This window comes from Stigmatopora nigra, chromosome 20 (assembly GCF_051989575.1).
Source record: "Stigmatopora nigra isolate UIUO_SnigA chromosome 20, RoL_Snig_1.1, whole genome shotgun sequence".
NCBI classification, from domain to species: Eukaryota; Metazoa; Chordata; class Actinopteri; order Syngnathiformes; family Syngnathidae; genus Stigmatopora; species Stigmatopora nigra.
In genome coordinates, this window is record NC_135527.1 from 1,924,941 (window position 1) to 1,987,440 (window position 62,500).

Genomic DNA, 62,500 nt, shown 5'->3' on the forward strand with positions numbered 1-62,500 from the left:
TGAAACTATTTATTTTTCCATCCAGAATTTCCCCTTGTTTTTACGCAATTTTGGAATGTTTTCAACAATCTCATGAAAAAAATGAAAAAAAAAAACAAAATACAGGATGTCCTTAAATGAGGTTAAAATTGTTAAACAATACGGGGTTTCCTTGCAAACCATTTTGATGAAATATTGTCAAAATGTAAGATTGTTTTTGAACATCAAATATTTATAGATGTCCTATACACACCACAAACACACACAAACACAGACACTAATATACGGAGAAGAAGAGGAATCAAATGAAGTGGAGCAGATAAAGCTCTCCACACACCGTGATGGATTCCAGTTATTAGCCAATCAAAAAGATGGATGGTGCGGCCGAATGGCAAATCAGCATCAAAATCTAGATCCAGTTAGCAGATAGCACCCGGCCCGCTAATACACTTATTAAAGACGCCGAGGGTCCCGGGCGGCGAAAGAGAGCTGGGAAACATGCTAATATGCTAGCTTATCATAGAGTAGCATAAAGGATAGTAATTATTAAGGCTGTTTAAAAAAATCAAGAAAGATAGACTTTTTTTTTTAAATTGAATAATTTGATATTCTGCATTTACAAAGACAGGCATGTTAACTTTATTATGATATTGACCCTAAATAATGTGCTTTGGATTAATAAAGTATCTCAGAAATACCACCTGCGATTATTTTCCTTATGATTTTCCCTTGAAAGTAACATTTTTACTTCCTTTTAATACCTACCATGAATAAGGAGGTGAAAATTGGGAATCAGGGGGCAGCTTATACAAGAGAAATTGTAAAATTCAACAAGGCAGTTTAATAACTTCATAAAGTGATTCTCATCAAATAGGAATCATTGAAACAAACAAAAGATATCTACAGTTGTACCTCTACTTATGGAATGAATTGATTCCAAGACTTTTGACGTAACTTGAAATTTTGCGTAATTGTGTTACTCCGTGTGTGTGTGTGTGTATGTGTTAGTGTGCGTGCGCGCATGTGTGCATGTGTGTAAATATGTGCCAGATTGCATTTGTAGTTTTCACGTAGTTATGGAATTCAAAATAAATTAATTGCTAAGGAAATGCATTTACTTTTTGGGGGATATTGTAACTAGGATCGTTTTCGGATCTCGGGTAACTCATTTGCATATAAAAATTTTCGTAACCTGAAACGTTCTTACCTGAAGGCATTCGTAAGTAGAGGTATGACTGTATATCTCATTTTTTTACACCGAGCTTAAATCGCCAAAAACTGAACCCCAACAACTTCCGAAAAAAATTAAATGATAGTTTCATAATTTCACATTTGTCCCTGCGTAATGTCTATCTCATGCTATTATTGCACCCAAGGATTTGGGGAACACTATAACACTAGGGACACACCTCCTGGTTGTGCTTACGTTACAATACACAGTGAAATCAAGTCGGTACGTACTCTATATCTTACGACCTACGAAAAACTACAGTGTGAATGGTTCCAGCTGTGTCTCGTCTTGATGATGTCACATGGCAGGAAGTGTGGCGAATGTCCGGAGCTTTGATGCAGGTGACAAGCAGCCTCGGTGGGAAAATAGCTGTCACTTCACACCATGTGTGTTGGGGGGTCGTGACCCCTGGGCTGTGATCAATAATAAAAGTGACAGATGGAAAAGCTTGAGAAGGAATTTCTACCACTTCCTGACTTTGATTGACAGCCCAGAAAAAAGGAGAACATACACAATAATTGACAACGTTTATTTTCTTGTGACTATATTATCGTTGCAGCAAGATTGAAAGAATGAAGTTATTTCTATTTAAATTACAAAAACTTTGTTAAAAAAAGACTAACAATGCACTAAATTCAATGAAAATGTGATTTTTTAAAATTGTCCTTTTTTTCTTAAAACTATTGTAAACAGCACACAATTTTACTTACAATCTTTCTTGAAATCAATTAATTCTACAAAAAATATTCTTTATTCTTGAAAAATCTTTATTTCTTTTTTTTTCAATTTCAATTAAATATAAAATGTACAATGGCGGCACGGTGCTCGATTGATTGAGGTGATGGATTCAATTCCAGGCTACTTTTCATTCAACATTTAGTGTGGAATTAACATTTTTACTTTTACGAGACTATTAAAAATAAAAAGCTAACAATAATAGTTTGTAATTTTTGTAACTTAAATACCGAAACAGCATTTTTGCTGCATGCAAAATAAATCCTATAGTGTTATCAATACATAATTTAGAGCAGAAATTAACTTTTTTTCCTTTTTAAAGTTTGGAAGTTTGTAAAACATTAAATATAAATTTATTAAATTTGTAATAATTAGTTTTTCACATTAAAAAGGAGAGTAAATATATTTTAAGATATTGATATATATTATACTTTAAAAAAACTTAAAACAGGAAATGCTCCATTTAATTCATTTTTTACTATTGACGATTTGATAAATGCTCTTTTTAATTTAAAAATAAACTCGAAAAAATTATTGGATTGAAAAATATTTGGATTTTTTAAATGTGAAAATGTTTATTTGAACTTTAGCATGACACAGTTGACAGGAGTTACATGGGTGGGCCGCACAAGGCCATGTGGGAAACCAGATTTGCCCCCCGCCCCGGGGTTTCTGCTCCCAAAGCTCCCCCGGAAAAAGCTAATGAAAACCCTCATTACACAGAGCTAACGCTTCAAAGGTGAAAGGTCAACATAGCTGACAGAGATGAACGCTAGCTAATCACCCACACAAGCACGACAACAGCCATTATGTTAACATGCTATCAGTTAACATTATTATTTTCATGTCTTCCATCTTTCAATTCTAAAAATAGTTATGCCCGCCCCCTTGACATATCCCCCCCATCTGAACCCTGATTCTAACCCAGCATGCATCATTGTCACAAAAAATGTGGAATCATCCATTCCAGACAAAAGGGTTAGCTGTGAAGCTAAATGTTCACATGGCAAGAAAACTGGCGGAAGACGACGACGTAAACCTCTGGCATCATGGCAGAACTTTTTGGGGCGGCGACAAGCTAGGCGCTAAAGGTCGCGTGTCGACACGTTGTTTCTAGCATTTCTTTTCCGTTGCTTCGCCAGGACCCCCCCCCCCCCCCCCCCCCATTTTCATTTAGCTGCAACTTTAAAGTCATTAGCGTGGTTAGCGCGACAGGTGAACTCTGGGTAGTTCCCGTCAGCGGCGGCAGCGATCGATGCAGCCGGACGCATTTACATTTTGATTCAAGTCATCAAGAGAAAAGGTTAGGCGGCGCCTCTTCCTGTGGCGATGTCACCAAACATCAGGCGCACTTTGCGCCGGACGCCACGCTGCCGCGAGGTTGACGCGCCTCTAGTTGACGGCTCGTCAATAAATGGAACGGTGCCAGTGCCTCCTCGCTACGCGCAAAAAAATGTACTTTTGCATCTGCCCCGTCGTGTGGCGTAAATATGGGTGGCAGATTTCCACTAGGAGAGCTCGCGACGGCCTAAGAGGAAACTCGCGGAAATATCCTAGCTTGGAAAACATATCTAAACATTTGGTCATCCATAATTAGCTGATAACATGATTAGCCCTGTCAGGAAAAGTGTTTACTCCAGAGGGTCAAAAAGTCGGATTTAAGAGTGCATAGTGGAAAATGAAAGTCAACGTTAGCACGAAAATGCTAACTGTGTTTCTATTCTAAATGTCAATTCAGCAAAGAAGAAAATTCAAAAGTACATCCCCTATGGAGAAGAAGTCATGCAATTTTGTCTTTTCCGTGGGGTCTCAATTTTGTTTCGAAACTTGATTCGGTTTTCATTCAGTTTTTGGTTTGTCTTAAGTTTCAGCAAACTTGTCGTTCTCGTTGCCTACAAAAGAAAGAACCAATCTGATGTAAACACAAAATCAAAACTACCATATCCATCTGCATATAAGCCGGCCGCACGTATAAACCGCCCCATTAAAATTGCCTTGAAAATTGTTGAATTTTACAATTTCTCGTGCATAAGCCGCTCCCTGATTCCCAATCCCCTGCCCCATATTCATGGTTTTAATCGGAACAACAAATGTGTTACTGTGAAGGGAAAACCTTAAGAAAAATCATCGCAGGCGGTATTTTTGAGATACTGTATGAATCAAAGGCACATTATTCGGGTTAATATTATGAGACATTAATTCATCAAATAATGGTTGTTTTTTTACTGCAAACCAAAAAATAACCAACACAGTAAATGTTACTTTGCCAACATCAACTGGTAAAAAAAGAGTATCAAGTCTTGTGAGCATATAAGTTGTACCCTTGATTCTGTCATTTTTTTAGTAACGAATACGGCTTACATGCGAGAAAATACAGAAACTCTAACAGGCTGAATATCGACTTTTCACATGTGCCACAAGAATTTCCAAAAATATTTTTGATCAATTCCTATTAAATTATGACGGTGGTGAGTGGTTAGCATATCTGGCACTCAGTTCTGAGATCGTGGTTCAATCCCGGTGGGTTCTGACGTCCCTGATTGGAGAGTGCATTTTCTGCTTTCCCTAAGCCTGCCCCAAGTTGGTTAGAATTGTCTACGGCATGCCGATGATCCTTGTGGGGATAAGCGTATACGGAAAATGAATGAAAATCGATTATTTAAAAAGTCACTATTTTGGTACCAATGACGGCGCGAGACTGCCACGACATTGGGCCATCGTTCACAATTTGCTGTTGGCGCAAGGTCGAGGGGGCTCGACCAGCAAGAGGCCGCCATCGTGCTGGTGACTTCATTACTTGGTGACACAACACGTTTGCATCAGCGGGGTCACCGGGATAGGGGAACGGGTTAGGGGGGGTTTCTCCCATCAAGGGGGAATTTTATTGGTGGGGTGCAGGTGGGATGGATTACTTATCCGGAATTCAAAAACAAAACACGCGCACAAACAGAAAGCGACTAAAACAGGGGTGGCCAACCAGTCAGAGACCAAGAGCCACATTTTTTACCGTGTTACCGCAAAGAGCCACATCACACAGATTTATTGTAAATGTCACACACCAGAATAGTAATGACATAAATTGACTCCTACAGTACTAACAGCACAGGCCAGTCATTATCAACAATGAACATTGTGTGCACTGTCTCACACAGACAAACTCTCAGTTCAACCAAGTCCACAAACAAAAATATAATAATTTACAATAGCGTTTTTCTTTTACTATGCATGTTACTTAGTGGGACTTCTGTCATAAAATCAGAGCCTATTTTTGCGCAACATTCGCTCCTTGTGAGCTGTCATTTATTATGAATGGCTTTTAACTAGCGCGCCCACCACGTGGGTGTACACCTCGCTCTCCTATTGGCTGCTCCCGGCTGAGCACTCTCGCCTTGGTCTGCCTCGCAGGGGGTGTGGCTTTTTCAGCCGACGCTCGATCTTTGGGATACTTTTTGTGTGCGCGACGCCGTTCATTGTCGCTTCTGGTTCACGGGAGCTCTCCCACTCTGTTAAAAACGTTTACTCAAATGACCTTGCTCCTACTGGGAAACTTTGAGGTGTTTTCATCCCAAGCACATGCGCATTTGACGAAAATACCGTATTGAACTCAAGCGAAGCGCACACGCAAATAAAACACAAATACAAACTTTGATATGGACGTAAGAGCCGCATGAAACCGGGCAAAGAGCCGCATGCGGCTCGCGAGCCGCGGGTTGGCCACCCCTGGACTAAAACGTGACGTTGGCCCTGAAAATTACTGAAAATTATGTCTTTGGTGGATCTGATTAACATGACATTTTGGCCAATTTTAAAGGGTTTAGTTGGTAGTCGTGTGAAGACCGTGGATCAAAATTGAGAATTTACATATAAAAAAAACACTTTTACTTACGAAATTTTCAAGTTCCCAAAAAAACTTCTGGAACCTTTTGCAAGTGGAGGTACGACTATATACTATTAATATAACCCCCGAAAATATAAATTTTAATTGATAGTTCAAAACATATTGATTCAGGTTCAACCTCAAGGGTCGCAGGGGGTGCTGGAGCCTATCCCAGATAATTACGGGCACCAGGTGAGTGACACCAGGGATCAATTGTAGATTTCTAGTCTCAAAAATATGTTAAATGATACACTAACCAACCAAAGTAATACTTAAACAAAACTACGAATGAACTAATACAGGGGTGAAGAGTAAGTCATCTGTTGCCGTATTAGCCTGAATAAGATTTTTTTTGCATTGAAATAAGACTGAAATAGTTTTGGTCTAAAATTTGGGGTCTGGACATTATTCCCGAATGCTGAACTGATGTTTAATGCGGCTTTTGGAATTTTGTTGTTTTATCATAGTGGATTGGTAACATTTTAAATAACCAGAGGCCATTCATTCACAAACGTGATTGCACTTTAGTTGACAATTTTTGCATGATTTGAATGAGGCAAAAAAACATGCTTGTTCTCTCCAATATACAGTGGCACCTCGACATACGAGCAGCCCGACATATGAGCAATTAATTATCTTGAGATACGAAGAAAAAAATCGAGATACCAGAAAGCCATGCGGCCAAGACATGAGAGGCTGTTTATGATTTTTGTCAGGAGTGGTTGGATTGCCTTTCCTGGCATGACGTCACGATAACTATCAGCTGTCACTAATAACGTGATTAGATTTTTGGTATTTAAGCATTATGATTTTCTGTGGACGCTGTCAGATCGTCTGGGTTAGTTCTGGTTTCGTTTCCTGTTAATCCTCGTAGTAATTGCTGTTTCCATTTGACGCCACGCCGCATGTTCTTTTCGTTTGTAATGAGTGGTCAAGCCAAGTTGTTTAAGTTATGTTACCCCGTTTATTAAATCAACCTACAAGAGCTACAGATCTGCCTCACCTTTCCATTTACTTCGGCGACTCTGCATCTGGGTTCAACTTACCCTACGATCGCGTCGCACTACGCGGCGAGATCGTAACAATTTTAGCGCACTGTCTCTTTCGTGTATAACAGATATCCAAGAGCACTGGGTGGAGCGTTGCATTTTTCAATGTTTTTTTTCTGTCACTCAGTGCGAATGGCGGAGCGATCGGTAATATGAGTAGTATATATTGCTTCTCGTTGGCAAGTGGTTGTGCGTAATCCTATTGTGAGGACATTCGTTTGGGGAATATTTTGAAGGGAATATAAAAGCAAACAGCCCATCAATAGTGAAAGTCAGGGTGGAGGCGGGGCAAACAATCAACCCGGCCGGGAGCAGAAAGGTATAAAAATGTAAAATAAAATTAGAATTAAGTTTAGTGTAAGGTTAGATTACATTTATTTTTGAGTGTGCCTGCATCGTAATCCAAGTTCATTTAAATTTATTTATCTTATGTTACGAGCGGGCTGCCGTGCAAAGAGCCCCCCTCCATCTCTGTCCTTCTCCCTCATCCCTCCGTGAAATCCATCAAATTTTAGTTCTATTAAACAAATTCTTGTAATATTAACCCACTAGTTATGTGTCACTTTGATGGCAAATTAGAAGAAATAAAACAATTTTTCCAATCCAATATCCTGTTTTTGGTGTTTTTTCAGAGGGTTGGAAAAAAAAATGTTTTTAGTTCATTTCAATGGAAACGTTCGTTCGAGTTACGAGAAAATCGAAATAGTCCAGGAATGAATTAAACTCATATCTTGAGGTACCACAGTATTTTCTGTATAAAAATTGAATTTGTCGCTCTTTTTTCAAATTTGACTCTTGAAAAAGACAAGGTCGTCTTATAATCAGGATCGTCCCATCTTCGGGTCAATACGTTAATTAAACAAAGCTATCGTTTAAGATTGTCAGTATTGAAATAATCCAAAAAGTGAAGTCAAGGGCGATCAGGGGTTTTGTTGCTGCAGGCGTAACACGGCGCAGCAGGTGGGGAATTTTTTTTTCCCCCAACCTGCTGTCAGACTTCATGAAAGCTCCATCAGGCGCGACGCCTACCGACCGCCCGACTCAGCAGCGCCGCCCTCACTATTGGCACGTGTCAGCGCGGCGCCATGGATTTATGTATGCAAATGCACACGCTCGATGCCATCTGACAACGCCGCAGATCTATGAGCGCCGCCAAGGCCAACGAGACGAAGAAAACCAAGACGTCGGAAGCGGTAGAGAGGACCGAGATCGAGCCCGAAAGACTTCCCGTCCGGGCAGAAAAAAGTGGGTATGAGGGAAAAAATGAGGAGGAGAAAACCGAAAAGAGCACCTGTCAAGGGGCCAGCCAATCAGCACGGAGGAGAAGGCAACACCGATAGCAGGGCCAGCCAGCCTGACTCTTAATTGACTCAAAATGGAATTATTTAAGTGACAATTGGAGCAAAATTAAAACAATTTGATATATTGGTTGCTATAATTCTTCTCAGCACGTCTTCTATATTAAATTTTGTTTATATCGAGTTTTTTCCCTAGAATTAAAAAAAAATACTATATTCATATTGTTCAAATTTTAGCACAAAACAAAGTTGTCACAGAATATCAAGTCCCAAATTTCTCCGCATGATTTTCCCAGCAAAGTAACGCATTTGTATTCCCTATTAAAACCATGAATATGGAGGTGAAAATTGTGAATCAGGAGTGGCTTATATGCGAGTAAATACGGTGTATATAAGATCTATCTATTATGTTGGCCAATTTATTAGTCATTTACTGATTAATCATTTAATGATTACTTACTTCCCTACTTATGTCGTTTACTAATTTTTTATTACTTATTTATGGATTGTTTGTTTATTCATTATTTTTATTTAAGTATTTGTTTGTTGTTATTTGTGTTCTTAGTGGTGATGCTTTAAATCTTATTATACTTATATTATGACAAAAAAGCAATTCAATTAAATTCAATAATTTAAAATTGAATTTAGTATTCAGAAAGTATATTTTTTAAAAGAGGGGGTCGTCCTATAATCAGGTTCATCTTATGTTCGGGCCAATACAGTATATATTTGAAAATGACAAAAGGAATATGCTAATTTAAGTTATTACATTTTCCCCCTAACTTAGCACTTGACCACACATGTTGCCAAAATGATGAAAACGACAACGGGGTGATTGGGAGGCGTGTCCAGGCTCGTCATGGAGTGGAGGCCCGTCGCTATGTCACCACTCGGCGCCCCCTGGGGAGGGAGCCGCCCATCAAACATAAAGGTTGCGGCTACTTTGCATAATCGTTAGCGCCACGACAGGAATTCGTTGCAGGGACGATCAATGTTGTTTTAAGAGACACCTCCTTCCCCTCCCTCCAAAATAAAGGTGCAACAACAACGGCGACAATGACGACGGCTTTTAGCGGAATCAGCGTTAATTCATTTTAACGACTTATTTGGAGCCCATCGATTCGCTTCACCGCGTTAGCTAGCATGTAGTTCGTAGTTATAGTAAGTAAAATGACTCAAAACATGAATTTACTCTGGTTACACCCAAAGTATTTTTTATGAGCTAGTATTTATCTGTGTTACATCTTTTTAATTGTGCTGCAGAGCCCAGGTATGGGTATGGGCGGAGTCTACTGGATGGCACCTGTGTCCCATCTGATCGACGTACGTCTTGCTAATTTGTAATCGACTCTCCTCATTAATATTAATCGCCATTTATTGTGATTTCTTGTTTTGATAGTCTGTCAGTTCCTATAAACCAGAGGTGTTAAAAAAAATGGCCCATGGGTCAAAAGTGGCCCGCGATAGGGTCAGATCCAGCCGATGGGGTTCTCTCTGATGGACATTGGGTAGCTTATTCATACTGTACGTATATCATATAACACTTCTAGTTTTTTTCAACAAGGGTGCCGCAAAAACTATTAATTGGTTCCAAGACTTTTTTCGTAACTTGAAAATTTTGTAAATAGGTGTACTTTATATGTAAATTCTCTCATTCATTTCGCGGTCCTGACAATTACCAACTAAAACCTTTAAAATTGGTCAGTGCCCCAATTTTGGATGAAAAATGTGAGGAAAAACACAAAATGAGAATTTATTAATGTCTTAAAAAAAATAAAGCATAAGCAAGGTGCCCTGCGCTGCTGAAACATCTTCCTCTACGGCCGTTATAGATGTAATACCCCTATTTGTCTGCCAGATGCAGCAAAAGCACATTCTATCAGGGCCAAAAGCCGTCCACTTTGTAGTATATTTTAGACTTGTGCCAAGTTGCATTTGTAGTTTTGACTTAATAAGGGGAATTCAAAATGAACTAATGGCTAATGCATTTATTTTTGGGGGGACTTTGTAAATTGGATCGTTTTCGTTTCTCGAGTCACTCAATTGCATATTACAAAATTCGTAACCAGAAAACTTTCGTACCTAGAGGCATTCGTAAGTAGAGGTATGACTGTACCTTGAGATATGAGCTCGTATCTCAAATCATGTGTGTCACATAAAGTATAAATCAATCCATCCCTATCCTCTGAAAAAAAAACACCTAAAATAGGATGTAAAATAAAAGTGTCCAAATTTACTACCTATGCTCATAACGTACATAACAACGCTCATAACAAATACATAGTGGTTATGATCTTCAATACTAAAATGTGACAGTGTTCAGTACTGCATGAAGTTCTTGGCTTCAAAAAAATGGTATTGGCTAACCACTGTGCATACCCATGCACTTAAACATAACATAATCTTATGTTTTCACTTAATTTGGCACTGTTTAACATAATAAAACACGTAAAAAATGCAAACTGTACTCCACCTCACTCCACTATCAATTACATCCGCTATCAAAACAGCACTTTGAATTAAGTCATTAAGTTGCCATATTTACTCGCGTATACGCCGCACGCTTAAAATGGCAGAATTTTAAAAATTACTCGTGTATAAGCCGCTCCCTGATTCCCAAATTTCACCTCCATATTCATGGTTCAATAGGGACGACAAATATGTTATTTTGAAGGAAAAATCTTTTAAAAAATCATCGCATGTGGTATTCCTGAGACACTGTATGAATCAAAAGCACATTAGGGTCAACATAATAAGGAGGTTAATATGCCTGTCTTTGTAAATGCAAAATATCAAATTACTCAATTTGAAAAGAAAAAAAAAGTATCTTGATGAGAACCTGATGCTTTCTAATGACAGAAATGACAATTTTCTTACCAGAAGTTTAAGATGTTGTGGCAGCCATATTGCTTGTAATCTCAAAATATATCAGTCCTTTCAATGGTTCATACTACTGCAAAAAAAACGAAAAAAAATCAAATTGGAAATTTGTTTTATTTCAAAATCTAAGCAACTCACATCTGGCCAGTCAGAGCACGTTTAACAAGCTAAGATGGCGGCACCCTAGGTAAGATGGCGACGCCCTGAGCCAGCAGTGACAGGCACAAGTGAGTTTTTTCACCATTTATTCAAGCATTTTTTTTCTTCAGTTTCATTCGGTGCTCCTTGAACAATCTCGCGATGAACACCATGAAAACTTAAGAAATAATTCCGGACTTTCGCAAACAGCACAGATCTGGCCCCACTCCTCAAAAATTGAGTATGTGTAAACAGGGTCCAGTCCTTCACATTCCTGGGGGTCTATGTCACGGATAAGCTCTCATGGTTTACAAACATCAAAGCAGTGGTGAAGAAGGCTCAGAATCGACCCCATTTCCTCAGGGTACTCAGGAGGAACAACTTGGACACAAAGCTTCTGATAACCTTCTATAGAACCACTGTAGAGATCCTGGCATACTGTATCACAGTGTGGTACGCTAGAAGCACGGGGCAGACAAAAACACCATGCAGAAAGTGATTAACACTGCCCAGAGGATTGTCGGCTGCTCTCTGCCCTCACTGGAAGGCATTGCCAACCTTCGTTACCTCAGCAGAGCCAGGAACATCATAGGGGACCCATACCACCCTGGTCACAATCTGTTCCAGCTGCTGCCCTCTGGCAGACGCTATAGGTCTCACAAAGTACGGACGAATAGGCTTATGGACAGTTTTTCCTCACATCCATCAGAACTCTAAATGTGCAGTAACCCAACAGATTCCCTTCTGAGGTAATATGAATATATGTTTGGGTGGTGATCTGCCTCCTACTGGCTGACTGAAGACAAGTGAAAAGACAGTGAGAAGTAAGTGACCCGCTCAGGGGGGGATGCGAGTTATCCATAACAGCAGAATGCCAAATTACGAGTCCGTAACACTTATTTAGGTGTTTAGCTGAGCAAACGCACCTTATGGAGAAGCACTACCAATCTCGTCATGCGCAGCTCCTGAGTCTGATGACAAGTAAGGTTTCATTGTTGATGATAACAACAGGGCCTATGTCCGATCATTATTTTTTATCTTTTCGCTATTTTGAAATAAATGAGCGTATTGGCCACATTGTCTTGCATCATGGCGCAATGAGGTCATGGTGTAATGGCGTTGTCACATTTCGTGCATGTCGTCTTTTTATGCGCATATAAGCCGCACCCTCGATTCAGTCATGTTTTGTCCGACAAATGAGGCTTGTATGCGAGTTAATACAGTTATTGCTGCTAAACTAACAGGAAGACGCCGGGAAATACCTAAAAATGAGCGGGAATTGACAAACCTACAAGAAGCATCCTGGAAAGTTCCTCAAAATCAGTAGGAAATGATTACGAATTCACCAGAAGTGACTTGTAAGTACCCTAAAAAAATGTGATGTAGAATTAATTGATTACCTGCTATTGATTGGTATCCATTCCACCTGACCTGACTGTGTAAGTGCCAGCAGTATCAGCCAATGAGTTAAGTTGTCTAAGAAGCACTCTGTACTGGAAGACAAAAGAGCAGTATCTCCGAACCTAAAGTATCATTAAAAAAGAGGAAAAGTTAAAAGCCGAAGTAGGAGAAAAAAAAGTAAATTAAATCTTTCATGTTCTCATTTAAAGCTCTCGCACGCGCTGTCAGCGGCGTGCATGACAAACTGGTCCAATTTCCCCGTGGTGGTCTTCTGAGATTTGTCTCCCCCCTTTTCTTTTTTAGCTGGTGTCAGATGTGGATCGCGAACGGGGAGGGAGGTTTTTTCTGGGGTACCGCGTGTGTGTGTAGGGGGAATACGGGTTGTGCTGGGGTGTGGGTGGGGGGTGGTCTTGGGGGGGGGGGGGGGGGGGGGGGTTAAGTGACTGAGCAGAAATAATTAAAGTTTTTGCTGTTGTTTCTTATCGGCTGCTTGGGGCTGTTGATCATTTGGGGGTCTGTAAAAGGGGCTTGTGCTACATCAGCCGATATGATAAAATAACTCAACAAGGTCACAACAACAACAAAACTACGTCGACATCTTCACGGCCATTATCTGCCGTCGCGTGCTTACTCAACAAGAGCGGGAACATGAGAATGTTGCACTGGCGTCCACGGGTGGAGATAATGAGACGGCAAAAGGCAGGAAAATGATGGCGGCGCCATCCAACACCGACACTAATTTGTAGCTATTGTGATGTTTTTGGCTAAAAACTACAATGCACAGAAGAATATAAGTGGTGTTAAAAGACAATTTTTTTTCTTAATTGTTCGTTACCAGCTATTAACATGACAGGACACATTTTAACTACATTTAGCATCCATTACCTAAGTTTAATAAACTAACTTTGAAGCACTAAAGCTATTTTAGGGGACAAAAGGCACAACTACAATTGTTGTGTTTCCATTTTCTGACCATGTTTTCTTCATTAGCATTGTGCACTCACAGTGCTGCATGCTAACTAGCGAACATTTTATCAAATATAGGACAAAACATGGAATTATCGTCGCGGAACTTCCTGCTTCTCCATGCCTAAGAACCGAGTGTTCGTTTCGTCCAATTAATTTTTTTAAATTACCGAAACAGCCACACTTCGCGATTCAAAGGGTTTCGCGGGTGTCTTTTTCCACTTTGCATTGCTTTTTCTGTGATTATCGACTCGGTCAACCTATTCTCCGAAGTGTTTACCGCTTAACCAAGACAAGAAGGCTCTCCATCTCGTCATGGATGTCACTGCAGAGCTTGGAAATTATGATTTGTCCATTCTTTTGCTTAAGGATGGTACATATTGTCAAAGTACTCCTCTTGTATTGGCGAGCCAGCTCAGTCACGCATACACCACTCATCTTCGATTGTGTTCTACCCTCCATTGCACGGGCTTGCTTAGCACCCATTGTTTTCCCCTTAATTTTGCACTGATTAACACAAAAAAAACATTAAAAAATGCAACCTGTATGCCCAATGCTCGTTGATATGCGCGATGGAGATGGGCGCTGTTATCATAAGCATCCTGTTGCGGACTACGCTACTGGGCTGTCTCGTATGCTCGTATATCAAGGCAAATGTCTGCTTGGAATTTTGTCAAATTGTAAAATTTCTCGTTAGGGCACTTGTATATCAAAGGTATCACTGTATGATGAAACAATTTAATGCTTTCAAATGCTGCCGATAAAATTGGAACTTTCAAATTTCTATTAAACTGTGTTGTTTTTTTAGATACTTTCAACCCATATGCCGAGTGATTGATTTAAATATAAAGGAGAATTGACACACTCAAAATATTACAATACAGTGGTGAGTTTGGAGCATTAATTATGAATAAAAACAATAAATAAATGGCTGGATTGTGTTCATGTACATTTCATTAAAAACAAATACCACAACAAAATGAAAACATTACTTAGTAACATTATGACATTAAATGAAATGACGAGTATACATTCTTTATTTTCATCACAGGTAAATGACAATTCACAGCAAAATTACAAAATATAAAAGTCCACTGGCAAAAATGAAGTTTTTTACTAAAATCAAGTGAAGAGGGAAAAAAATCTAAAATTAAGACAAAGCAGTGGGAAAAAAAACCTTTCGAAAATTCAAATGTTAATGCACAAAATGTGCACAAAATTCTCATGAAATTCATCTATTAGTTTATTTTACAGGCAGGTATCTTTCAGTTTCACATTTTAGCCACAAGAATGAATTCATTAGCTAGGCGGCATGCTTGACTTTTTGTGTGCGGCGCTAATACAAGCGATGGCACAAAAAGTAAAGATATATCATTTATAATATTAATTTATGTACTGCAATTGACACCAATGAACGTCGATCGACATCAACGGCAGCAAATTAATAGACTAATTATTTTGATGTGTTGAAATGATTTAAGGACAAGGTAAGTTGTACGAGGATGCAATTTGCAAATTAGCAAATTGTTAGCCAAAATGGTTTAGCGTAGCTTAGCTGCTTCTTGATGAGAAAGCTTTATCAGACAGCTAACAAATGCTACTTTAGCTTGCTAGAACATCAGCGGAAAATTGTATTAAGTCTAATGAAACCCTGATCATCAATAAATAAAGATGAAATGATAAACAATTGAAGTGTTCTTTCATGCCACTTAGATGCTAGTTATCATAGCATTTTAACGGTGAACATGATAATATGTGAACAATGATAATATGTATAAATTACAAAGTGTGGTTTCACATTTTGGTAAGAATGAAAAGGTATTTCGTTGATTGGCTCTGTGCCCAAAAGATCTTAACATTGGAGAAAAGGCGATAATTATTATAATTTTTTTACATTATATGAATCGGAAGTCGGGTTCAACTTTCAAGCTTGGTGTAAAACATTATATATTAAAATACTTGTTTCTTTTAATGATTCCAATTTGATAAAACCTTGATGAGAATCATTATGAAGTTATTATACCTTATTTACTCGCATATAAGCCCCACCCTTAAAACTGCCTTGTTCAATTTTACAATTTTCACCTCCATATTAATAGTTTAGAGAGTACAGATGTGTTATTTTGAAGGGAAAATCTGAAGAAAAATCATTGCACATTAGGGTCAATATCATAAGGAAGTTAATATGCCTGTCTTTGTAAACGAAAAATATCAAATTTTCAATTTGAAAAAAGAAACAAGTCTATCTTGATGCTGTCTAATGACAGAAATTAAATTTTTATAACCAGAAGTTAAAGATGTTGTGGCAGCTATGTTGCTTCTAATGTCCAAATATCTCAATTCTTTTGATGGTTCATATTACTGCAATAATTATCATTTTCGAACAAGAAATGAAATGAAAAAAAATCTTAGTGGAATTTTGTTTCATTTCAATATGTTTTCGCGTTTTATGCAAGATCCGATTTTTTTCTTGAATTTCATTCTAGATGTCAAAATAAATTGTGTTTAGCGTTTTATGTTTATCTTTTCTCTATTTTGAAGTAAATGACCGTATCGGCCGCATTGTCTTGCGCCGTGGTGTTTCATCTTTGTCGTCTTGTAGTTTAATTTGTGCACATAGAAGCCGTACCCTCGATTCAGTAAAAAAAAAAAAAAAGTCAGACAAATGTGGCTTATATGCGAGTAAATACGGTAAGAGTTTGAAATTTTAAAGATTTCTAACTGGTGGTGAACTTTGATATAAAAAGTGTGCCTCAGTCCAAAAAGAGTTGGGAAACACTATTGTATACAATACCTACGGTCAGAAATAGTGTAGTAAAGTTGGGGTTAATACATTAATAGGAACAATTTGCAATTTGTTTTGATTTTTCCGCCCTGCTTTTTTCCATTGAAAGCAAACTCGATATGTGACTAGTGTTTGAGAATCATTTTGTCATTCAAATCTGTTCGCTATCGCCTGACACTATTGGCTCGACAATTCTTTTAAAAAATTACCCTGCACGTGTCAATTTTTAGGCTACACAAAGTCATGTTTTACTGCTATTATATAACGATAACTGGGTAGCAAGCATGTTTTGGTATTTTGTAAGTGGCTAATAAATGGTGAAGAGTGGGACATAAAAAGTCCAAATTGGGGAGGACCTTACCATTGCTTTAAATTTTCTTACTTGACAAGACAGAAGAATTTGTAAAAAGAAGTTGTCAATTTTCCAGAGGAAAATGATCCCATAGCGTGTTAGCTTCAGATTTCCACTGAATCAAGGAGGCAAGGTGCATTGTGGGAGCTCTAGGAGATGGCTTTGGCCTCTGGTAAGAATGCTTCCCAGTACTTAATCAGCTGTTCACAAAACACATAAATCATATTATACAACAATGCAGGGTTTTTCTACAATAGCTACACATAGTATTTAAAGCCAAATTAAATGTTCACTCTCATTTAAATTCCCCTTTTTCACAGAAAAACAGATTGCAACCACATAGACAAAAAATGTGGATTTTGACAACATATTAACACTGTTGCCAATCAATGAGTATCAATGAGAGTATGCATGTGGAATCTCATGAAAGTGTGTTCAGGACTCAGCTCTCTCACCGGTGGTTTTCATATTTTACCTAATAGGTTAGCAGAGAGCCATATGCATCTATCAAAACAGCCACATATGGCTCCCAAACCACATGTTCCCTACCCCTGCACTAGATGGAGCTGTAGTAGTAGTTTCATGAGTTGTAATATAAATTCACCAAATGGAGCTGTAGTAGTAGTTTCGTGAGTTGTAATATAGATTTACTAAATGGAACTGTAGTAGTAGTATATTGAGTTGTAATATAGATTGACTAGATGGAGCTGTAGTGGTAATAGTGAGTTGTAATATAGATTCACTAAATGGAAATGAAGTAGTATAGTGAGTTGTAATATAGATTCACTGGATGGAACGGTAGTAGTAGTAATAATGAATCACTCAATGGATCTGTGAATTGTTATATAGATTCATTAGCTCAGTGCTTCTCAAATAGTGGGGCGCGCCCCCCTGGGGGGGGGGGGGGGCGTGGTGCGATACCTGGGGGGGCGCGTGTAACCCTGGGGAACAGGATTTTATTTGGCTGTACTAGTATAAAGTGTAATTGCGCATCCACTACAGTAGCTGGCAGTGGCGCTCTCATTTATTTTTTATTTCAGGCATTGATGCACTTAAAAATTTTTCTGTTGCAGACTTAAAACAAGATTTAATAAAGTTATTCTTTGTAAGTTTGATTATATTTATTTCTTTTTTCCCTTTTCTTTAATGTTAATAAGGATAAAATGTTGTACTTATAACAATTTTATAAAATGATTTTATTTATAGTCACGGTAAGAAGTGGGGGCAAATAGTTTTCTTCTTGCTAGGGGGGGCCTAACAGGAAATAATTGAGAAGCACTGCATTAGCTGGATCTGTAGTGGTAGTGAGTAGTAAGATAGATTCCCTGGATCAGCGGTCTCAAACCGGTCTTCAAAAGGGCCGCAGGAGATGCAGGTTTTTATTCAAACCGAACAAGTGAACAACTTTTGCAAGCATAATCAGTTGATTGCAGCCAGGTGCTATTTATTTTAGAAGATCCCTCATTGGTTAAACTGTCATCACTGGATCGGTTGAAACAAAAAACACAGAATTCAATGGGTTTTATTTACGGTGTGATTGGTTTGGAGTCTTTGTGATCTGGCATGTGGCCGGTTGATTTGCCTAAAGACGTTTCGCCGGCTGACGTCTGGGCGAGGGCCAACTCGCCAAGGGGGTATCTGGCCGAACGTAGAGTTAGCCAAACGACTAGTCAGCCGACCGGATAGCCAATCAAGGACGTTGCGCCGACGCGCTCGCCCCGCCCCCGGTCATGTGTGTGTACACGTTTTTCAACCTCGGCCCGCGGGCCATATACGGCCCCTTACCGATAACAACATTCATTTACAATAACAAGGGCATTTGTTCACGGCCAAACACACGCAGAACAGTACGTGACAGAGGAAAAAAGTAGTAATAACAGTAAGTATTATTATGACAGAAGAAAAAAAGTTATAACAGTAGGTACTATAATGTAAATCCAGGAACCCTACTCCAAAAAAAATACACCAGAATAGGAGACATTGAGATTAATCTTTGAATTAAGGTTCTCAGCAAATCATTTTGAATATGTATTTCCTAAAATAATGGGAAATTATTTAAAATTAAAATATTAGCACATTGTACCCCAGTTGCCATCCAGCCAAGCGCTGACTCCCTGCAGTCGCTCAAACACGGCTGGGATCATTCTATCAGGAGCTGTAAAAACATCTACAAATTATAACGGATTATTTACTGAAAGAATCTTTACATCCATTATATCTCAAAATGACTTGTCACCTGTTAAAATGACTAATGAGTGTGTGTGTGTGTGTGTGTGTGTGAGAAAAATTTAAAGTGTTTTAATTTATTATTTTATTAAACAAAAGTGGGAAAGTTTCTATTGTATGTTTACACCGGACATCCGGGTAATTAATTAATAAATTAAAGGCTTCCATTTTTTCACACACTTGTCATTTTAACAGGTGACAGGTCATTTTAACATATAATAGATGTAAAGATTATTTCAGTAAATAGTCGATTATAATTTGAAGACGTTTTTGCAACTCCTGACAGAATGATCCCAGCCGTGTTTGAGCGACTGCAGGGAGTCAGTGCTTGGCTGGATGGCAACAGGAGTACAATGTTCTGCGAATGTTTGCCCCAACGGGGAGGGCATAGGTTCCTCCAAACCTTGGATTCCAGAAGAATAAAAATAAAAGATATTTCCCCATCAATTACTTTGCACATCTCGAGATATACTGCCACTCGCTGGACATATTTCTAAATACAAGTAGTAGTAGTACAATGTGCTGCCCGTCCTTTTTATTCAATATTCTTAAATATGTACACATACACACGCTGTTGCTACGTGAGAAAAAAAAACACTAGAAGACTTACTAAAATACAGACTAGAGGGCGTAGAGAACAATACCTGAAAATGCTATTGAACACACTTTTTTCTAGTGATATATGCCAATAAGAACTATTTTAATTTTAAATAATTTCCCATTATTTTAGGAAATAAATAGTTTAACATGATTGGCTGAGAACCTTAATTCAAAGATTAATCTCAATGTTTTCTATGCTGGTGTAAATTTTTTGGAGTAGGATTTTTTAAACTTTTTTACTTCTGTCATTATAGTACTTACTGTTATAACTGCTTTTTTTTCTTCTGTCACATACTGTTCTGCGTGTGTTTGCCTGTGAATAAATGCCATTGTTATTCTAAATGAATGTTGTTATCTGTAACAGGCCGAGGATGGAAAAACATGTACACACACAAATCGATGACTGCTTGTATCACTTTCGTATTTGTTTAGACAGGAGCGTAAAAATGATTGAATTTCCCCTTACTTGTTGTTGCGTGACAGCGAGGGCTTCCAGATATTTGGTAATGATGCTCTTAAAGTCGTTGACTCGTTCCTTCTGCGGGTGAGGAAACGGCGACAAGGTTGAGAAGAGAACAAACATGGCCACGTCGTTTAGCGCCGTTTAGCGCACAGCTCACCTCAAAGCGACTCACTTCTCGGCGAATGACTTGAGAAATTTGCTCAAATTCGCACTCGCACTGCAGGACTTTGTTCTCCAACTGCAAAAGGGAAACATTGTAGGTTAGCGTTGCCAACTCGTTCGTGAATTGATGTCTGTCAGTGTCAATGCCAAGCGTGCAGTTAAAAGTTTAATAACCAGTGAGCACTCCTTTGCGAAGATTATCTTGATTCATTTAGGAACCGAAAAAATTGGCATGAACTATTGATGAAAAGTGATCATTAATGAACAAATACAGTAATACCTTGACATACGAGTGTGAAACATACAAGAAATTTGAGATACAAGGAAAGTTCCGAATAAATTTTTGCCCTGAGACACGAGCCAAATTTGACGTACATTGGTACCTCGAGATACGAGCTTAATGCATTCCGGAACTGAGCTCGAACGTGGATTTACTAGTACCTCAAATGAACGTTTCCCATAGAAATTGACTAAAAACTAATTAATTAGTTCCAACTCAGAATAAAACACCAAAAACAGGATATTGGATTGGAAAAACATTTTGATTTGTTCTAATTCCCCATCTATTAACAAAGTAACAAATACCTAGTGGTTTAGACCTCCACCCTGACTTTCACATGCAACGTATCAAGGGTTGTTTGCTCTGGTCTTCCCTTCAAAATATTCCCAAAATGATGCACACAAATGTCCTCACAATAGATAACGCACGACCACTTGCCAACTTGCCCATGAAGTAGTTACTCCTCTCATATTCGCGAAAAAGCTCCGCCATTTGCACTGACAAACGGGAAAACAAAGAATGCAATGCCGCACCCAGTCCTCGTAGACACATAACACAAGGGAGTTGCGTTCAGAAAGATTGTGCCCATGATGTTGTTGAGAGCAGCCTCTCGCGTCAACTGTCTGCTCATATATCAAAATTTATCTCATATTTCAATATAAATATTTCAACATTTTACTCTTATCTCAAATTGCTCGTATGTCCGGGCAGTCGTTTGTCGAGGTATCACTGTACGAGCATACGATGCAGCCGGTAGGAGATCATTTTCAAGCTGCGCAGTGATCTGATGAGAGGGAGGGGCTTATTTTAATTTGGATTCAGGAAAAACAGTTAGCGGAATCTGCGAGGACCTGAAATTAAAGTATGGAGCTGAGAAAGGGGATACTTCGACGCCAGCCAAAACCTTAAAAGCGAGTCGTGGCAGGGACAATAACTTTGAAAAACGAACTGGGGATACACTCGGTTAAGGCACGGACATTAACACCTTTGCCACGGTTACAGCACAACAAGGTTCCATCCATTTTTAAGTGTGTGTATAGTCATCGAAGTTCATTTAAGTAAAATTAAAGTTAGTTGTGTCACAAAAGTGTAGCAAACCAAACATCACAACACGCATCGATGTCGTATCTCAAGGCATTACTGTATGACTTAATACAGTAGCCAATTAGTTCAAATGGAGGGAAATTCCCTTAAAATGACATTGGTCAAGGATAGATTTGATGGCGATGTTCATATAATAAATACAAAAATCACACAAATTGAATGGTCATGTAAATGTTATGCGGAAACACATGATGGATCTAGGAAAAATGAGTTGATGATTTTCGTTATAGAAATGATCAAATATAGTATAGTAGTATAAAAGCATTGAATTAAAATCTATGTAATTTAGATTTTAAATGGACTAAAATAAATACATATAATAAAATATTTCTAAATTCATAGTATTGTTCTTTGCATCATTAATTTAATACCCAGTTGCTGACATGTCCTAGTGAAAAGGCAGAAAATTCAAAAATATCCAATTAGTGGTGCAAATGATGAAAACTAGATTGAAACAATAGTAACATGAGACGACAATATTATTTTCATTTTTAAATTACAAATTGATTAGAATATATAATAGAAATAGGACATTATTTCGATTATGAGCTTTGATATGAACTAGACAAAATATAATGCAATGCCATTTAAAAAATGTGAAAGTACTCAAAAATAAGAAAAATGAGAAAGACAAAAATATGACATCATCATGTAGGGGGCACCAAGTCCTACCTCTTCAATCTCCTTGTGTAGAAAGGCATGATGGGAAGGGGGTGAGGGGGTGGGGGACAAGCAATTTTAAAAATTCAAATCTGAGGACTTTTTAAATAATTAGTTTTCATTTATTGGTCACAATGAAAAAAATGTGACAATACTATATTCACCATAATGTATTTTTCGGACTAAAATTCACTTGTGAGCATTGATAGCGCACGACAAAAATATATTTAAAAAAAAGGTGTGAGTGTCATCAAGATTCAGACACAGGTTTTTTACTTTCAGGATCAAATTTCATTTTCTGTGCTAATAATTTCTTCAGTTACTCTTAACAGTTGTTTAATGACTTGCTAATTATGTTATTTAGTTTGTTATGTGATCATTTTGTTATGACACCGTCCATGACTGTGTATGACATTTGAATAATAATAATTATTATTATTCATATCTATTTGCATAGTTTAATCTGACCCTGCACTGACTGATAAACAATGACTCAACTAATAAATAAAAACACCAAATTTAAATAAAATGTCATTAAAAATATTAGGATTTTGTGCAATATGACTAGAAATGTAAATTGATTGAAAAAGAAATACAAAGCCAAATAAGAATATTATAACTATTGAGTGGGATTGAGTTTAGGAATATTACTACGGAGCGTTTTTTTTAATTAAAATTACATTCATTTGAAATACAATCAATGGCAAACAATAGAAAATAATGATGAATTAAAAAAAAATCCCCCAAAACGTGGTTACATGACCCTGTCACAAGTGTCAACATTTATTGCTAGTACAGAAAACTATTTTCGGAGATGAAGGCGTGTTTGTGATGTTTGTGTCTGTGTGTGTGTATATGTTTACGTGTTTGCGTGGACATGCGGAGAAAATAAAGGCTTGTTGTAACTCTACTGACAAACATTGACTTTTGACAGAAACCCCATCAAAGACCCCCCACCCCCAGCTTTCTCCACTAACAGCTGACCCCCGACAGTGCCTGTGTATGCGCGTGTTTCCTGACAGACGGCTCGCAGGGTGAATTTGTGCGCTGACGGGCTAATAAAAGTCTTTTTTTCATCTCCGCTTGGTAAAATTCCTCAGCCGCAAAAACTAAAACTTTTCACTTGAGTGAGTAGCGAAGGTGCATTTCCTTTAATTTTGCTGACTTTTCCTTTTGTTGACGTTTCCCCCTTTTTTTTTTAAACCCAGCTTTGTTTTCTTTATACCCCAGAAAAGTTGCCTATTCTTTGCTATCACGCCATTAGTGAGACAAGCTTTGATTGGCGCAATGATGGGTTACGTACCTCTTTGATGACGTCTTTGGCCTGCTGCGCTTTGTCGGATCTGTTTGAAAGCTGTAGTTTAACTTCGGCCTCTCGCTTCTTATTGAGCAGGAGTTGAGTGTCTTGCCACTTCTGCCAGGACTTGACGCGTTGCTCAAACACGCCCTGCGCACGCGTATGTCACGTTAGAGAAGTCGTCCGTCCGAGAGGCCACGCGACCGCGCGCCGATGACAAACCTTGATGGCAGCGAGCAGGCGCACGTAATCACCGAGCAGCTCGGACAGGAAGAAGAAGTCGGCGTTGGCCTGCTGCTGGTACTGCTGCTCTACCTTCTCCTCCACCTCGGCCAACTGGGACAAAGCGCGGGAAAGTGCCGTGTGGTCTTCGCTGTTGCCTAACATGGCCGCCGACTTGGCAAACTGTGCTCCGTACAAAGACAACTCTGCACGGACACAGAAATGAGCATATTTTAGATGTAAAATTACATTTGCGTTCATTCAAATCAAGGACCTTTGATTGCTTTAACCCTTTGACTGCCTAAAGCACATTTTTTTTGCAAAAATTAAAACAGCCAATAAATACACAGGATGCCACAAAACGTTATGAAGTTAGCACCTTGCTCCTCACACGGCGTAGAAACAAAAAATAATGTTTAAAGTCTGTTAGCCACTGGCTTGAAAAAATAATCTGCAAAACAGCTGTTCATATGTAGTGTATTTTCTCGCATATTAGCCACCTCCACGTATAAGCCACACTCCTAAAATGGTTGAATTTGACAATTTCTCTCATATCAGCTGCCCCCGGATTCAGAATTTTTACCTCCATATTCATGGTTTTAACAGAGAGTAGAAATGTGTTACTTTGAGGGGAAAATCTAAAGGAAAATCATCGCACGTGGTATTTCTGAGACACTGTATAAATCGAGTCAAGTTTGCTGGATGGCACGTTCCGAGTGGGTGCTGCCTGCATGTTGACAAATTAAAAAAGGAAGTCACGTGAGCAATACCACCAGGAAGTGTGTCCGTAACAATCTAATTTTTCTTTCTTGAATTTAATACATTGACGTCAAAATACATTTTGGTAAGCGTTTTATCCGTTTGTTTTTTCGTCTGTCAGGCCTCAGACCAGACTGGTGGCTGGTTGTGCCGGTCACCCTATCACAGGCCCAGCCCCTAATGAATGGAGTGATGCCAGGTGCAAACCATCAGCCAAGAAACAGTATTTAAGGCCACCAGGAACCTGACCATGCTGCTGGATAGTCTTATCAGTTCACTCTTAGGTACCCTCTCGCGGTTTCCCCTTGCTTGCTTTGTTGATCAACGACCTCTTGTTTTGCTCACAGGAATCCGAACACACTTAGCCCCACGACCAAGGATAACGGACCAAGGATCACCGGACCAAGGATCAGCGGACTAAGGATCAGCGGACCAAGGATCAACGGTCCAAGAATCAACGGACCAAGGATCAACGGACAACGGTAAGCGAGAAAATTTGGTCAACGGATGAACATTTTACTGGACTTTCAGCTTTTAAACTCAAAAGCTCTCATTTCCTTTCAAGAAATAATACTAAATAAAAAAAATGAATTATCTCAGAAACCTAATATTGGCATGTTTGGATGATAAATAATCTCCAGATCAGCAAATTATACAAAAGAAGGAACTAAACCCGTCATGCAATTTTTCAAAAGCTTAAATGACACACCATTGGGCAGCCAAAAGGGTTAACACGATATCATCCACATTTAATAAACATTTATTAAGTTCACCAGTCAACTAAAGCAAAAACAAACAATACATAATAAGGGACATTTTTCACTTTTGTCTATCATGTTTGGATTTTGGCATGGCTATTTTTGTCCATGCTTAGGCTAATTTGCAGTTGTTGTTTTTTTGGTGTTTGTAAACTATTTTGAATTTGCGTTTGTTTTTTTCCCTTTTTGCAAAGGATTTGAAATTTGTATTTCTGTTCTTCCGACATGAACTCATCAATTTTGATTTGCCCTCTGCTGTAGTCTGATTTTTTCGGATAAAGCATCATTGTCAGTCTATTTAACACACTGTTCATTTATACATTTAAAAAAACTAAAATACATCCATACCTTTCCTATGACACACAAGAGAATCAATGCTGGTGTGAAGTTTCCTCAGTTGCAAGTCGAGATTCTCAAAATGTTGTTGCTTCTCCTCAAACCACTGACACACACACATAAAAAAACAAAGTCTGGGTAACAAGTTCTCCCTTTGTTCCGACACTCGTGGCAACTCACGGTGTCCGACTCGTTCATCTTGATGGTCATCTTGTTGACGGCATCGGCCGCCTTGTTGACCATCCTTAGGATGCCGGCGCCACTCATGGCCTGCGTATTGATAGCGCGCGGCAACTGGAAAACACGCGCCAAGACACTTTGGCTCATCAAAGAAGCCTCTTTCCACATGTTAAACATGCCAAAGTTAAAGGTGAAATGGAATAATGGCCAGAACTAGCATCGAATGCACACCAAATAGGTATATATTGTAGGGACAATAACACAAACATAAAATGGGGAAAATAAGGTTAAGCAACAATTACAGTTATACCTCGACATACGAGCAATTTGAGATGCAAGTAACATTTTGAGCAAATATTAACTTACGATACGAGACAAATTTTGAGGCTGCTTTTGAGAACAATATAGGCACTGTCGCAACTCCCTCGTGTAATGTCTCTAAGAGAACTGGGCGGAGTGTTGCATATTTTCCGCGCCCCCTTCCCCCCGCTAGTCAGTGGAGAATGGTGGAGTATACTAATTCTTGTTGGCAAGTGTTCGTGTGTTATCCTATTGCGAGGACATTTGTGTGCATCATTTTGGAAATATTTTGAAGGGATTACAAAAGCGAACAATCGATAGGTTGCATGTGTAAGTCAGGCTGGAGGCGGGGCAAATAGTGGTTCGCGCGTCCGCCCCACAGCTCTCAGGTCCTGGGTTCAAATCCAGGTCGTTCCACGTGTTAAATTTGCATATTCTCCCTGGGCCTGTGTGGGTGTTCTCTGAGTACTCCGTTTCCCTCCCACATTCCAAAAAGATGCATTGTAGGCTGATTGGACACTCTAAAATTGTCCCGAGGTATGGGTCTGAGTGTGCATAGCTGTCCGTCTCCTTGTGCCCTGCGATCAGCTGGCCACCGATATAGGGTGTCTCCCACCCCGTGCCCAAAGACAGCAGGGATAGGCTCCAGCAGTGCGAGTGATAAAGTGGATGAAGCGGGACAGAAAATGAATGAAGAAATATCTAGGAATAAAATATCTTCATGAATTCCATTAGAGCATGCACAAATCTAACTTAAATTTTACCTTATTTTACACATCTGTCTTTCTCACATCTCATTCTCGTTAATATGACTTTTCTGCTGAACGTGTCACTTGAGAGTCAAGTTTCCATTTATATGCAATATTTTTCTATGATTTTGCTTTGATTTATCTAATAAGGAAAAGCACATATTAATGAAAATATTTATATTCATGTTAATGAACATATGTAAGATTGTAGCCGAGGGCCAAGTTCTATTACTAGTCCACTGTGTAGGTTGAAGACAAAAGATCACACATACTAGACACACACACAACCACACACACAGCAGATTTAGACAGTTCTCACCCAATTTCACCGCTTGTTCTTCTATTTGGACAGTAAAGTAAAAAAGAATGTATTAAGAAATATTAAAATGTAATTTAAAAAAAAATACATAGGGGCTGTAAAACATGAAAACATAAGAGTGGACAGAGCTACTGCCACTGGTTGCCGCGTGAACGGCACCATCATGGGGAAAGGGGAAAAAGAAAAGAAAAAAGTTTGGATTTTATTTTGAGCGCTCCATAGGATTGCTGCTGTACGGAGAAGACGAGTGTTGTGCGCAATTGCACATGCGTGCAGCTTAGAGGGAACATTGATCCTTACCCTCTTGCTACTGTGACAATGAAATTTATCCAATCTGATCCAATCTTTCTCCCCTCTGCAAAATCTGTCTAATTTTAGTACTATTAAACATCACAACCACTAGTTATTTGTCACTCTGTGAATAGATGGCGAATTACAACAAATAAATAATTTTCCAATCCAATATCCTGTTTTTGGTGTTTTTACAGAGGGTTGGAACAAATTTGTTTTTAAGTTCATTTCTATGGGAGACGTTCATTTGAGGTACAAGTAAATCTACATTCGAGCTCAGTCCCAAAACGTATTAAGCTCATATCTAAAGGTACCACTGTAGATAGCATTTCAATGGCCACTAGCAGGCAGTGTCTCCCTTTAAGAGTATTAAATACCGTATTTTCTCACAAACTGACTGCCTCCGCCGCACCCTTAAAATTGCCATCGAATTTTACTATTTCTCTCGTATAAGCCGCCCCCTGATTCAGTTTTCACCCCCATAGACAGGGAGTACAAATGTGTTACACTGAAGGGAAACTCTTAAGAAAAATCATCGCACGTGGTATTCTTGATTAACTGTATGAATCCAAAGGATCTTCTGGTGGAAAGGGAGACCAGTACAACCAGGAAGTGTGTCCATAGCAGTCCAGTGTTCACCAAGTCTCTGGGTGCAATAATTGCATGGGATGCACATTACACGGGTATCAAGGCTAATATATTAATGACCGACCGCAAGATCTTCGATCAGCCTTAACAACTATTGGGATGTGCTGACATGGTAAACACTACGAACATATGTATCAAACCTACTTGCGTCTGGCCAGTCAGAACACGTTTAACTACGGTAAGATGGTGGCGCCCTAAGCGAGCAAAGGCAGGCACAAGTGAGTTTAATCCTGTTTTATGCAAGATACGTTTTTTTTCTTGAATTTCATTCATAGACGTCACAATAATTTGTCTAGTGTTTTATCTGTTTATCTTTTCTCTATTTAGAAATAAATGACCGTATCGGCCACATTGTCTTGCATTATGGTGTTTCATCTTTGTCACCTTGCAGTTTTGTGCATGTCAAGTCTAATTTGTGCACATATAAGCTGTGCCCTTGATTCATTCAACATGTAATATAATAATGATAAACCTAACAACGGCTTACATGCAAGAAACTATGGTAACAGTAGAGAGGGGTCCCAAAAGCCTAAATAATTTTAAATAGACACCATAAAAACATTGTGCCAACAACTCATTTACAGCAGGTCTATGACGGCAGAAAAGCACAAGCACAGTAGCTATTATTTATTGTTATTATTATAATGTTTTCATTACAAGTATGAGGGCGATATTGAAAAGGCTGCACTCATGTTGGTGAAAACGCAGTTTAAGCCACTTTGTAAGAGCCCAAAAGCTCAGAAAAGATCAAGAAAACACATTTATGTAATGGCTCAACTTGGAGCACCCCGTGCGGGTGGAATACGAACAAGGGTAGCAAATTGGGCCAATTTCCCACCGAAGTGAGTGGGTTATATTTATGCAGTGATTGGTTTGGAGTCTGTGATCTGGCATCCCTGAAGTGCAGCGTGCCATTGTTCAGTATGTTCTGCATACTTGAGCATCGCAGTACTGTTTGTGCGTGAGGCTCATTCTTAAACTCTTCTTCAATCTCTCCTGATTTCATAGGATAAGTTGTCTTTTTTGTGTCCCTCTCTATGTGGACACCAGGGCTTTTGTTGTTGTTTTGATTAGCAAAAACTCTGTGAAGGGTTAAAGACTAGGATTATTCTTGAATATAAAGATCACCACTTAGATGCGAGTCTTCAGTAAATGTTTCTGCTGAAGGCAATTGTCGATGAATGCTTCTTACGTCACGCAACGGAGACAAACGATGCAATTATCTCGCTGCCTCTGTATCTGTCTGAAAGCAAAAGCCTACCATGACTCCTGCCGCTAACGCGATGGCATCAAAGCGCCCCCTGGTGGGGAGGTCGTGGTGCTCATTCGTGACAACACCAACTTGTGACATTTTTGGTTCCCCTCCGTTTAATTAGCCGCCGTGGTCATCTTGTTTTCGACGCAATCACTTTGTCGACGCCTCCCCTTTTTACCTCCCGTCCTTCTGTCGCCCCCCCAAAGTGATTGTTCGCATTCCAGATTAAATTCTAGCGGCAGGGTAAGAAAGCTCATTTTTCTTCATTTCGGAAAAGTTTACTTTCGCATGCGGTGGTCCTCCCCCAGAAAGCCATTTAAGTGGAGGCGGGGTCTCGGGGGTACTCTTTGATGGAAGCTAAATGAAGGGCTGCGTTGGGAACCATGTGGGTGAGGTGGGGGGGGGGGGGGGTCATCTAAAGCCCCTCCTGGTTGTATTCCATTAAGTGGGCCGGACGGGATGCCGCGCTCAGTCAAGCGTCCCACAATTCATCTGTTAAGTTGCTGACAGGCCGCCATTTCTTTTATAGGCCACACCTCTCCCTCGCACGGCAGCGACGGGTCCCAGTAGGGATGAAATGCTTGGGGCAGTCTCAATGTGCGAGATGAGTGCGTTTACCTCAGAAGTCTCCAGGAAATGGACGAGGTCGGGATCCTTGAGAAGGATGGGATGCTTTACTGTACGCGTCAGGAACCTGTGCCACAACATCAAAGGCGTTTTCCACAAGGGTCATGATCGGAACATGGCACATCAAAGACACTGACTCACATTTTGAACCATTTTCACAACTAAGTTCATATAAAGAGGAAGACATTTTTATGTGTATCCCAGTGACGAAAAAAAAGTTATTTAACAAATTGAAGCAGCATATCATTTCATTTTTTATGGGTAAAAGTAAGGAAAAACATTTAATCGTATATGCGCATAGGCCATCCCAACTATCAGTGGTCTAAGAAACCGGAGCGAGATTGTACCATCATTTTGATTTATTGATCGTATCATCTAAAATGTTTTTAACTAAATCGAAGGTATGGCTTATATGCGCAAATTAGATTTGAGATGCACAAAACTGCAAGGTGGCGCCATAACATAAGACAATGCGGCCGATACCGTCATTTATTTCAGATAAATTGTAAAATTCAACGTCCTTTGGCCATTTTAAGCTTGCGGCTTATACTCGGGGCGGCTTATATGTGAAAAAGTATGTTACATCACTAACAGGAAGTTACATACAAAGTCTACCCACTGCCGAAGGTAATCGTCATTTTAATAATACAATATTTGCAAACACTAAACCAGCTAAGAGTCACATCAAAAAAAAAAGAAAATGTGCCAAAAAAAGTGGCGTTATAAAATTAAAAGTTAAAATAAAACAAAAGAAACTTGTATTCACAAATTTGGGTGTGGGAAAAAAAAGATACTATGTATTAAGGAGTTTAGTTTAATTTTTCTGTTTATTTGTTTGGTTTTTGCATTTTTAGTGATGTTTTTCTTGTTGATAATATTTCAAGTCGTAGCCAAAGGCTTGTTTGAAGTGAGGAAATATGGTAGCTTTTTTGCACTTTTGGTAGATGACATGGTTAATTCACACGTAGTTTAAATTGGCTACTGACTACTAAACTCCGACAACCTGGAAGTACACAGAACTGATCTCGTAATTGGCTTATTAATGGTGGGTAAGACATCGTCATAAACATAATTAAGACAACATCTACCTGGCCGACACCTTTGGAAAAAGAACATTGAAAATCAGTCGGAATATTTCCAAAAGACACGTTTTGTTTCTATAGAAATATGACAGCAATGTAAAGCTTGCCATTTCATAATTTGAGTGTAATTCTTACACAAGGGACTTACAAATTAGTTTGTCAATAGTAGCTGTCCAATTCCAAACCCTTTAAATTGTTTTTATTTATGCACTTCCATACTTATGTTGTTGACATTTTTTTGTTTTATAATTTGTTTATTTATTATTTGTTTATTAATTAGTTATTATTAATTAATTATTTATTTGTTTGTTGTTGTTATTTGTGCACCAAGTGGTGACACTTTTAATCTTATTGGTGGTACCTCGACATACGAATGCCCTGACATACGAGCAATTTGAGATACCAGCAACATTGAGTATATATTCATCTTGAGATACGAGACAAGTTTTGATATATGAGAATGTAGCGGACACGAGAACATCATGGGCACTGGATTTCTGGTCGCAACTCCCCCGTGTGATATCTCTGGGCAGAGCGTTGCATTTTTTCAGTGTTTTTTTCCCCCCGTTAGTCAGCGCGAATGGCGGAGCGTTTATACTACTCTTCGTTGGCAAGCGGTCCTGCGTTATCCTATTGTGAGGACATTTGTGAGCATCATTTTGAGAACACTTTGAAGGGAATACAAAAGCAAAATACCCTTGATAGGTTCCATCAGAAAGTCAGGTTGGAGGCAGGGCAAATAAAGCCAAGAGAAGAACGGTATCAAAATTTAAAACAAAATCAGAATTCAGTTTCTTTTTTTGAGTGTCTGCATCATAATCCAAGTTCATTTAAATTTGTTTATGTTATATTACCAGCGCGTTGTCGTGCATAAATTCCCCCCTTGACTCCCTCTCTCTCTGTCCGTCTCTCTCCCCTCAGCGAAATCCGTCTAATTTTAGTACTACTAAAAACATTTTTACTACTAAACTACTAGTTATTTGTTACTTTGTTAATAGATGGTGAATTAGAACAGATTAACTTGTTTTTTTAGTACATTCCTATATTAAACGTTAATTTGAGTTACGAGTAAATCGACATACGAGCTCAGTCCCGGAACAAATGAAGCTCGTATCTTGAAGTACCACTGTACTTTTGTAATGGCAATTAAAGCCTTTGACTCAATGACATGGAAAAGCTACAACCAGGTGACTCGTGTTCAGATCAACGTACCTCTCTAAGGCCGACCTTCTTTTCTCCACAAACTCGTTAGACGATTGGTCCTCCATCCCGACCTTCACTTTGGTCATACCTACACACAACAAATGAAACAAAGTATACATTAATGTCTCAGTGGGGTCAGTTAACCATCTCCCCGAGAGGAGGGTTTGGATTTCGGGATGCGTGCCCTTGTCGATTGGTCCCCGGGCTGTCATAGCAACGTACCCACAATGCTCTTCTCTGGCGCAGGGGGCACCACGTAGCCCACGTGCATGTACTTGGACGCCAGTTTCCCGTGAAGGCCCAGGAAGTCGCTGAAGCGGCGCCTGACTGAGAACTCTGGCAATCTGAATAACGGTGAAGGTGGCGACACCTTGGTGTTAACCTTGTAAGCCATATAGGCGTTAATCCCATCGCCTGGAAACATGGAACCGTGGTCACGTGGCGTGAAACGGCAGACACTTGACGTTGAGAGAAAAGACGCACTCACCAACTTTCTCGGGGTCTGACACAGAAATGACAATGTCCAACATCTCATCTTCCATCTGCACGCACGACAGCAACACAAAATGCATTTAAAAAATCCACTGCCTTATTGTGTCTTTACAATGTTTTTCAGATTCGATACTTTTTATGGATCAACACTGAAAACATTACACTGTCAATTAGTCACTTTATACCTTAGACAACTAAATAAATGTATTTTATATTCAAAATAACTCAAAACACAGGACTGAATGTGTGAAAAGCTGCCAACAGGTGTGTACACTTCAAGCGAAAATCTCAAAATTGGGCCCAAAATGACAATATTTTGTGTGGCCGCCATTATTTTACAGCACCGCGTTAACCCTAAAGTCACGGTGACATCGCGTAACTGACTGAAGATCATGTGCTCTCCCACCTTTTGTTTGAAGATGCGTCACAGATGCTCAATAGGGTTTAGGTCTGGGGTTGTTTGGCCTGTCGTGGTCGTCTTAGGTGTGTTTTGGTGCATTATCATGTTGCACTATTGGTTCATTTATCGCGGGATCATCAGACCAAAGGACATGATTCCAGTAATCTACAGTGGTACATCTACATAGGTGCTTAATTCGTTCCAACTGAGCTCGTATGTCAATCTTCTCTTAACTCAAACGAACGTTTTGCATTGAAATGAACTAAAAACTAATTTATTCATTGCAACCCTCTGAAAAAAAACAAAACAGGATATTGAATTGGATTTTTTTGAAATTTCTTTTAATTTGCCATCTATTAACAAAGTAACACATAACTAATGGTTTAATAGTAATATTATTTGTTTAATAGAACTAAAAGTAGACAGATTTCGCGGGGGTACAGAGAGGGACATGGGGGGGGGGGGGGGGGACTTTCCACGGCAACTCACTCGTAACAGAACAAACTAATTTAAATTAACTTGGATTAATATATACAGACACACTCAAAAATAAGTTTAATGTAACTTTACACAAAACTGAATTGTAATTTTGTTTTACATTTTAATGCCTTCTGGCCGGGTTAGCTTTTTCCCACACCTTTAGCGTCACAGTTGCTATCGATGGGCTGTTTGCTGTTGTATTCCCTTCAAAATATTCCAAAATTGATGCACACAAATGTCCTCACAATAGGATAATGCACGGCCACTTGCCAACGAGAAGTAATCTACTACGATCGCTCCATTAACGGGAGGCAAGAGGCTAAGGAAGGGGGAAAAAAACAGTAAAAATGCAACGCTCCGCTCAGTGCTCGCAGAGACGTTACGAAGAGGTATAGTTGCGACCAGAGATATTACACAAGGAGTTGTGGGGGAGAGAGCCAGTGCCCCTGATGGTCTTATGAGCAGCCAACGAGATGTAATATACTATACTGCTCTTATTAGCGATCACTCCGTCCGGCATTCGAGCTGAGTGACGGAAAGAAAAAACACTGAAAAAAATGCAACACTCATAGGTATCTGTTATACACGAAAGAAATGCGGCAAAAAAGACAGTGCGCTACAACGATAAACAGTCTCTCATGTTTTGGCCACCTGGCTTTCTCGCTTCTCGAAATTTTGAGATATTCACTGTTTACTCACTTTTGTTGGCAGTAGTCATTGCTATGATTTGAATATTTTGTGAAAATACAACACATTTATGTTGTTATCCAAGTTGCTTTATATTGAATCAAAGTGTAATTTCTCCAGTATTTTTCCGAGAAGATGGAATACAAAAAGTAGAGAAACTCACTTTTGTGAGATATTGTATATCTGCATTTATTTGTAGGTGTTTACCTCATCGAAGGAGGAGTGTGTAAACATGTCGTCATGAGGGTGTCCTATGCGTGGCGTGATAATGGAGATAGGTGGTGTGATGGGGGTGATGACAGGCGACGGGCCGTCCGACAGCAGTACGCCTCTTTCCGGACTGTCCAGTGACACTTCCTCTGTGGCTTCTTATACACAAAAAGCATGCAGCAAGTACCAAAGTTCAAAATGGGATGTTTACTTTTATGGATTTTATTTTTCTTGTTGCCGTTCAAAATCTGTGGGCCTTTATATATACAGTCAGTTCAATAGGTATTATCCAGCATGATAACGGCCCAAAGCAAAACCAAGGAGTGGCTCCTGAACAAGGATGTCAAAATTATGGCCAGTGTCCAGACCTAAACCCAGTAGAAATTACATGAAAGGATCTCAAACGCAGAAATCTGCCTGATCTAGAAGATCTGTGAGGAAGAGTGGGCCATAATCCTTCCTGCAGTGTGTGCAAACCTGGTGAAAAACTACAGGAAAAGTTTGACCTATACAATTGCAAACAAAGACCACTTTAACTAATATTAATCAATTAATTTGAAAGACAACGATAATTTCTAAGTGAGAACTTGTAATGTTCAAATACTTGCCAAATGCACTCATATAGCCACTTTTGTCGGACAAAATATGATGACGGAATTGAGGGTACGGCTTATTTGCGCATAAAAAGTCGACGTGCGTGAAACTGCAAGTTGACAACACCATAACGTCATGATGTCATAACGCAAGACAATTCTGCCGCTCCTGTCATACATTTCCAAATAGGGAAAACGGACAGATTAAACGCTAAACGAAATTAATTTTGTCATCTATGAATGAAATTCAAGAAAAAAACTCAATTGCTTGCTCGGGACGCAGCCATTTTACCTAGGGCGAGAGCCGCCATCTTACCTATGGCTCTGCTATCTTACCAAGGGCGCCATTGTCTAAACCTATTTAATGTTCACTGACTGGCCAAACACAAGCAGCCTTGATTTTGAAATAAAATAAATTCCACTTGGATTTTTTTGTTTTATTTCTTGTTGGAAAGTGAAAACTATTATTTCTTTATTTAAATTGAATAATTTGATAATTTGCATTTACAAAGACAGGCATATTAATTATGATATTGACACCAATTGTGTGTTTTTGATTCATACAGTATCTCAGAAATACCACGTGTGATGGTTTTTCTTAAGATTTTCCCTTCAACGTATCACATTTGTACTCCTAATAAAATCATGCATATGGTAGTGGAAAATGTGAATCAGTGGGCGGCTTATATGAGAAAAATTGCAAAATTCAAACATTTTGAATAATAGCCCTACTTCGTTTTAAGGTCCCCAATACTATCAACTAAAACCTTTAAAAAATTATCTCAATGCACCAATTCATACAAATATTAAGCCATTAATATCAAGTGAGCGAGTCTGTAGATAAGAGGCAAACATTTGGCAAAACTTAGGAACACATGCATGTAAAGACAACTTAAAATGATAAATTCATTAAAAGTTATCGTTCTTGGGGCCCATTTAAAAAATAACGAATAAAGTTGCTGTACGCACAACCGAAAAATTAAAAAACACCGCATTAGAAGCCCATGAGGAAAAACGGGCTAGAAAAAACCATAGAAAAGCAGCACCCTCTCAGCCAATGGTAGGCCAGTGGGTTGTTGGAACGAAGCCAATTGGAGGCCAGCGAGATTACAGCCAATGGAATATACAGAGCAAGAGTGCACGATAGAGATTACTTTAAGCGATTTACAATTTCAACAACAATTTCGTAAGTAGAGCAGTACTTTTTATCTAAATTCTCTAATTTGTTCCACGGTCCTTGCACAACTACCAACTAAACTCTTTAAAATTGGTCAGCATGTCCCAGGTTTGTAAGAAAGATGTGAGAAACACAGAAAATTATCTTTAAAAAAAATATATATATATATATTTTATTTTAAGTATATATACAAAATCCACCGTTGACAATGGGTTTAAGAAAATGGACGGTTGGTGTGAGAAAGCCAACGACAGCGGAGTGAGCTTCTGAAGCGAGATTCAATGCATCCGTGATAATATTTTCAAAATAAATAACGGTTAAGGAATGCATGTACTTTTTGGGGGTTTCTGTAACTTGGATATGTCTTATTTCGAGGCACTCATTTGCATATCAAAACATTTCGTAACCTGGAAATTTCTTACTAAAAAGCATTCGTAAGTCCAAGTATGAATGTGTCTCATTTTGAGGAGAATATTGAGCGAATATTATTAACACTTAAGTTTACCTGCAAACAAATCATCAGGGTCATCGTCATAATCCATTTTGGGCCCGTTGGATTTTCCGCCGTTGGGATGCATTTCCTGAGGTGTGAAAGAAGGTGAAACAGAGTAAACATTTCACAAAAGCAGCTTAAAGCAATAACATTCACTCTTGAAATGATGCAAAATTAATCGAGTGGAATGGTGAAAAAGTAAAATCCAAGATTCATTGACATTTGAAAGCCAAACAAAATGCTGCAACTTTTTAAATCTAGATTATGAAGGGATGGAGCCTTAATAGCCCTTTTATAAAATATGACAAATATTTCTGAAGAAGAACCTCAGTTAACTTCATAATTAGCTTAGTGGTGGGCGGGGTATCTGTTGTAAGCACAGAATCCAAACAATAACTTGTTGAGGCTGATAATTGACCTAAAATGGGAAGACGATAGATCTGAAAATACATTTTCAGGAACAGGTTAAGAAAGAGTGAGATCAATTTAATAGGAAATAGGTTTATTACAGGACTGCAGGATGGAGGAAAATGCTCAAACAGCTGTGAACCGCTCAGTCTGTCGTCCTCGCAATTCTCTCATTGAATGAACAGTGGGTCAGTCTTTATATAGGTAGACGGGTTAATATTTCCAAGACAGCGATGTAGAACACAGTTTATGTATACAAAATTTCGGGCTAATATGGTCAGACATTTGCAGGTTTAAGTTGTATGCAAACACAATATTTTTATAGCTCACACAAAATGCCGCAGGCCTGGTGTCTCAGAATAGGAAAACAAATTAATCAGTGTCAGAGAATAGTAACATCAGGGTCAGATTGGGATATGGTTTGTTGCATGTGTATATGAGTTAGCATTAGCTGGGTTTACACAATCATCTTACGTTTGACTTTGGCATTAATGATACATTTGTTCAAAGCTGAGAAGCAGGGTAAACAGGTTAGGATAACAAGCACGAGAGGAATAACAGTTACAAATGGTACTAGGGCTTTCAAAAGAGTATGTCCATGAGACTGAGAGGAACCAGTCAAGCCATCCTCGTTATGGAACCGGATATCCGGTCACAGCGCTCTGCATGTTCCTCATAGCCTGCAGGGCATCATGGGCCAAGCAGGACGCGCCGGCAGGGATGAAGGCGCCGCACGAGTCTCCCACTACGGCCCACACACCTCCCCGTTGGGTGGCCACAGCGTCAAGAGCAAGGTGGCCCTGGACAATCACCTGGGCCATGGCGGCTACTCTCGGCCTTGCTGCTGCTGCCGGACTGAGGCGCCGACACAGGCCCCTGACCTACAATCAATGGTCTGCAGGCGCAGGGCGTTCCTCGCCGCTCCCACTCAGGGGAACAGAGCCATTAGGATTTTGGAGGAGACTGACCAATGTTTGTGCTTGATGGGGACGTCCAAGCCCCACACTGGATCATGGTCGGGAGCTCCAAAACTCGTTCATCAGCTTTGAAGGTGGTGGCCAGTTTGGTGAAGTTAGTGGTCAAACGTACACGGTGAGAACCTGCCGCCTCCCACCGTAGCTTCTCTTTTTTCCAGTCGTTTATTTTAACCCTTTGTAAGAAGGTTTAGTCTCAATTGAAACACTTTCACCTTTTTTGTATACGGAGACAGTAAAACCTATATAAAAGAGTTCCCTTTGGTTTTATGGCATAGCTTGCTGGGCAATAATCATTCCAATCAATATTGGAGTGGTTGCCGTTTCGTTTTATTACGTCAGAAAGTTTATTTCACCTCTCCTCAAACGTTTCAACTGAGAGAAACTTCCTACAGTGCAAAAGGTGGATCCACATTCCCCTCTCGGCTATTTTCACGTCTGTTGGTTGGCCAGCAACGCTTGGTATGGACGATCCCACTTTAAGGCACCACCTGAGACCACTGTTGGTCCGTTTTCTGTTGAGAAGCAGTCTCCCTCTGCTAACCCATATGCACATATTCAATGCATTTCCTTAAATATTTTTCCTATTTTCTTTCTTTTTCACTTCAATCAAAATTCAATTTCGCAGAGCAGATTATTTGTTCCTCCACGTCAAGTTTGACAATTGGAGCTGCTGCATTTTCATCAAAAAATTTCATTTGACAAAATATTTTTTCCCATAATTTGTCACTACCATCCCTTAAAAAGGGGTTATTGGCGATTTCAGAAATCGATTATAAATTTCCAAATCATTTTCAACCTTGATATCTGAGCAATAATCATTCCCAAAGGAACTAGGTCAACATAATTTTGTTGACATCAATTGTTTGGTGCTTATGCAATCCGTAATATCATTAATTTTCTAATAGTCATTAATATGACCCACACCAAAGCATATTTCAACTGTTCAGGAGAAACCAGGGAAATGGATCCTAATTCAATTATTTTATCTAAACCGGCCAGGTATAATTTGGGTGCCATTGTCACTATAGATCAATGATTCTTTGGAATTCCATATCATGCACTGTCTTTGTTTTAGTTTTTTTCCAATCTCTCTGTCACTCTCTTTCTCTGTCACAATCTCTCTCTGTCTCACCTTCAGCTGCTTTTCCGATACTTTCTTTTCTATGCACTAGCAATAATCTTTTCTTCATGCTAACAAAACTCTTTTCTATTCACTGACCAAAATCTTTTCTATTCACTTATCAAAAATCTTTTCTATTCACTTATCAAAAATCTTTTCCATTCACTTATCAAAAATCTTTCCCATTCACTTATCAAAAATCTTTTCCATTCACTTATCAAAAATCTTTTCCATTCACTTATCAAAAATCTTTTCCATTCATTTATCAAAAATCTTTTCCATTCACTTATCAAAAATCTCTTCCATTCACTTATCAAAAATCTCTTCCATTCACTTATCAAAAATCTTTTCCATTCACTTATCAAAAATCTTTTCCATTCACTTATCAGAAATCTTTTCCATTCACTTATCAAAAATCTTTTCCATTCACTTATCAAAAATCTTTTCCATTCACTTATCAAAAATCTTTTCCATTCACTTATCAAAAATCTTTTCCATTCACTTATCAAAAATCTTTTCCATTCACTTATCAAAAATCTTTTCCATTCACTTATCAAAAATCTTTTCCATTCACTTATCAAAAATCTTTTCCATTCACTTATCAAAAATCTTTTCCATTCACTTATCAAAAATCTTTTCCATTCACCTATCAAAAATCTTTTCCATTCACTTATCAAAAATCTTTTCCATTCACTTATCAACAATCTTTTCCATTCACTTATCAACAATCTTTTCCATTCACTTATCAACAATCTTTTCCATTCACTTATCAAAAATCTTTTCCATTCATTTATCAAAAATCTTTTCCATTCACTTATCAAAAATCTCTTCCATTCACTTATCAAAAATCTCTTCCATTCACTTATCAAAAATCTTTTCCATTCACTTATCAAAAATCTTTTCCATTCACTTATCAGAAATCTTTTCCATTCACTTATCAAAAATCTTTTCCATTCACTTATCAAAAATCTTTTCCATTCACTTATCAAAAATCTTTTCCATTCACTTATCAAAAATCTTTTCCATTCACTTATCAAAAATCTTTTCCATTCACTTATCAAAAATCTTTTCCATTCACTTATCAAAAATCTTTTCCATTCACTTATCAAAAATCTTTTCCATTCACTTATCAAAAATCTTTTCCATTCACTTATCAAAAATCTTTTCCATTCACCTATCAAAAATCTTTTCCATTCACTTATCAAAAATCTTTTCCATTCACTTATCAACAATCTTTTCCATTCACTTATCAACAATCTTTTCCATTCACTTATCAACAATCTTTTCCATTCACTTATCAAAAATCTTTTCTATTCATTTATCAAAAATAATTTCTATTCATTTATCAAAAATAATTTCAATTCACTTATCAAAAATCTTTTCAATTCACTTATCAAAAATCTTTTCTATTCACTTATCAAAAATCTTTTCTATTCACTTACCAAAAATCTTTTTTTTTAACAATTCCCCTTCTAAGTTCATCAAACCTTCACATCCCTCAAATTGGGAGAAACCATACCCATCGCGGCAGACGCAGGCAACTCCTCACACTACGCATCCGCACAAATCCCACATGTGGTAACTCTCCAATCTCTATCCTGCAGTCTGGCAACCTGTCTCCCTTGTCACTTTACAACCATATTAATCACTTACTTAATAGGTTAAACAACAATTCTATTCTAAATTTATCGAAATTGATGTCAATACTTTGTGATTCACCCAATATTTCCGATCACACCAAGCGGAATCCCTAACTCAACACTCTCCGTAGAGTCCCTGCCTCAACACTCCCGTGGAGACCCTGCCTCAACATTCCCAGTTTTTTTTTAACAATTCCCCTTCTAAGTTCATCAAACCTTCACATCCCTCAAATTGGGAGAAACCATACCCATCGCGGCAGACGCAGGCAACTCCTCACACTACGCATCTGCACAAACCCCACATGTGGTAACTCTCCAATCTCTATCCTGCAGTCTGGCAACCTGTCTCCCTTGTCGCTTTACAACCATATTAATCACTTACTTAATAGGTTAAACAACAATTCTATTCTAAATTTATCGAAATTGATGTCAATACTTTGTGATTCACCCAATATTTCCGATCACACCAAGCGGAATCCCTAACTCAACACGCTCCATAGAGTCCCTGCCTCAACACTCCCGTGGAGACCCTGCCTCAACATTCCCAGTGGAGTCCCTGACCCAACACTACCGCAGTGATAATACTCATTCAAATTATCACACTGCACGGAGACAGAAATCAAAGGGTGAACTCACACTCTTTCTCGTTCCAAACCTGCCCTGGTTCAGAGGAACCCGTAACCAGATCATCAGAGCGGCGAGGGAACAGCCGTCGGGTTGATCCTTTTAATGGAGGGATGGAGGATGCTGTCGTCTTTTTTTTGCCCTTCGTCGTGCTCCGTCGCCGCTCTGGCAATTGTTGGCTTGTTGGGTCTCTGGTTTTCGGCACCAAAGTATGATAGATCTGAAAATACAACTTCAGGAGCAGGTTAAGAAAGTTGAGATCAATTTAAATAGGAAATAGGTTTATTACCGGACTACGGGATGGGGGAGAAAGCTCGAATAGCTGTGAACCGCTCACAGTCTGTGGTCCTCGCAATTCTTTTTGAATGAATAGTGGGTCAGTCTTTATATAGGAAGACGGGGTAATATTTCTAAGACAGCGATGTAGGACAGAGTTTAAGTGAACAAAACTCTGAGCTAATATGATTAGACATTTGCAGGTTTAAGTTGTATGCAAACACGATATTCTGATAGCTCATACAAAATGCTGCAGCCGATCTTATATTGCGCGATTCGAACAAACAATTACAAAGCAAGTTGGCCACATCGCACAATACAAGCAACCAATTGCAAACCCTGTTAGCCAGCCTAGATTACATTTCGCAATGCGAACAAACAAATGCAAGGCCAGCTAGTTAGCCTATGCTACATTCCACTGTCTTAACAAACAATTGTAAAACCAGTTTGGCGTGTTCAAAATATATATATATTTTTTAAATAAGATTTTTTAATTGGTCTTTCCCTGTATCAAAGGAGTAACTCAGTGTACATATTTCCGCAACAAATGTATCCGCCTTCAATAAACAAAACTAAAAATTGCTTTTTAAAACTGTTAGTGTGTTGTTGTTTTTTTGCAAAATAAAAGGATAACACTAGCCCCTCTGACATGGTGGTTCTTCACCCCTATTGTTCTTTAAACATGACACTGGTAAAACAAGCACAGGAAATGACAACAAGTACTTACTTACTGCTGAATCTAATATGCAAGAAATTGTAAAATGCAACAATTTTAAGACAATTTTAAGAGTGTGCTTATACACGGAGCGGCTTGTATGCAAGTGAATCCGGTCATTGTCAAACCAAATCTGAAAAAAGGCTAACTTTAAAAATGGGAAATAATTTCTAGTCAATTATGTTAACTATCATGTGCCAAAAGCGCAGTCCATTGATTGGTCAGAAGTTAAAATCAAAATATGATGAACATTAAGCCATAGACTTAACGTTAGTTATTAGATTTAAATCGTAATACTATGAGATAAAAGTCATTTTGTTGCTTATTTTTCTGTAATTAGAAGCTTCATGGGCATGAACTTTTGTTTACGTAAGTTCTGTATGGACACAACATTGCTTTTCACAATTTGGGCAATATTGGGAGTAAAAGTCAAAATTATGGGATTTATAAAGTGTTATATTTCTTATATTGAATTCACTCAAACTGGAAGTTGTTCAGGGTGCGCACATAACCTGTGAAAATTTAGATTTTGGAATAATTTGACCCCATGAAAGACACAATGTGAGTTCCTGAACCAAATCTTGCCATTTTGGATAAAATGTGGTCGAAAAAGGATCCTAAGGAAGAGTTCCCATTTCCCCAGTTAGTGAACGCCCCATCTTCGACTTCACCTGCGTGAGGTCCCCGTCGACCGACGACCGTCGACCGTCACCATTATTATAAATAATTATTATTTTTATTGTTGTTGTCATTTTTTAACAAACGATTACATTGAACGCAATTATAAACAGTGTTCTGGTTACCAGAGCATACTTTCAAAGCAAAGCTTCCTTTTCGGCTCGCAGCTCGGCTAATTCCCATTTCCCCAGTTAGTGAACGCCCCATCTTCGACTCCACCTGCGTGAGGTCCCCGACGACCGACGACCGACGACCGACGACCGACGACCGACGACCGACGACCGACGACCGACGACCGACGACCGACGACCGACGACCGACGACCGACGACCGACGACCGACGACCGACGACCGACGACCGACGACCGACGACCGACGACCGACGACCGACGACCGACGACCGACGACCGACGACCGACGACCGACGACCGACGACCGACGACCGACGACCGACGACCGACGACCGACGACCGACGACCGACGACCGACGACCGACGACCGACGACCGACGACCGACGACCGACGACCGACGACCGACGACCGACGACCGACGACCGACGACCGACGACCGTCACCATTATTATAATTATTATTTTTATTGTTGTTGTCATTTTTTAACAAACGATTACATTGAACGCAATTATAAACAGTGTTCTGGTTACCAAAGCATACTCTCAAAGCAAAGCTTCCTTTTCGGCTCGCAGCTCGGCTAAAGCCACTCAATGGAAAAACAACCTCACCTCGTTAAGGCCGCCCGCCAGCTGCGGGAACAGGTCGTCGGCGTCCTCCACCTCCTGGAAGTCGCTGTTTGGCGGAGGGTCTCTGGCTGTGGCCGCCATGTGTTTCCCGGCGAGGAGCTGCGAGGAGATATCTTGACGACTACACACAATGGCAGCTAAAGGCTACAGCCTTGAGCTAACCTCCGCAGCTCGTGAGTGATTGACAAGCGGGAGGGGCGTGCCGTAGAAGTCATGTGATTTGTCATGGTTGGTCACGTGACGATGTCCACGTTTTGAGCAAAAATGTAATAGGATGGGTCACCTTTATTAAAATTGACAGCCAATAAAATCCCTATCAATGATGATTTAAAACTCTTTAAGACCCCATAGTTTTAAACAAAACTATTTATTGATGTATTTTTAAGCGACTGTGTATCTTTCAAACAAAACTGTCGAATTTGTCGTCTCGAAGGTTTGAGTTCCTGGTATCAATAGACAATCTTTGTGGGTTGAGTCCGCGCACTATAGTGAATCCATAGATAACATATAAATACGGTAGATATCTAAAGTTATAGTCGGCGGTGTAAATAACTGGTGGTCATTTTCCGTTGGAGGCATTTATGGCGAGGTGTAGGTAGCGAACGTGGAGTTATTTTCTTCTCTAAAACGGGTGGATTTTATGCAAGCTTTGCCTGAAAGTTGAAAACCTGGCAATTTAGTAAAGCTATTTCGATTTATAAACTCAATTAACTATAATGCCCCGACGCAAAATGGCTGAACACAGAAAACAGTCCTCAATATCTTACGGCGGGGATCAGGACCTAGCCTTACTGATTCTCACTTCAAATGAACATCGTCACACTAAGAAAGGTTTAAAGAAAAAAAATGTGTAATGTCATAAATATGATTGTTCAAGCTGTGGTAGTTCTCCAGCTGCGGGACTGGTTATTCTGGTCTGGTAAGGAAGAATATTTCTAGATTCGTAGTGCCAACACGGAGGCTAACACAGGAATAGTGGTGGAGCCGTCTTTCGACGCGTGTGAGAATTTAATAATACAAGGTAAAGTTTGCACACTTTTTATATTTTGGTTTCCAATCGAAAACAAACAACCAACTCCGTGGTCAGGAGTCACGCGTCGCAAATGCTAACATGAAGTTTGTTACAGAATAAAATCTATCACCGCGGCCGCTACTCATTATTTTAATAAGTGACCACGGCTTTGTTTATCATAGTGAATGATATCCCATGAATATTATTCCATTTTGGAACAGACTGTAATATACTAGGAAGTTCAATATTAAGGGTCTGGATTTGACTTTCTTTTTAACGCTTTTAGCAGAACTCTTATCACAATCCCCCCATATTTTGAATTACATTCATTACGGTAATGCAACGTGACGTCCCAATTATTCAACAAATTATGTATCCAGTGGGACCTCGGTTATCGCGGTCAATGGGGACCGGGTCCACCTGCGATAAAAGAAAATCCGCGAAGTAGGGGACCCTTCAAAAATGCTTAGTTTTTTTTAGACCTTCATAAAACGTCAGTGTATTAAAATAGACCTTCATAAAACGTCAGTGTATTAAAATAGACCTCCATAAAATGTCAGTGTATTAAAATAGACCTCCATAAAATGTCAAAGTGTATTGAAATAGACCTCCATATGTATTTAAAGTGGATTTCCTTGTTCTCAATGTAAAAAAAAAAGCACTAAGTCATATGGCGGTGTCTCAGAGAAATGTATCCGAAGATGCACTATCCTCGGATAGACTAGGGCGAATATCCCGCTGAATTTCCTGGTTCTCGAAAATTTTCTAAGTCCGAAACATTTTCTAAGTCAAACGGCCGTGTTCAGAATATTTAATGTTCAATGGTTCATTCAAGTTCAGAAAGTTAAAGGTTAAAGAGCTGTTAATACAGACATTTGAAACGGAATAAAAATAATTAGTTTTCTCTACTTACCCAGCCACTGTATATCTACTGTATGCTAATTATTATTGTATTTTTTATTAGTTTATTTATTTTTTCTTTATCTTTTAGTTAATTTATTTAATTCATTATTTTTTGTTAGAAAATAAAGATATTTGATAACGTTGGAATGGTTTATCAGCGCATTTCTTGTGGAAATCCTGATGCGCCCCAGTCTCACCCAGACTCTGCCTCTAGCGGCCTCTAGGTAAATTGAGTTTGAGACCCCTAGTCTAGACTAACAGTAAAAGATTAGATTAGGTTAGATTACTTTATTCATCCCGTATTCGGGAAGTTCCACTGTCATAGGATCAAGAGGTTAAGAATTCAGACAAAGGAGAAGACATTTTAGACATAAAGTAAGTCAAATAAATAGGCATATATATATATATATATATATATATATATATATATATATATATATATATATATATATATATATATATATATATATATATATATATATATATATATATATATATATATATATATATATATATATATATATATATATATATATATATACCTAATAATAATAGTAATAATAATATTATTATAAAAATAATACTTTAAGATACAATCTTAATGTGACCTAGCTCGTATGTCGAATTACTCGTATCTCTAATGAACTTTTCCCATAGAAATGAACGCAATACAAAATTAATTCCTTCCCACTCTCTAAAAATACCCTCTAAAAACAGCATATTGGAATGGAAAAATATGTTTTTATTTGTTCTAATTCACCATCTACTAACGCAGTAACGAATAACTATCTAGATAGTTATTCGTTACTGCGTTAGTTTTTAGTTCAATGCGGGAGGAGAGAGATACTTTTTGCACTGCAACACACTCCTAACATAACACAAACAAATTTAAATGAACTTGGATTATGATAGACACACTCAAAAATAAATTTAATCTAACCAGACACTAAAATTAATTCTAATTTTGTTTTTTGCCGGAAGTAGTACTTCACTCGTATTAACGTACAAGCTCCGCCACTTGCACTGACTAACAAGGAAAAAAAACACTGCAAAATGGGCCGGGTGCCTCTTTTCCATAAAATCAGAAAACTCTTGCCACTTCGCTAACATGTATTTTATTTCCCTTGTAGCGAGGTCGTTCCTTCTTCCATCTCCTCTCATTACTGAGCTCTCCGGAAAGCTCCGCCCATTACCAATTGTTTGAAGGTATCTTCATACGAGAAAATTGTGGCGAGAAAGAGTGCCAATGCTGTTCCCATAAGCAGCCTCTCACGTCTCGGTCACCTAGTTGTCTCGTATGGTCGTACCTCGAGGCAAATATTTGTTCGGAATTTTACTCGTACTTCAAATTCCTCGTATGTTGGGCACTCGTAATACTCAAGGTATTACTGTGCAGCAAAATGTTAATGACTACCATTCAAGGGTTTAGTTGTTAGTTGTGTTAGGACCGTGGAACTAATTAAATAATGTACATATAAATTACACCTCTACTTACGAAACTTTCAAGTTACGAAAAAAGTATTGCAACCAATTAATTTCATAAGTAGAGGTAGGACTGTACTACATTACCCCAAGACTTAAACTAAAGTGCATACTTCATATTTGATGTGGTATTCATAACTGTCATGGGAAAAAAAAAACTTTTGCCCTTAACATGACACTTTGAACTGTATCTTTGTGTCTATATGGTTAACATCATCATGGCTGTATGAATACTTTGAGGCAGGAAGTTGTGTATTATTTGCTTCAAGTTAAGTTTAATATGTTAACTATACATATATATGTGAAGATTTAAGTCTGTTGGAAAACTATGTTATTGTGCCTTGTAAAGCGTGAATAAAAGCATTTGAACTGTTGCTGGATGGGGTGACAATTAACCCTAATTCATGTTTTGGGCTAAATGCTAAACTACTAGCTAGAAAGCACTACTTTAGCTGGTAATTCAAGATGATAGCTTTATTATCACACGTTTCTATAGCAGTGGCGGGCCGTCTGGGCCTTCAAGGCCTCCTCTGCTGGCCTAAGAAATATCTGAATAGTATATTATATTTTGTCCATCAATACTTATTAAAGAATTCCAAATTGTCTGTTAGCTTCCTTTCATTGCTTTCCTCCCTGGTTGCACTGCTTCCAGATGTGGGTTTTCATATTGAAGCATTTAACCAATTACATTTCAGCCATTATTTGTTGCCAGGGTCAGAAATCTGCATCAAGGCCTTCACAATCAGTTCTGTGGGCTTTGCTGCATTAAACAAGCGTCGATAAGACTGTTGCTTTAACCAATCAGAATTCGATTTGGTGACACCAAGGCCATTTTGCAGGCATTGGGATACATCATCGCTTTAACCAAACTATGATTGGCTAGTAGGCGGACCAAAGCCAAAGTGAGCCAGCCAGCGATCGCAAACTCCACCCACAATGGCAGACAGAGGAAAACAAATTGATTTGGTTGCAGATTTGCTCACAAAGCTATTTTCCAGACTGACGTTTCCATAAAAAAATGACATAATTAAGAAAGGGTGGTCAACTCCGAAGCTAGCAAGCCTGTTACAGCCGAGAAAAGGGTGTGTCCGCTACTTTCAGTGTGCTAACTATGAGAGATCCCAAGCTGTATTTGGAGCGAACTCGCAATTGAACCGGGCTCACAATTGTCATACTATATGGGAATATAGCCATATTTTACTCACCAAAAATCTGTCTTGAAAATGGCTTTAAATCAACACACCAATATATTTGCTTGTGCAGACAAGCAATGCCAGAAATATGACAGGACAGGCTCGACCTTCATCATTAGCTTCGATGGCGATAGAAAAGAATTAAGAAGGAAAGGAGGACGAATATTGGGTACAGGTAAAAAAAGATTTTTTTTGAGTAAAATATGGCTATAATCCTAAATAATATTTGATTTGTGAGCCCGGTTCTGATATCTGAAAAGCTCCAGTGTTTCTATTTAATCACTAAATGCTCATAGGAAGTGGATTTTACCCCATTTTAGTGCAATTTTTAGCCGTTTCGCCATCGACGTCCATCACAGTCTTTTCCCGCTGAAATCACCCCCCTGGTACGGTTGTAATGTCTGAAAAGCTCCAGTATTTGTATTTAATCAAGAAATGCTGCTAGGAAGTGGATTTTACCCAATTTTTGTGCATTGATTTATTGATTATTTTTTCATGAGTTGCAGCTGTAGCTGCAGTCGAGGTTTTATAGCCATAAAATAGTTTTTGAGAGTTGAAGGCCCTACGAGAAAATGCACGGACTGCCACCGTTCTATAGTAACACATTTATTAGTAGAAACCTTTTGTGTAAAAGCTTATTTAAAAAAATTAATGTCTTTATCTCAAACTGAGATGTCATGTTACAGTAATTACTTTTTAATTGGTTAATCCTTTCACCGTTAACAATGCCCTCTGGTGGTATTTCATAATTTGATCCGTTAGGATTAGATTGAGAAAACCTGTAATATGAATCTGATTCTAGTTTGATCGGAAACTATGTCAAGGACTAGAGAAAACTGAGAATATTTGCTCCACACCACTTACCTAGTCCATTTTTAACGTCTACAACACACCTTAATCAAATAATCAGAATCATTAACAGTTTCTGTACAGCTTGCTGATGAGTTGATCATTTGATTCAGGTGTGTTGGAGAAGGGCCGGAGTTGGTCAACCTTGCTCTACATTTTGTACCCCACTTTCATTTTCTGAACCGCTTATCCTCACAAGGTCGCGGTAGGTGCTGGAGCCTATCCCAGCTAACTACGAGCACCTGGCGGGAGGAACCCTGAATCGGTGGCCAGCCAATCGCAGGGCATAAGGAGACGGATGATCATTCATGCTCACACTTATCTAGGGGTAAGTTAGTGTTCAACCAGTTAGCCTCCTGTACAATTTTCATTTTTAAATTGCTAGTGTGGCTCTCAAGGAATATAATTTGGAAAATATTAATTGTTTCTGGTTCCCACTCCCTGGCTTAATGTCTCACGCTTTCTTGACAGACATCATCGGTCACCACAAGTCCGCGCAGATGGACGCGACGGCGTCGGCCGGACTCTCGATGGTTGACGCCGGCGTCAACACGACGGCCAACTGGGAGGAGCAGCTCCTGGCCTCGCTGGAGGTCGTGGATGAGCAAGCGGCTGGGGAAGATCAACTGGTCAAGCGGCAGCAATATGAGGATGAGGAGCGAGAAAAGGCCATTGCGCTGATGCAGAAGAAGAAAATGGAAACTCAGCGAGAGTATCAGGTTAGCCCCTTAACGCTAGAACTAACTTTACTTATTCACAGCCATTGCTGGAAAAGCCAAAAGTAGCCAAAGTTCAAAATCAATCCAGACATAAAAATAGAATAGAAAATAAAATGAACAGGAAAAAAATTGGAACGCCAGCTTTTGCAGACAACAATTATTGTTAGCGTTAGCATTCGTAGTTCATATTAACGAATGCAAAAACAAGTAGCGTCCATTTTTGCATAGCACTGGTTGTCAGAATACACACAACTAACCAATAGAACAGCGCAACTCCATGCGTAAACAAGACTGCCCCCTCATTTGAATAACCATATTTTACGGACTATAAATCTCACTTTTTAGTTTGGGTGGACCTGTGACTAATACTCTAATGCGAGTTATTTTTTTCTTCTGACAACCGAAAGCCTTTTGGATTGGATTGGATAACTTTATTCATCCCGTATTCGGGAAATTTCGTTGTCATGTTGATTTAGTTTTTTTTAACACTTCTGTAATCCCTCGAATATTGCGGCTTCATTACATCCATTTTTTTTAAATATATAAATATATAAATGTGTATGTATGTATGTATGTATGTATGTATGTATGTATGTATGTATGTATGTATGTATGTATGTATGTATGTATGTATGTATGTATGTATGTATGTATGTATGTATGTATGTATGTATGTATGTATGTACGTACGTACGTACGTACGTACGTACGTACGTACGTACGTACGTACGTACGTACGTACGTACGTACGTACATATATACATACATATACATACATACATATATATATATATACATAGCCACGTATTGCGGCTTCATTACATCCATTTTTTTTAAATATATAAATATATAAATATGTATGTATGTATGTATGTATGTATGTATGTATGTATGTATGTATGTATGTATGTATGTATGTATGTATGTATGTATGTATGTATGTATGTACGTACGTACGTACGTACGTACGTACGTACGTACGTACGTACGTACGTACGTACGTACGTACGTATGTATGTACGTACGTACACACAAACACACACACATATTTTCAAATTGGCTTTTCGATTATCGCGGCCATTTCTGATAAAAATTAACCGTCATATGCGAGGGATTACTGGAAAAACTTAACAGTTTGTTCTTGGTTTTTAGGAAAATAAAAAAATTGCCTTTGCAAAATTGCGAATTTACTCCAGTGCTAATTAAATATATTTTTCACCTCTTTATTGTGTATTTTTTATAGTCCAAAAATATTGGGGGTTTTATCGTGCACATTCTTGCTCCCAGAGAAAAGCCTATAGCATACTTTTTTTTTAAATACCGTATTTTCTCGCCCATAAGCCACATTTGTAACAAAAAAAGACCGAATCAAGGGGACGGCTAATATGCACACAAGACATACAGTAGATGTCAGCAAATCTACATTACACATGCAAAAAAACTGCAATTTGACGGCACCGTGACCCAGTGACGTCGCAACAAAATGGCTCCGTTGCGTCATGATGCAAGCGAATGCGGCTGATGCGGTCATTTATTTCAAAATAGAGAAAAGATAAACGGATAAAACGCTAAACAAAATTTCTTTTGACGTCTATGAATAAAACGTGAAAAAACTCAACTTTTCTTCGCTGTTCGCTCAGGGCACAGCCATCTTACCAAGAGGGCTGCCATTTAAATCTAGTTAAACATGCTCTGACTGGCCAGACGCGAGTAGCCTTGATTTTGAAATAAAACAAAATTCCACAGATTTTTTTTCATTGTATTTCTTGTTCGAAAGTGACAACTATTGGAGTAATATGAAACATCGAAAGAATTGAGATATTTTGACATTAGAACCAATATGGCTGCCACAACATCTTAAATTTCTGGTAAGAAAATTATAATTTCCGTCTTTAGAAAGCATCAGGTTCTCATCAAGAAGACTTATTTCTTTTTTTAAATTTAATAATTTGATATTTTACATTTACAAAGACAGGCATATTGACTTCCTTATGATATTGACCCTAATAATGTACTTTTGATTCATACGGTATCTCAGAAATACCACTTGCAATGGTTTTTCTTATGATTTTCCCTTCAAAGTAACACAATTGTACTACTAAAACCATGAATATGGAGGAGGAAATTGGGAATCAGGGGGGCGGCTTATACTCGATAAATGTGTAAAATTCCCAAATTTCAAGGAAATTTTTCGGGTGTGGCTTATACGCGCGGGAGGCCTAAATGCGAGTAAATACGGTAAAACTTTTTTTCTCTATATATATCCATGTTTGTTTTTTCTGCCTACATTATTTTACTGATAGTCTCCATAATAATTACATTGCTTTTCCATGCCCCCATCTGATAATGCTTTATTTATTTTAAATAATTTCCTTATCATTTTTGTTTCCTCACATCTTTCATACAAAATCGAGACACTTTGACCAATATTAAAGGGTTTATTGGTAGTTGTATGAGGACTAAAATAAAAGACATTACATATTTATACATTTATACATATATATAATTTTCAAGTTACGAAAAAAGATCTAGAATCAATTAATTTCATAAGTAAAGGTACGACTGTATTATTTCCTTTCATTGCGCATATTTCAGCTAGCACGGGTGGGACTTATAGTCCGAAAAATACAGTAAAACACTTTGCTGAGACAGGTTCTGATTGAGAAGCTGAACTCGGTGCGTGTGAAGCTCAAACTGAACAACTCCAAAATCACCCACGAGAATTTCCAGTCCAAGAAGCAGCAATTCATCGCGGGAAAAAGATCCGCCGAGGACGAGAGAAACAGGTGTGCCCTAATCTCACCGCCCTCTTTCAGTGACGAGCGCTGGTCTTGAAACGAGCGCTATGCGGATTTCGGCGCCGGCCAGGCTGTCCGAGGAACTCAAGGAGCTCACCACAAAGTTGGCGGCGTTGACGCGAGAGCAGCAGGAGGAGAAGGACTGCTGGGAGGCGGAACTTATCGAGTTGAAGAAGAAGATGGAGCGAGTCCGCCAGGAGGCAGAAGAAAGCGAGAGTGCCGCTTTGCGAGACCAGATCCTAGCCGTGGAGGTGCAGAGAGATGTTGCCGTCAAGCGCATAGAGGCTTACCTCGCAGAGGTACAATGCTCCAAAACAACGAAACACATGCTTTAAGTTCTCTATTAAGCATCAACAATCCAAAAACTTAAATAATAATACAATACAGTAATACATTGAGATACGAGCTTAATGCGTTCCGGGACCAAACTCGTATGTGAATTTACTCGTATCTCAAATAAATTTTTCCCAGAAAAATGAACTAAATAGAAATTAATCCGTCCCCACCGTCTGCAAAAGCACCAAAACAGCATATTGCAATAGAAAAACAAATTCACCACCTATTCACAAAGTAACAGGTACCTATTAAGTGGTTATGATGTTTAATACTAAAATGTGACATTATTCAGTACAGACAGACGGGGGTGTTTCCCACAGAGTGCGTGGAGAAGAGAGAGAGATATATTGAGCTTCCCCGTGCCTCACAACCAAGTGTATCCCAGTTCGTGTTTTACAATTATCCAACCAGCCACAACTCTCATTGAAGGGTTCCCCCGGTCGGTGGCTTTTTCAGATGCTCGCTACGGTTTGTAGATTCCGCTGTCGATTTCACAGATTATCGATTCGGTTATGCTTTCTCCCGCTAACTGTTTATTTTTTAACCATATTCAACAAACGCTCTCCATCTCGTTATTAATGTTACTGTGCAGCTCGTAAATTCTGGTTAGCCCTTCATTGCACCGGCTGGCTTTGGACCCATTGTGTTTCCCTAAATTTTTCCCTGATTCATGCAAAAAATGCAACCTGAACAGGTGGTTCTCATAGGTAATCATAAAATTGAGATTAAAGTCATTTCGTTGCTTATTGTTATCGTATTTACTCGCATATAAGCCACCTTGCATATAAGCCGAGCTCTTAAATTGCCTTAAAATCATTGAACAATTTCTCACGTATGAGCCGCCCCCGATTAACAATTTTTACCTCCATAATCATGATTTTAATAGGGAATAAAAATGTGTTACTTTAAAGGGAACATCTTAAGAACAATCATCGTACATGTTATTTCTGAGATACTGTATTAACCAAAAGCACATTATTATAATATCATTAGGAATTAAGTCATCCAGTAATTGTTGTTTTCTTACTGCAAAACAGCAAATAACTAACAAATATGTAGTAAATGTTACTGTGCCGACATCTATTGGTGAAAAGGTATCGCAAGTCTTGTGCGCATATAAGACATACTTTTGATTCAGTCATATATTTTTTTTAATTACGGCTTAAAATTCAATATGTAACATGAACCTGAAGTTGTTCTGGGTCCATGGACATCGAGTTTTAGAGACATAAGGTTTGTATGAAAAATAAGATTTTGATTAAAAAAAACTGCGCTAACTCATCCCAGGTGTTCGAGTATGTGTCGTCGCTGCAGCCTGCCGACCGGGATGAGAAGGCGAGCTGGGCCATCAAGGAGACGGTGGTCCGCAGAAACCTAACGGAGCTCCAGGAATGCTCCCAGGATGTCTTGGCCAAATTGAAGAAAGGGCACAGGTCGGATTCCCTGCCGTGCATTAACGTGCCCACACTGCCGCCTATTCCCACGGTAAAAACTTGCGACCTACCTGCACAAATACACAGCAATACGTGCACATGGTCTGTTTTGATAACATGTTTAAGTAGGTGTAGATGTATTGTCTGATAAATTACAGGCAGTTGTTGATTTACAACTGACCTATGTCTAAGTGCTGGATTTCCCAGACTATAAGTCAACGTTTTTATTTTTTTGTTTTATAAATAGTTGACTTAAGCCCCAATGTGACATCTGTGTGAATATATTCATGTATTATGTTTTCATTTGTTAACTTAACCCCAAGACGGCGCTTAAGGCATGTGTTGATCATTTCAAGATTAGCTGTGGGTGGACTTTTGGCTTATCCGAGCAGGGTCGCCTTGACAAACCAGCTGTAATTTACCCCAAAAAATTATTATGATTTTTTTTTGTAAAATAAGATTATATTCCCTCATGTTGTCTTTCAACATAATATATAGAATCATACCTTGTGATACGACCGCTCGTCATACAACATGCTTGTCTTTTGACGGAAATTTCAAATAATTCGCCCGAGATACGATCGAAATTTTGTGATGCAACCAAGCCAGGTGGCCATGGCACTGTCTTAAATATAAAATATATATAAATATATAAATAAAATATATCTACGACCACTGGGCGGAATTTGCATTTCCCCACCCACCCGCCCTTTCCGCCAAGTTGGTCTACATTTACATACCGTGTAAACGATATTACTACGAAATTCACCAATTTAAGGCAATTTTAAGGTTGTGGCTTTATACGCGGAGGCGGTCAAGATGCGAGGAAATGAGGCATTTTTTTTGTTTTGGATCAAATTCCCACAAAAGTACAAATTATTTTTTTTCCCTTTTCATTCATCATTTTTTGGGCAAATGCAACTTTTACTCGGGTGAAATTTATAGTCCGGACAATACAACACCGTATTTTCAGGCATATAAGCCACTCTCACATTTAAAAATTCCCCTAAAATTATTGAATTTGACACTTTATCGCATATAAGCCGCCCTGATTCACAATCTTGACCTGCATATTCATGGTTTAACACGGAGTATAAATGTGTTACTTTGAAGGGAAAACCTTAAAAATCCTCACAAGTGGTAATTTTGAAATACTGTATGAATCAAGAGCACATTATTAGGGTCAATATTATAAGGACATTAGTATTTCATCCAGTAATGTTTTTTTCTTACTGCAAAACAGAATATAACCAACACATAGTACATTTTCATTTGCCGAGATCTACTGGTGAAAGAATATAGCAACACTGTACGTCCTGTGCGCATATAAGCCGTACCCTTGATTCAGTCATCATTTTTGGTTACAATTACGGCTTATATGTAAGAAAATATGGCAGTTAATCTGTTAACGATTCTGACGTTTCCTCTTTGCCAGGCCGAACTGAAGTTGAGACAGATGATATCGCAACTTCCCGCAGTACCGCCCCCGATGTCCGCCACACAATTCCCCGGCATGGCGCCCACTTCCGAGTCTGGCTCCACCAGTCCCCAAATGTACCAGGAGCATTATCCACCACCCCTACCCGTTAACCGCTTGGAGGCCACCGCCTCGTCTACCACCGTGTTGAGCAAGCTAAGAACACGTTTCCCACATATTTCCGATATGCAGCTGAAGCAACTGCTAAAGCAGGTAAAAAACAAACACGGGACGCTCTCAGGTAGGTCAGTGAAGGATGTGGGCGATCAGATAGCTGAGCTCCTGGTGTAGGGTAACTTGGCAGTGCGACCACCGCCCGCCCATGGCGCCGCGCCATCCTAGCTGTGCTTGATGTGTGTGACGAATGTGCACCCGGAAAAGCGGCACCCGCTTCCCCGTACCACGCCGTCCACAAAGACTTCATCCGTGTGTGGATTGAGTTCGGTAAAAACTCCTGCCCTTTCTGTCCCAACAAATGAGCGTCAAGCTAGTTAGCGTAGCATCGCGACATCATTTGTCCAGTGTGTTTTTCCGAATGAATAAATCCTTTTAGATTGTTCGCATTTTCATTGAAAGCCTTAATTTTTTCGTACCTCTACTTACGAATGCCTTTAGGCATGCAAGTTTCAAGTTACAAAATGTTTTGTATGCAAATGAGTGACTCGAGAATAAAAGCAGTCAATTCAATTGGATGTCGCACAACAACCATCATCTATGTTGCAAGATTCTCTCTTAAATACCCTATTAATGATTGGAATTCCCCTTATTAAGCGATTAAAATGCAACATGTGACTCATGGCAGCAACATCATACTTTACTTTCATTAGCCTTTGAAACCTGAGCCAAGTTAGCTTGTTTATGCTTACATTGTTTGGGGTAAAGATGGCATCTTTACGTTTGTAGATACGTTGGTCAATAGTTCAAATTAAAATGGATGGATAGAGGCATAAAATTGTCTTTGTGGATGCTGGCAATGCATTCATTTTTTTACTGTAATTTTTCGAAAATGTTTTATTCTATACGATAGAACTTCACAAATAAGTGACATGGAAAAATATCGAAGTCACAAAATCACATATAATGTACTCTTTCAAGTTACAAAAATTTCTGGAACCAATTAATGACGTAAGTAGAACTACGGCTGTATGATACAAAAATCCAAAAATGTACATTGTTAGGTTCATTAATAATTAGATTTTATTATAATTCTAAAACTATACAAGGAAACATCTATTCATTTGTACATCAATTAATTGCACATCTCTGGTGTTACTTGCAAGAGAGAATCCATTTCTGACTTTGTCCTCGTCAGAAATGATTCTCCCGAGCGGCATTTTCTCCTGCCCATTTAAGGCCTCGAATCAAAACAATTACAAGGTTATAGATTCGATCCAATTGCGTAAGCAAAAAACAACTGCAACAATAATCGCATATCAGGTCTTCATTAATAACAATTAAGGTTGGAACTCAAAAACAAATCCATTGGAAATTAAACAAACAACCCTCCATTCTGCAAAACAATTCCATAGCAAGCGAAATGAGCGTCACAATTTAAAACAATATGCGAGTAATACCGGACGGAAGTTGATTGTTAGCCATCCACTAATCAACAACAATTTAAGCGTCTTCATTGCGAACTTATATCTGGGGAAAGTCGAGTTTAATCCAAATCAAACAATCAACAGTCCTTGGATTCATGTGAGAAGCCAGGGTTTCTGAACTATTTTGATAAGTCCAACTTGATTGGGACCTTTCCCTCTCCTCATCAGGACTGCAAGCAGATGCACCAAAGTGACCCCTTCCAGCGTCAATCTGCTAAATTAAACAAAGCATTTCCAATATATTATAATGTATAAACTTAAAGAAAGGGAAGCACATATAGTACATTGGGACCTCGCTACTTCGCGGTTCCACCACCGCGGCTTCAGAGCTTCGCGGTTTTTTTTTGGGGGGGGGGGGTAAAAAATACAAATATTACATTGAAATTCACCGGGGCTTTCGCTCCGAGCCGATCTGGGGACCGTGCACCACGTCGGACTTATTTTTATGAGACACCGCCGTTTGACTTAGTCGTTTTTTCGACATTTTTCATGAGAACCAGGAAATCCACTTTAAATACACTTTCACGTTTTATGGAAGTCTATTTTAATACACTGACGTTTTCTGTAGGTCTATTTTAATAAAGTTTCAGGTTTTATGGAAGTCTATTTTAATACAGTAAATTGTTCATTAGAAGTGTTCTAGACCCTCAATTGTTATTGTAAACAGACATATTTTACAGTTTTTTTTGTTATAACATGAATTTCACTCTCTCTCTACCCGTATTCTATATGGTGTACTGTATACAGGGGTGTAAATAAAAATAAAAATACAAATACAAATACAAATACAAATACAAATACAAATATAAATACAAATACAAATACAAATACAAATACAAATACAAATACAAATACAAATACAAATACAAATACAAATACAAATACAAATACAAATACAAATACAAATACAAATACAAATACAAATACAAATACAAATACAAATACAAATACAAATACAAATACAAACATAGAAACATAGAAATACGAAATCAGAAATACGAAATCAGAAATACGAAATCAGAAATACGAAATCAGAAATACGAAATCAGAAATACGAAATCAGAAATACGAAATCAGAAATACGAAATCAGAAATACGAAATCAGAAATACGAAATCAGAAATACGAAATCAGAAATACGAAATCAGAAATACGAAATCAGAAATACGAAATCAGAAATACGAAATCAGAAATACGAAATCAGAAATACGAAATCAGAAATACGAAATCAGAAATACGAAATCAGAAATACGAAATCAGAAATACGAAATCAGAAATACGAAATCAGAAATACGAAATCAGAAATACGAAATCAGAAATACGAAATCAGAAATACGAAATCAGAAATACGAAATCAGAAATACGAAATCAGAAATACGAAATCAGAAATACGAAGTCAGAAATACGAAGTCAGAAATACGAAGTCAGAAATACGAAGTCAGAAATACGAAGTCAGAAATACGAAGTCAGAAATACGATTTCAGAAATACGATTTCAGAAATACGATTTCAGAAATACGATTTCAGAAATACGATTTCAGAAATACGATTTCAGAAATACGATTTCAGAAATACGATTTCAGAAATACGATTTCAGAAATACGATTTCAGAAATACGATTTCAGAAATACGATTTCAGAAATACGATTTCAGAAATACGATTTCAGAAATACGATTTCAGAAATACGATTTCAGAAATACGATTTCAGAAATACGATTTCAGAAATACGATTTCAGAAATACGATTTCAGAAATACGATTTCAGAAATACGATTTCAGAAATACGATTTCAGAAATACGATTTCAGAAATACGATTTCAGAAATACGATTTCAGAAATACGATTTCAGAAATACGATTTCAGAAATACGATTTCGGAAATACGATTTCGGAAATACGATTTCGGAAATACGATTTCGGAAATACGATTTCGGAAATACGATTTCGGAAATACGATTTCGGAAATACGATTTCGGAAATACGATTTCGGAAATACGATTTCGGAAATACGATTTCGGAAATACGATTTCGGAAATACGATTTCGGAAATACGATTTCGGAAATACGATTTCGGAAATACGATTTCGGAAATACGATTTCGGAAATACGATTTCGGAAATACGATTTCGGAAATACGATTTCGGAAATACGATTTCGGAAATACGATTTCGGAAATACGATTTCGGAAATACGATTTCGGAAATACGATTTCGGAAATACGATTTCGGAAATACGATTTCGGAAATACGATTTCAGAAATACGATTTCAGAAATACGATTTCAGAAATACGATTTCAGAAATACGATTTCAGAAATACGATTTCAGAAATACGATTTCAGAAATACGATTTCAGAAATACGATTTCAGAAATACGATTTCAGAAATACGATTTCAGAAATACGATTTCAGAAATACGATTTCAGAAATACGATTTCAGAAATACGATTTCAGAAATACGATTTCAGAAATACGATTTCAGAAATACGATTTCAGAAATACGATTTCAGAAATACGATTTCAGAAATACGATTTCAGAAATACGATTTCAGAAATACGATTTCAGAAATACGATTTCAGAAATACGATTTCAGAAATACGATTTCAGAAATACGATTTCAGAAATACGATTTCAGAAATACGATTTCAGAAATACGATTTCAGAAATACGATTTCAGAAATACGATTTCAGAAATACGATTTCAGAAATACGATTTCAGAAATACGATTTCAGAAATACGATTTCAGAAATACGATTTCAGAAATACGATTTCAGAAATACGATTTCAGAAATACGATTTCAGAAATACGATTTCAGAAATACGATTTCAGAAATACGATTTCAGAAATACGATTTCAGAAATACGATTTCAGAAATACGATTTCAGAAATACGATTTCAGAAATACGATTTCAGAAATACGATTTCAGAAATACGATTTCAGAAATACGATTTCAGAAATACGATTTCAGAAATACGATTTCAGAAATACGATTTCAGAAATACGATTTCAGAAATACGATTCCAGAAATACGATTCCAGAAATACGATTCCAGAAATACGATTCCAGAAATACGATTCCAGAAATACGATTCCAGAAATACGATTCCAGCAATACGATTCCAGCAATACGATTCCAGCAATACGATTCCAGCAATACGATTCCAGCAATACGATTCCAGCAATACGATTCCAGCAATACGATTCCAGCAATACGATTCCAGCAATACGATTCCAGCAATACGATTCCAGCAATACGATTCCAGCAATACGATTCCAGCAATACGATTCCAGCAATACGATTCCAGCAATACGATTCCAGAAATACGATTCCAGAAATACGATTCCAGCAATACGATTCCAGAAATACGATTCCAGAAATACGATTCCAGAAATACGATTCCAGAAATACGATTCCAGAAATACGATTCCAGAAATACGATTCCAGAAATACGATTCCAGAAATACGATTCCAGAAATACGATTCCAGAAATACGATTCCAGAAATACGATTCCAGAAATACGATTCCAGAAATATGAAATCAGAAATACGAAATATTAAGCATTTTTGAAGGGGCACCCCTACTTCGCGGAAATTCACTTATCGTGGGTGGTCCCAGTCCCCATTAACCGCATTAACCGAGGTCCCACTGTATAATAAATCCTACATACATCAACGCATATTTCTTCTAAATATCAAAAGCCCCAGGTTGCTCTATGTTCTTAAAGGTTACATCTACCAGTGGCATGAAATTAAACCCCTAAAATGTTCTTGACATTTTCCACCCGCCGTCTCTGGTTTTCGGTGGTCGATGCGGCAAGAGCGAGCGTAGCCTAGCGTAGCGTAGCTAAACGGCATCCTGTGGGAGCAGCGGACAGACACGCTAACAAGGTGTTCTCATGCTCGCCGTCAACCGCAATCGACCGCGACGCCCCGCGGACCTTCTCTCCGAAGGCCGTTGCACGGCAAAAAAAACATGATTGGATGCCGCCCCCTGTTGGCCACCAGTGGCTCTTTTTGCGTTTGGTCAATGTATTTTTCTGAAAGGTTGTTTTGATCAACATCCATCATGACCGCCCTTTGATCAATTAATGCAATTGACGGGGGGAGGGCAACACCCAACTCACACGCGCATAAACCCAACCCGCCCATCCCCTCAATCCCCCGGCATTAAAGTCCTGTCATCCCAGCTCGGCCCCCCAGCACAGAGCTGTCAATTAAATGTGATTGACTGGCTAACAGTAGCACATAAATACAAAAAATAAATAAAAAACAACAGACGGGAAAATCCATAGTACCCCGCCCTGTCAGGCCTGTCCGACCTGGCCCCGCCCCTTGCTGAAGACAACCAATTAGCAGCAGCGTCTGCCCTCGAAACCAAAACGTATTGTCCAATAACCACCTTATAATTTACACCTATTACGTTAAGCATGTAAAACTCCAAGTGACGACCGGCTTTATCGTCAACGTGCTTTTGTAGAAACGATAAAGCTGTCGTCGTCCTTTACCGGCGGGCTAACGATTAGTGAGCGAGGGCCCCGCCGGCGGATGGCCAAGTGAAAACTTAACTGGAGTCTTTTTTGCCTGCCGAATGAAATATCTTCTCCCCTCACAGATCTTTGAAAAGCCCACCGAGACGTTTGCCTCGCCACTAAAAGCCAGCGAGATTGATGCGCTCGTTTTAAGACGTCCAAAAGATCCACTTAGCAACCCCGATTGATGACGTCCGCCTGAGAAATTGGCCTTTAATGTGACTCCTGC

The 62,500-nt window shown here is 38.7% G+C and overlaps 2 protein-coding genes and 1 long non-coding RNA gene across 4 annotated transcripts; 2 read left to right on the forward strand and 1 right to left on the reverse strand.

The window, feature by feature from the left end:
* Positions 1-14,568: 14,568 nt before the first annotated feature.
* Positions 14,569-44,139, reverse strand: snx2 (sorting nexin 2). The gene is made up of 14 exons (XM_077741926.1): positions 43,923-44,139; positions 36,757-36,832; positions 34,479-34,639; positions 32,700-32,754; positions 32,435-32,626; positions 32,222-32,300; positions 29,919-29,994; positions 25,739-25,852; positions 25,571-25,664; positions 23,706-23,911; positions 23,490-23,633; positions 20,138-20,218; positions 19,984-20,055; positions 14,569-16,891 (listed from the first exon to the last, which is right to left on the reverse strand). Exons 1-14 carry the CDS (start codon positions 44,019-44,021, stop codon positions 16,841-16,843), a joined length of 1,500 nt encoding a protein of 499 aa, XP_077598052.1. The 5' UTR covers positions 44,022-44,139; the 3' UTR covers positions 14,569-16,840.
* On the forward strand, positions 24,540-30,258 carry LOC144213476 (uncharacterized). The gene is made up of 3 exons (XR_013329979.1): positions 24,540-24,748; positions 24,812-24,946; positions 29,830-30,258. It is a non-coding gene; the product is annotated as an uncharacterized LOC144213476 (long non-coding RNA).
* A 380-nt stretch (positions 44,140-44,519) lies between the features above and the next one.
* On the forward strand, positions 44,520-56,711 carry LOC144213466 (uncharacterized). Of its 2 annotated transcripts, none has more exons than XM_077741952.1 (7): positions 44,520-44,961; positions 49,579-49,707; positions 49,851-50,098; positions 52,751-52,884; positions 52,967-53,195; positions 54,520-54,665; positions 56,101-56,251. In XM_077741952.1, the coding sequence occupies exons 3-7, from the start codon at positions 49,880-49,882 to the stop codon at positions 56,108-56,110; spliced, it is 738 nt and encodes a 245-aa protein (XP_077598078.1). In that variant the 5' UTR covers positions 44,520-44,961; positions 49,579-49,707; positions 49,851-49,879; the 3' UTR covers positions 56,111-56,251. The 2 variants fall into 2 exon arrangements, with proteins under 2 accessions (XP_077598078.1, XP_077598077.1); XM_077741951.1 differs by having other exon boundaries at positions 44,521-44,961; positions 54,520-54,717; positions 56,101-56,711.
* Positions 56,712-62,500: the final 5,789 nt, after the last annotated feature.

Coding starts and splice junctions, on each gene's coding strand:
- snx2 (XM_077741926.1), bottom strand. CDS start 44,021: ATGGCGGCCACAGCCAGAGACCCTCCGCCAAACAGCGACTTCCAGGAG. Junction 34,640..36,756: donor CCCTGATGATTTGTTTGCAG/GTAAACTTAAGT, acceptor TTTGTGTATAAG/AAGCCACAGAGGAAGTGTCA. Junction 20,219..23,489: donor CCAAAGACGTCATCAAAGAG/GTACGTAACCCA, acceptor TCCCTTTTGCAG/TTGGAGAACAAAGTCCTGCA.
- LOC144213466 (XM_077741951.1), top strand. CDS start 49,880: ATGGACGCGACGGCGTCGGCCGGACTCTCGATGGTTGACGCCGGCGTC. Junction 53,196..54,519: donor TAGAGGCTTACCTCGCAGAG/GTACAATGCTCC, acceptor AACTCATCCCAG/GTGTTCGAGTATGTGTCGTC. Junction 54,718..56,100: donor CACTGCCGCCTATTCCCACG/GTAAAAACTTGC, acceptor CCTCTTTGCCAG/GCCGAACTGAAGTTGAGACA.